Raw genomic sequence first — 60948 nt, 5'->3', positions numbered from 1 at the left:
TAAAAAAGAGAACTTCACAAAATTTATAAACACATATATCATAAATAACACATTGATCCTCTGCCAGAATCCGAAGGAGACTTTCCTGAAAGATGGTGCAAATAAAATTTGGAGAGATAAAGACAGGTTAGTTGAAAATATTTATTTGGGTTTTATGCAGAGAATTCTCGACAATAGAATTAGCCGAGGGCGATGAAGAAATCCAAGAAATATTATACACTACTAGTATCTCATAGTGAGAGATCAGAACATGATGAAATGTTCGCATGGGTTGATCTCATACAAAAGTACACTCTATCCAGGCAGGGATGTCAAGTTCAAAAAATTCTTATGAGTGAGATCGAGCGAATGTGCGGCAAGCGAGGGTGTGGGAGGGGTCCCCCCCCCCCCCCCCCCCCCCCCCCCCCCCGGTGGCCTCCAACGGTAGGGAGTTTTTTCAATTTTTAGCTCTTAATGGTGTGATCAGGTGCATACTTAAAGGACAAGTTCACCTTCATTAACATAAGGATTGAGAGAATGCAACAATATTAGTAGAACACATCAGTGAAAGTTTGAGGAAAGTTGGACAATCGATGCAAAAGTTATGAATTTTTAAAATTTGTGTGTTGGAACCGCTGGATGAGGAGACTACTACAGCTTGTGAGTCATATGCGTACAACAGTATAAAGAAAATGTAAAAGAAAATTCAACATATTTTCACTTTTTTCGCATAATAAAAGAGCTCTTGACTTGCCTCTTTCTAAAGGCAGGGGGAATAATATTGCCCATAACATCTGTCGATAACGAGTCAGGGGAATGTGTACTTTTTTCAAAAGATGGAATTTTGTGAAATTCTCTTTATATTTTCCTTATATTGTTGTAAGCAAGTTATTCATACACTGCAGTAGTCTTCTCATCCAGCGGTTGCTGCACAAAAATTAAAAAAATTCATAACTTTTGAACGGATTGTCTGATTTTCCTCAAACTTTCAATGATGTTTTCTACTAATATTGCTACATTCTCTCAATCCTTATGTTTATAAAGGTGAACTTGTCCTTTAAGTGACTATTTTTTACTTATTTTGAAAGACAAAAGGATAATATACCTTCAATTGTCACTATGACTTTAAAGGACAAGTTCACCTTCATAAACATAAGGATTGAGAAAATGCAGAGACTCCAACTCTCCCGGTTTCGACGGGAGATCTCCCGCCGAAAGCCCATTTTTGCAAAATCTCCCGTTCTCCCGTTTGAGATTTGATTTCTCCCGCCCTGGCTCTGTGTCTCCCGGTGGATAGGATGTCTTACTTATTGCTATCGTATGTTGAAAAAAGAAGCCTTAGATAGCACCAGAGAACATCTAGAACCCTAAGAACTTCGCGCTTCTCACACATCAACTTGGAGTCTCCCGTTTGTTAGGGGTTTCGGGCGGGAGAATCTCCAGATCAGAAGGTGCTTGGGGTTGGAGTCTCTGAAAATGCAACAATATTAGTAGAACACATCAGTGAAAGTTTGAGGAAAATTGCACAATCGATGCAAAAGTTATGAATTTTTTTAATTTTTGTGTTGGAACCGCTGGATGAGGAGACTACTACAGCTTGTGAGTCATATGCGTACAACAGTATAAAGAAAATGTAAAAGAAAATTCAACATATTTTCACTTTTTTGGCATAATAAAAGTGCACTTGACTTGCCTCTTTCTAAAGGCAGGGGGAATAATATTACCAATAACATTTGTCGGTAACGAGTCAGGGGAATGTGTACTTTTTTCAAAAGATGGAATTTTGTGAAATTTTCTTTATATTTTCCTTATATTGTTGTACGCATGTGACATCTAAGTTATTCATACACTGCAGTAGTCTTCTCATCCAGCGGGTACTGCACAAAAACTTCAAAAATTCATAACTTTTGAACGGATTGTCTGATTTTCCTCAAACTTTCAATGATGTGTTCTACTAATATTGCTACATTCTCTCAATCCTTATGTTTATGAAGGTGAACTTGTCCTTTAAATCTTTGAGCTATGCTCCTTATTATGGGCCCAAATTGCAGACTTTGCCCAATGCGTGAGAAAAATGGGTGCCATGCGTGAGATGACCCCTAAATGCTTGAGTCTCACTCAGAATGCGTGAGACTTTTTAGCTCTGTCCAGGGCCCAGTAATATGAAAGAAAAATAAATGAAGTGTCGTTATTGTGCGGGGGCAAAGGGCAGATATTATCACTCGTTTTTCGCTGGCGCGTTCATTATCGTCGCTTTCTACACTTGGTGCGGATTATTGCTGCCATAGAGCAAATGGGCGCGTCCGCGGCAAGCGCAGCTGCTCAGTGTCAGTCGGCAGCTGCCTGAGACGTAGATGTTGTGATTCTCCGTCCCGTCCACACTGCGTAGGATCCAAAAGGCTCAGGCGGGAAGGCTAGGGATCGTGTCGTTTCTTCGAAAGGTGAGAATTATCGGGGCCAGCTTGTGTTTTATGATCCTAGGTTGTTTTACATTCCAGCTACCCTGGTGTGTCGGTAAGTCTGCGTGAAACAAAAGTTACAAAGAGCATCTCGCTGTGCGAGGCTGGTTTTCTCAGTCCCATCTATTGCTAAATTTGTACGAGTGATGATACATTTTACTCACCAAATCAATCCAGCACCAGTCAGTCACTATAGCAGTAGCACTCATCATCCACCTGTCGCAATGGTAATCACTCTCAGGCCTGGATTTGCACTTGTCATGCTTGTGCACATACCATAGATATTCGTCATAGGATAGGGACAACTTATTATTGATACTAGTCTAGACCTAACGTTGGACTAGATGTCACCTAAAATTATACTTCTTCAATTAAATGGCAAGCAGAATGAGAGATTGTCATGAAAATTTTCAAGGTATAACATTAGAACATTCTAACTTTCTAAGTTTAGCACCAACCAACCAAGGTCATGGCCGATGCAAGGCAGTGCAATTAATCGTGGCAATAGTTTGCATTATGATTGTATAGATCTACAGCTGTATAGTCGTGAATTTAACCTGATATCAAAAGTTAGGCAACATTAATTGTACCGATATTTCTGTACTGTAGGCTCATTTTCATAGAGGATAGCCTAGGATAGAAGTGTGTGCTATTCAAAAAGTTGTCAGTTGTTTTGGTAACGACACTAATTCACAGGTTGTTATTGTTGATGCTGAACCTGAGATGTTTGCTACACACAAGTTTAGAAGCAGTCTTGACATCTGTCGTGTCAGATGTGATTGATCTTAAAACTTTGGTTTTTACTGTACGGTAGTATAGTTTTGTTTTATTTACTACCGAAATCACAGGTGAGCCTCAAGGATACACACTATAAAGTCATATGGAAGAAAAAGGTAGAATTTCATAGCAAATGTTGGAAATCACCTTGATGAGAAATTTCCCAAAGGTTCACTTTAATGTCAACATCTGCCAACCAGAAAAGAAGAATTAAAAAAAAAAGAAAAAATGGATTAGATGGCTCGTGTGTGTATGGTGTTTCAAATGTACCTTGAAGACAATTGAAGCTGAACTTACTGACATTGGTTTTACTTAATCAAGAACAACTTAATTACCATTTCTACAAGTCCATCTGCAGGTGTTTTCTTGAGTCAGGATGTCTTTTTTTTTTTTTAAGTTTTAATCTTCTAGTACATCTAAGATTCTAAATTCAACTTTCTGACCTAGACCTGACCTTTCTTCTAGACCCAACGTACAATGTACATTTCAAGATGAAGTTGTTTTTTTTTAAAGGAAATGCATGATTACAAATTGAAAATTATACATTGTATATATAGGAGAGTTTTGCTGCTTTCCAGATTTGATTTGATAAGTCTTGCAAATTACTTGCATCATTGCAAGAAAAATTCATTTAATTAAATGCCAATCTCAATATGGATCTCTGATATGACAAATTTGAAAATAATCCTACAAATGCATTTAATGATTGATCAACATTTTTCCTCTAGAGTAACTGCGGCAGTAAGCGGCCGTGCAGCCGTTCGCGGCAAGTACAACATATTCGGTAATATACCGCTAAACACAGCATTGCACTGTTATATGTGACCCTGCACTTCAAAACAAACAAAAAGCCGCCAGACATGAATTTTTAGTTAAGACCACATTCTGCAAGAGCAGACTTTAAGCTTTAAAATGATGTATAACTCAAATCAAATGGACTCTCCTAACCTATATTGGAAAGAAAGCACAAACTCAGGAAAAGTGTGAACTGAGAAAAGAGGCTCTGAAGTACAGTGTCTATTCAAGCGCTTAATCTTTACCAAACCATGCTGGCTGTGCGATGAATGGGACAAAAAACAGGAAGTAAACCACCAGAGTAACAACAATGAAGGGATTATTAGATTAAACTAAAATTAAGCATGCCTCATTAGCACATTCTGTCCATAATTAATGCCAACTTTCAAAGCAGTAGCACTATCCTTTCAAAAGTTATTAGAGTTGAAAGTGAAGAGTGTGGACAAGGTTTTTCAGAAATGAAAAAGGGATTCTAAAGACACACCTAATCACACTATTCTACCAAAAATGTTCGAGATAAGCTGCTAAAAAACACACTTTCCTGCCCGTTTTATGATACCAAATTTTAGCATAATGTTAAAGAAGACCCGCTCTTTCAGAAAATATGAAAAAGTCAAGTTCGGCTAGGTTGACCCATTTCATTTATTTTCAGTCCTCGCGCAAAATCATTGTGTGCGACTTTATGTTCATTTTGAGGTGCACGGTCACATATGCACACTACACATATACTAACACACTACCAATCAACAAAAACCAACCGATAAAATGGGCACGATCTCTGACGAAAGTGAAATTTCCTCACCTAAATATCACATCCAAAAAAATTTTTTCGGTACTTCTTAACATAACAATTAAAAGAAATAATGGTCCAAGAAACTTGATTTTTTGACGTTTTTCCCGATGTTAATGGATTTTGAAAACATATCCTCACATAAAATCAAACTTTTGCGAGCCGATGTGGACCGCCATTTTTTTTCGGAAAGTGGATGTTATCATCGAAAAAATTCAGAAAAACACGAGAAAGACATCAACAACACCGCCAGAATTGCGATCTTGTTTGCGGCCAATGCATGTGCGCCCGCTATTTTCACGTGCTTTCGCAATGGGAATTGGCGCTTACGCAATGTTCGCGTTACATGTGAAGGCGTTCAGCTAAAGATTGTGGAGCACGCGCGTATTGCATAGGGATTGTACATCGTGCCGCAAGCAGAGCTACTACGTCGCATATATCGCCCTTATTGGCGAAAATTGTGCCGGGTTTTGCCCTGGTAAATCATGAAAACTGCGTTTGTCAATGGTAAATTTCTTTTATGAAAACAATTGCGTTAATGAATAATCTTGTCTGTGATATATGAAATGGTTGAAAATAATTTGCCTGATTTGTTTACAAGTTGGAAAAACCCTTAACAATGCTTAAACTGCCGTAAACGGGATATTTTACTCTAGATCTATTGTAAATTAAAGTCTGTAATGCCTGGCTCTGAATTTGTTTGTTGCCTTTGAAAATTGTAGATTCATTAATTTCTGGGTAACTGCTGCAACAATGAAATCAGATCATGTTTGTTGAATATTCTCAATGTCATCAGTGTGATACCCTGGCCTCAGATGGTCAATTCTTTTGTGGTACCCTGTATGATTGATAATTACTCGGTAACAATGATTTGATGATATGTGACCGTGCATCACAAAACCAATAAAAAGTCACACTCACTGATTTTACGTGAGGACTCAAAATCCACTGTAGGTGAAACAGGTCAAATGAGTTTTTCATATTTTCTGAAAGAGCAAGTCTTCTTCTGCATTAAATGCTAAAGTTTGGGATCATAAAACTAGGAGTGTTTTTAGTAGTTTTGTACAAATAACACTATTTTGGAGAATAGTGTGATTAGATGTGAGTTCCCTTTTCATTTCTTGAAAACCTTTTACACACTCTTTACTTTCAACTCTGATAACTTTTGGAAGGATGATGCTACTGCTTTGAATGTTGGTATTAGTCATGAATAGAATGTGTTGATAGAGCATGATCAATTTCAACTTAATCTGATAATCCCTTCATTGTTGTTGCTATGAAGTTGACATGCTGTTTTTCATCACATTCATTGCACACAGCTCAGCTCACAGTCAGATTAGGCACTTGAATAGGCCCTATAAACTTTAGAGCCTCTTTTCTCATTACACACTCCAGAGTGTGTGCTTTCTTTCGAATATTTAGACAGGTTAGGAGAGTCCATTTGAATTGAGTTATCCACAATTTTTAAAAGTCTGCTCTCAGAATCTGCTCTCAACTAAAAATCCATGTCTGGCGACTTTTTGTTGGTTTTGTGATACAGGGTCACATACATGTCCATGCAGTACAAGAACTTTTGAAGGACATGTAATGTTGTGATGGGAATTAAAGGCAAGATGTTCATGTTCAGCTTAAAAGGAGTGCAGAATATGCTGTAGGTATGGTGAGAACATTTCTGGTTTGGATTCTATGTATGAGACAATGCCCTCGATAGGTGTACAGTTTAAAGTTGTCCGTGATCTGAGGCAGGTAACACGTTCATTGCAAGTCTTGTCAGAGGACGTGTTCTGACTTGTGTGAAGTACAAAGTGTACCAGGTAGTGATGTTCGTGGTTGATTGCCCATTTCCTGTCCATCCCGCTGTGCCCATGATACATGTTTCGGCAACGAAGGCAAGAGGATATTGAGCAATTGCACAGTGACACTGTATTTGTTAAGGCCAATGCGATGACTGACACACTCCTTGGGAGGAAAAAAATGATAAAACAGCACACATGCACACACACACACACACACACACACACACACACACACACACACACACACACAAAGAAAAAAGAAAAGAAAAGGTGAACCAGTTTGGGGAAGGAAACTCTTTGACATACGGATACATGTACATTGCTTGTTGGCACCAACTCGTAAAGGAAGGAGCCCATCCTTACATTTGGCAGAGAATTCCAAGGAGGACATGAAGTGGCATGAAGTTTTGAAATAAGTTTTGAAGTGACTGAAAATGACAGTGCAAGTGATTTATGGACGTTCGACCCATGATTGAGACCCGAAAGCAGCCTGACATCAACAGACTTGGTGATGCTGTAAGAACTACATGCATTTTATGTAGTTCTACACATCACTCAAAATACATATAAAGTCAAAATAACTGTTTCTTCACTCAAGGTTTGCTTGAATTTGAAAGAAATATTTTGTAAACCTTTTTTGTTTGTTCCCCCCTACCCCATTCCTATGTACACCTATGCAACTGGACTTCCGTAAACCACAATATGATTTGTGTCATACACTTGTATTTCACTCTGTACTTTTTAAGGGCTAATGAAGTTGAACATAAAAAACCTACCACAGTATCTTTGTTTTTCAAAACCCTTTATGCAGCCAGGTACTAATAACTTAGATTGCCAGGCTTTTTCATCAACATTCAGTAATCCTTCCAAATCTGACTTGGTTTTATACATGAACAAGCCTATAATCAGGTGTAACAATGTGCTGTAGTCCCACATGGAAGGCTACAATATTGACACAATAAGTATTATTTTAAAGGGAAATAGGTACTGTATACATTCAGCAACAATTCAATTCCAGACATCAGTGCCAATTGGCAAAGAAAACTCTCCAGCCTTCGTGCCAATCAGTGAACAAAATTTAATGCTGCCCGTACAGTATTTAATTTGCTTGTTGCCTTCAAAGAAAGAAAGAAAAAAAACACACTAATATTTCTTGCAGAATTGTGATGCCTTCAAAGTGGCTTGTTTGAATACATAGGCCTACTGCTCCGTGTATGACACTGAGAGTTGGGCCTATGGATGACGTACTAAACCCTGAAAGGCCATCTTCATTAAACTTCCTGATAGCGCAATAAAGTCTTTGTCAATGTAAGATGAACTATTGATGAACTATTCTGAAAGTTTGTGCTCTCAGTCACAGTGCACAAACACAAATGAGGCCTTGTATTGAATTTTCAGTACTGCATTATTTTTTTGACAAAAAAAAAAATGTGTTTGATACAGAATTATCTTGAGTAACACTTCATAGAAGTCAAGCAGGAAATTTCAGATTTGTATTTGCTGTAGATGTTATTCGTGTGGTTAAAAGGAAGAAAATAATGCTTTAGTTTAGAAAAAAAACAAAAGTTCAGAAGAGCTGGAAGTGAAAGGAAAGGTTTAAAAGTGAAATGATCTGAATTTGTGTGCATCATGCATTGTGTGTTGTGTCTTAATAAAGCAAGGCTGCACACTGGCACTGGTCTGATGGTCCAGGACCAGTAAAAATCACTGTCGGACCAGTAACTTTTTGTAGAATGGACCAGTAAAAAATGAAAAAAAAAAAAAAATGGGTACCGGTACACACACTGTAACTTAGTGGTCTGACAGACAGGTCAGACCATAAGAAAAAATGGGTTAATGTGCAGCCCTGCTTAAAAGAACCCAAAATTGCTGTCTTGGTCATTATTATAGCTGTGAATTCATGTACATAGAAATAATTCAGATTTTGTTCTAAAGATTACCGGTACCTAAAACGTGACCCAGTTCTCATATCTGTGAATCAGATCAATTTCCATATCAGGTAGGATGTAATAGACTATAATGTCCTTGATGCATCTCGAGCAGATGTGTGAAAGAATCATTATCAATACACAGCTACAATGTACATGCATGTCCTATGAAAATGTAGAAGGACACTTTATGGGTCTAGCAGCAACAGTGAGAATTTTACAAGTACTGTAAAATGAAAATCACAGCTTCTTGTTTGGGTCTCAACATTCAAATAGCCATCATCACTATTGTTCAAACGTGAAATCTGCTCATTATGCTCAAACTATCATTGGATTTGTTGCCTTTGTTGCACTCTAGTCATGGAGTGTAAAACATCTCATAAACTTCACATTTTCCTGTAAAAATGCATTTTGACCTGAGTGATTAGTGTACAGTACACGTAGGTACAGTACAAGTGTATGTAGTTTGTCAGTACAAGATACAATGTAATATCACCTTGTGGCTTGTTGTACTACATCGTAATACCGATATTACCACAAATGGTTACACACACCCATTTCTAGTGTGAAGAAATATGACATACATGTACACACCTGGCAGTGAGTATGAAGTTTATACAGGGTATCCTGCTGTAGTGTTTCAGATAATTTTAAAATCAGAACACATCCAAACAGTGACAAGGGAATGACACACTTGAGATGCTGTGGTAGTGAAGTCCTGATGTACAGTAGCTGTATAAATAATGGTAACTTGTCTGTGTGAACTCAAAACCCTGGTATTTGTAGTTTACTAATTGGTTGACTTACGTACAGTAACACTATTAAACAAAAGCGGACTTGCACAGCATTGTTTTATTGTGTTCTATTTATTAATTCATTTTTTGCTTCAGCTGTGGCACTGCAGAGTTGTACCAGTACACAGCACTTGGTAGATTTTTGTGTAGAGAAAATAGGCAGAGCTCTGCTTCTGATAATTGCTGGTAGCTGTTTGATCAAATTCATTTATTTCATTTTTCTTTTCTTCTTCAAAAAAAAAAAGTAGTCTGTTGACCCAAGTAGTGCATTTGATATGTTTGTACGGTAGGAAATAGTCAAATGCCAGAAACCTGTAATACATGTAAACCTAACTTAGGAATTCCAGTGGTTCTCATTGATATGGTACATGTGTATGTACAAAGAGGCAATATCTAAGTAAGCACATAAATGCAGACATGTAGTGTAGAGATCAGTGGTAAAATTTGTCTAGAAGCCTGGTAGGCTACAGTTACACACATGTAGGTACTTTAAAATTCTGTGAACATTGTAGAAATTGAACTCAGAATGCATTCATCATTATTCACTTTCCATTTCTCTTTTTTGCCTCCAGTCTGTAAAACCAAGTTATGAAATCTAGGTAATTATTGAAATCATTACAAGTCAGAGTCAAAGATGTAATGCTCTTAACCAGTTTGTACTTGAGCCGGGAGCAGGATTAAAAGAATATTGTATTCCATAAAGCAAAAATTGGGTTCTGAATCCTCCTCAAGCAGCCTCAAGGAGCCTTTTAGCCTTGTATTTTAATCGGACAGAAGATGGCAGAGGCGATCTGATCTGATCTGGTTCTGAAACCACCTACAGCAGGGGGTGGTTTCAGCTATTAACCTTCTAGCAGCCTCGAAGAGCCTCAGCTGCAGTATAACCTTTACAGGTTTGCAGAGTTTTATTTGCGGTTATATAACGTGACACTTATTGTTGTGTTCAAAAGTGCATGCCATCTATCGGAGAGGGACTCGGTTGCCATGGAAATGGAGCCAGTCAGGGCCTGCTTTGGGTGGGTGGCCCGAGCAGCATAAATGGGCAAGAGATCAATTTTCCAAAAGGGTTTACGAAACGGTTCGACGAGGCTCCAAATATCGGCTACCATGTAAATGGGATATTAGTGTGGTCTCTCATGTGTAAGCTGGTACCAAACTCGTTGAAGCATTGACTGTTGAAATGTCAGTTTTGGCGATAAGATCAGCTGAGAGTGACTACAGAAAGAACATGTTGGTTTAATAGGCTCCATTGGCACTGAAGATCATTCATAGTGTGACATTGTCAATGATGGCACATTTGGCAAAGACACATCAAATAAAAATATAATGGAGAATTGTTAAAAAGTAAACTTTCTCTCTCTCTTTTTTTGTCTCTATTTTTTCTTTCAGACCTGATTTTTTCCTGAGCTACTTCAGTGCCCTCATCAGCTGTTGTCCTTGACAGGAAGCACAATTGCACCATGGGATGTGCATGTCTTGGTTCCCCAACAGATGTAAGTTACAGTGTACACTATACGTACATCATGGAGTTTAAATAGTGTATTAATATGTATGTAACTCCTTGGTTACATGCACATCACAATTTCAGTGTGACCAATTTCCGCATTTATATGCTTGCTGTTATACATATTATGTTCATGTGTGTGTGTGGGTGTGTGTGTATGTGTGTGTGTGCCAGATACTGTATGTGCAGCACCCCTCCTGCCTTTATCTTAGAATCTCTGTGCACATGTGTATTGCTGCATTTATTTCCCAATTCTTAGTTTAATGCATGCATTTGCCCACTAATGATCTCTACCTAAAATATACAAAATGACAGAGAGTGAATGGGGAAAAATGGGAATAATGTATTTACATTAAGGACCTATAAGTGCATGTACATCCACAAACCTGGAAAAAGCAAGTGGGATAGAAATCATGCAGAGGCTATTAAAATGAAAGAAGTGATATTTGATACTGTTAAGCCTACCATGAGTGGTTCTATGAATAAAGATGTCTCATTCAAGATTCATCTAATATGTACCTCATACCCAACTGTATATTACAGGTGTATGGACAATGAACATGCTACATTTGTATGTCCATGTTAATCCAGAATACGTACACCTATGCTCTCTCATTAAAGATGTTTCCACCAAAATACATTGAGCATACACGTATACTATGTAGCATTCATATCCAGGTACATGTAGTCATCACCTTGTACATTGTGTGCTGTATCAAAAAAACTGCAGTGAAATGCACTCTTACATAGTACAGTAGGCCTATTGTGTTGACAAGAGTAGACCAGTGGTTAAAGGGAAGGTAAACCCAAAGAACAATGTGGATTGAGTGAAAGCAGCAACATTAGTAGAACACATCAGTGAAAGTTTGAGGAAAATCGGACAATCGATGCAAAAGTTATGAATTTTTAAAGTTTTGGTGTTGGAACCGCTGGATGAGGAGACTACTAGAGGATATGACGTATGAGTGGACAACAATACAAAGAAAATATAAAGGAAATTCAACAAAAATTCACTTTTCTAGAATTATGAAAGAGCAATGGACCAACCGCTTTCAGAAAGCAGGGGGAATAATTGCTACCCTTAACATATGTCAATATCAAGTTGATGGAATTTGTAATTTTCATGAAAAATGGATTTTTGCAGAATTTTCTTTATATTTTCTTGGTATTGTTGTCCACTCACACGTCATAACCTCTAGTAGTCTCCTCATCCAGCGGTTCCAACATCAAAACTTTAAAAATTCATAACTTTTGCATCGATTGTCCGATTTTCTTCAAACTTTCACTGATGTGGTCTACTAATGTTGCTGCTTTCACTCAATCCACATTGCTTTTGGGGTTTATCTTCCCTTTAATGGCGGTATCAAAATGATATGATCAAAATTATGCTTTCTATAGGATATTCAGTATGAGCTGTGCTAACGTATTCATGATTCTTTTGGCTTATGCTGCTCTTCCATTCATACACAATCCAAGCCTTTGTCAATATTCAGGTGCTGTTCTCTTTTTTTCTCATACCATGCTATGTACCCGTTGTTACATTTTCCCCGTCTGGAAATGACATACTACTGTAGGTTTGAGTGTCGGCTCTGTTTACTCTAAGCCCACGTTTGAGGGGGTGTCCTTTGTTGAGCTTGTTAAACTTTGGATGAAATGGATTTGATTTACTTTTCATTGTATGTGGGTGTTGAGGGTGTTGTTATTTCATTCTTTCTTTCAGCTACTTTGTTAACAGCAGAAAACAAGAATGAGAACCCAGAGAAAAAGATGTTCTTGTGGTTGTTTTACATTTCAAACTCAAGCCATGTTTAATGACCGCAAAGCCTGATTGTAATCTCAAACGTTACAAAATGTCTTTTTGATAGTGTTATTTTGCTTCTGTTTAATAGATTCCTTGCACTTGTTTGACAAGTTTAAAAGACTGCACACAGGTTGCTGTTTTAAATCTCTTTTATAGACAAATGTAGGTACAATGTGTAGTTTGATTTTTGTGATTTTTTTGTTGTTGTCAGATTACAAAGCGAAATGGTTCAGGCTAACAAAAAACAAAAATCATATGGTTCACTTGATATGTCCTTCACTGCATAGAAGAATTTCTTCTCTCCTCAGTGGGTGAATTTTGAGCTTGATATTCATGCATACAGCAAATAAAAATGAAACCCAGACTACATTGTAGCTGTGTATTTAACTGTGCTAAAGGCTTGTACACTGTACATAAGGTGATCTAGCAAATGACAGTTAGTTTCAAGTACTGGCTCGGAGGGAGTGGTAGCTAAAGAGCTTTTAGCATGGCTTGGAATTGTTGCTCAAATGTAAGTGTTAGCATGTTCCTTATTTTTAATTTTCATTTTTTGATAAAAGTTTTAATTGCATCTTGATGCAATTGTTTGTTTGTTTTTCTGCTTGTAAATGTAATGCATCGTATTTATGGGTTTATTTCACAGTGCGGTGTCTTTCATACTCGTATATTTTGTAGAGATTCAGTCACAGATTCAACACTGCCAATGCTTGACAGCAAACCCAGTGCTCATGTATTGTACATGTAGGATGTATTTCCTAGAGTGAAGGGATGTGAACATTTGACTGCCACCTGCTAGGTTGTAGTCTGTGCAATGCTTTTCTGCACCTTTTCATCCCCCAGTGGAGTACAATTTTGTATTTAAACACATTGTGTAGGAGTTGTGGAGCTTATATGTACAAACTTGTAGGTGCTCTTGTAAGAGATCGAAGTGTCTGTGGTTTAGATGTATATGAGTGTGTGTGTGTGTGTGTGTGTGTGTGTGTGTGTGTGTGTGTATTTGTGAGTGATGGACATGAATGCAGAATATTTCATGGTGTCTTTTGTTCTCCTGAATTTCATGAGTCGACCGATAGGTGTGAGACTAACAACTCGCTAAAATATTGCCTGAGGACTGTTGAAACACAAGTGCATTATTGTATAATAGCCTCCAAGGAGGAAAATCTAAAAGTTCTATAAACACTTCCTTCTCATTGTTCTTGATTGTGTATTCAGCCACTCATGAATGTGTTGAGCAAGTCCCAATCTGCAAAGTATTATCAAATGCTTGTAAAATATGTGGCGTATACAGTACCTATGGATATTAAATGTATTATGATACCATATACTTTATACACTTCAGTGGATCATTACATGTATTTTACAAATTATACAACACACATACAATGCAGAATGGACATATTGATAGTTTTTAGTTGAAATTCGATACACCGTACTCGTTCACTTGGTGCTCCCCGCCTTGCAATCTGTCAACTCTGTATTAGAGTGTATCAAATGACTTCTATTCTATGGTCAATTCACCTTGTGACTCCCTTTGTTACAGTACATTGTATAAATGGAATAATTATAATGTTTTGACCTTGTGCAGTCGCTACAGGCAGAACCTGCAGAGATACAGTGTACATGGATATTGTAATACCGGTATTCACTCAGATTCAAAGTGATGTTCTGTTTTTATGTTTCCCTCTTGAAAATGCTTCTTTCCTCTCATGGCAGGAGCCCGATTCGGGCAGTCTGAGGCCGGATAAAAAGAGGCACTGCACAGACATCTTGTGTACCATCATCTTCATCGCCTTCTGGATTGGCATGGTGAGTTCAGTGGCAGTGGGATAGGATGTTTCAAAGTTACAAAACTAATCCGCTAACATTTCATATGTGTAGGTAGTCTACCAGTATCCTACTTTTAAGAGAGAAAATGATGACTAACATTAATTTAACAACGAACTACATATCTCCAGCCAGTATCTGACTAACAGGTACAAGTTTAAAGGGATTGTACAGTATTGGTGGAGATGAGAATTGGGCTTTTAACTTTTTGCGACATACCAAGAAAACACTTATGATATAGTACAGAGCATACCATTTGAAGAGGAATTCAAAGTTTATTTGATGAAAATCGGGTTTGGAATGACTGAAACATCCAAAAACAAAGTAAAACAAAGCGATCGTAACAAACTGTGGGTCCCACACTTTATTAGAATCACTCTTTTTTTGGATATCTCGGCCATTTCAAAACCAATTTTCATCAAACAAACATTGAATTACTCATAGAATTACATGCTCTTTCATATTTCATAAGAGGTTTCTCATTATCTTACCAAAAAATGTTAGAAACCTGAAATTAGGTCTCAACCAAAACTGTACAATCCCTTTAAAGTTACATTGTGACTTCTCATTTTGTAAAATTATCTTCAGTACTGTAGTAATTCTGTGCCAATACTATAACGCTATGGCTGGGAGTTAAGTGGGTAACCTGGATCAATTCTGGCATGCATTATACAGTGTGTTATTTCGTCTGTTGTCTCTTTTTCTTTCATTATAAGAGCCTCAGAAATGTCTTGGACCATCCTTTGTCTCATTGGCATTGTCTGCCTTAGAGTAAAAACATGTCTGTAATTGCAGTGACCATGATACGAGCATTTACTGTAATCCCTCTTGCAGAGGGCTGCGTTCTGACTTTCTCTTTATCTTCCGTAAATTGCAAGGAGATTCCTGTTGTTCAGGCAATCTCCTATTGACCTCTGAGGATGGCGCAAACATGCCCATCTCGGCATGGTGCGGACAAAGTACCGTGTGTAGTCTGGCTGCTTCCTTTTCAGTTGTATGATCCAGTTTGATGTGGGCCATGTCTTGATAAGAATTCGTCATGATAAACAGGAGATTAGGTTTGACTCGTATGATACAGGACAACACCTCAAGAATATGTATCAAGGTACATTCACTTTCACCAAGGATGTAGAATATACAGAGCTGCCAGCTAGGATGATGTTATAATGCTATGGTACAATGTATATATTATCATTGGTTGAGGTGAGAATTCAGTTTTTAACGTTTTTCAAGATATATAGAAACCACTTTATAATGAAATGCTAAGAAGCCTCAAAACCTATCTTTATCAAATAAACTTTGAATTCCTCTTAGAATTATATGCTCTTTCATTTTTCATAATAGGTTTCTCACTATCTCAAAAATCATAAAAAAATTAAAACACCAAACCCCATCTCAGTGGAAACTGATCCATCCCTTTAAGCGTGTGTTTTATACCAAATTTACACAGAAATATGTGCTTTTTGTTTTTAAGATGAATAATATGTTTCATGGAAATCTGAATTATTTATAGTGTGTCGAGTGTGCAGTTTTTCCATTTTTAAACCAAAGTATGATTTATGCCATCAAAATATGTTTTTACTGTGCATCAGTTAATGCCTTTTGATCTACAGGAGTTGGTACAAAAGTAAATAGCTCAGAGTATTTGTGCAAGTCATCCTAAGAACTTAGATTGTGTTGCAGTGTTCGCACTTTTCCACAGTGCTTTGCATTGTTTCTTTCTGTTTGTAGCTCTTATTCCATACTGCAGCAGTCCTGATCCTTTAAAGGCAACTTCTGAGACCTGCTCTTCCTGTCACATTTGCTGATTGATTTTCGTAAAATTTAGTATTTGAATCTGCCAGATACACTGTATTTCATTGTCATACTATCTTTTGAGCGATTTTACAAAGTTGCAAAATATTTGAAAAATGAGCTTTACCAATGAAAGCAAAAGAGGAAGTGATTCGGGACATTCGTGATAAAAGCATGAATGACTTTATGCCACAAATAAGGACAGTGGTTCTCAGCTAAAAAAGAAATCAGACCTACCCAAAAAGGAAACACACGGTTGTCATGTGTAAGGATTCATGTGGTTAGCAATAAAGATTGGGAAGCAGAAGAGCATAAATGCATGAGACTTTGTGTGGAATTAATATCCTTCTGACTCTCCAATGATGGTACTACACATCATGTGATGCGGGATTTCACAATGCTGTGAAAAGGTGAAGGCCAAGAAAAGATCGTATGGATGAAGCTCAATAAAGATGTAGAATTTATAAAGACTACAATGCATAGTAAACAGTGCAGTCTCAAATGTCCACATACCAATAGTATTCACTCTGTAGATACGAGTATAATACAATTATGTACCGGTACCCCATGGTCATGTGAGTTTTTGTTTTTGTTTTTTCTTGTAGGGGAGGCTTCTTTCTGTAGGTGTGTTCATATGGTTAGATAGAAACTACATCATGGTCAGTTCAGTTCAATTCATTTCAATTCAGTTCATACTTTTGTTTGGTAATAACAATTGTTTGGAAATTTTATTAGGAATGCAGAATACAAACTGATTTGTGTAGAGTGGTTGCAATGTGTTTATATCCCATTAGGGTGTTGTGTACTAAAATTCAGATATGAACCAAGTGTGTTGCTGAGCTAGTCTTGTCAAAGCAACTGATGAGTCCTTGATATGGAATGTTTGGGGATAGAAATGATTGGTTTGTTAGGCTTTGCAAATATTCATAATACATGCAGTACACTGTACTTATATTCAGTAAGTCCTGTGGATTTTGTAGGTGCTTGTACTCATAGATGCAGATTTTGTCTCTTCGACTTTTATCTCCAGTTTCTGATTGCTGGATATTCCATAGTATTCGGAAATGTGCTACGCCTTGTCTTCGGCTATGACAGCTATGGAAACATCTGTGGTCAGAAAAACAGTCCCATCGAGAATGTGTCCCTTTCCGGAATGGACATGACAGGCAGACCGTAAGAGGATGAAATGAACTCTGTTTGAATTGATTGAGATTCACATGTAGGGTACATGTAGCACCATTTCAGAAAGCCTCAAAGTGTATGACAACTTGTACATGTTTATATTGCAAACAATCAATGCTTAAAGTGTTGATGTGCAGAGTGATTTTATGTCTGTTTACATTTACGTCCAAGTATGCTTTAAGATTCATGAGATGACCAAATGATGTGCAGTTTCTATTTTGATATTTCCCTAGAATGCTGTTATCAGAGTCAGCGTAAATAGTGTGAGAAACAAAAAATGCACATTATTGTGACAGTATGATAGGATGGAGGTAATTGCAATGTCAGTCAGGCAAGCATTACATGAATTTTGCTGCATCCATTCATACCTGTAATTCTACTGTATGTCCCCAAAAAAATTACAACAGGAGCTCCACAATATCTTTAAAAATAGTGAATCAATCTAAATACAAATTCAGGGTATGAAGTTCTATAACTCATTGCCCACATCTTACAGAAAACCCCATTCGATTTGCTTCAGTGGTCAAAGAGAAATGAGGAATTTTGTAGAGGATGTCAGGAATCTCTTCTCCAAGTTTTGTCTACTGTATTCACACACAAGAGCATCGAAGTGCTAAACTTGGAAGAATCAGACTCATGACATGCTTTACAACAATCCACTTTTCTCTGTGACCGCTTAACCAAATTGAATGGGGTTTTCTGTATCCACAAAATAGAGCTAAGATGTTATATTCTAAGACCTTGAAGTAACATTTAGACAGTTTAATCATTTTGGGTGTTATCAATGCGAAAATCTGATTGTAATTTTTTTGGGGGACATACTGTACAGTGAATACAGTACCTTTGTTTTAGTATTATATTGTACGGTATGCATAGTATTACTCCTATGGTCTGTAATCATCAGTCTGTATTATCTATATTTTAAGCTCGATATGTGCATCACTACCTAACATCTCCATTCACGTTGGTTTGTGCCTTTTAATGCCTTGAAGCCATGCTTCTCAACATTTTTCAACTCAAGGCTCATTTTGGCTCCCACATTTTTCTTTTTTTAGGCCCAGTTAGATCACATACAATTGTAGCGTATAAAATAAAATAGAATATTTTTATTTTATTTTTGGCTGATATCGCAGCCCACCTTAGAGCTGTGTGGCCCACTGTTTGAGAAGTGCGACAGGCCCAATTTTTCATGTAACCTTGTTGTCCATTCAGGTACGTGTTCTTCATGGATGTCCGTCGGCCGACAGACTCGCTGGAGATCTGCGTCAGCCAATGCCCCGACCGGATGCTGAACTCCTCGGCCGACATCCAGGCCTTTGCGGAGGAATCCATGTCTAAGCTCTGCTCCTACAACACAGAGGTGGCAGATTATGACACGGCTGCGAGGGGGCTCCATGGACCGTGTCCTGAGATTGTCTTTGCCAGGTGGGATATTAAGCCTTTGGATGCTATCAGGGACTTTGGACAGTATGTGTTATGACACTATGAGGTTTTCTCTGCCAATTGTCACTCAAAGCTCACCAAGGGTTAACCTACCCTGTAGAATATGATGTCACAGATGTCATTGCTGCTTCCTGCTTCAGACTATTAAAGAAGCCAAGATCACAAAAAAATGCTCTATTTCTTTTTTTCTGCAAGCGACATTATGCTTATGCAAAATCCTACAGTACATCTTACTTTATACCGTAAAATGAGGAATGTTTGCATGCGTTTTAATTTCGCAAATTTCGTGAGAGCCGCGATTGACGAAATTAAAACGCATGTGAAGGCTCTTGTCTACACTACATGCATATGCATTGAATGCTAGAGGCACTTCGCAAAAATTTCATGCCGTCAAAAAGGCTGTTGGCTCCAATATTCCAAAATTTCATGCCGTTGAAATACCATGTTTTTCAGTATGCTGATGCAGATAGTCGTCATATTTCAAGGGTTCCAGTTATAGCAGTGAAGTACATAAGTTTTTCCTATTGATGAAAACTTTGCTGCCGTTTGTGGCAGATTATGACACAGCTGCGAGGGGGCTCCATGGACCGTGTCCTGAGATTGTCTTTGCCAGGTGGGATATTAAGCCTTTGAATGCTATCAGGGACTTTGGACAGTATGTGTTATGACACTATGAGGTTTTCTCTGCCAATTGTCACTCAAAGCCTCACCAAGGGTTAACCTACCCTGTAGAATATGATGTCACAGATGTCATTCCTTACAACATTCAAACTATAAAAGAAGCCAGGATCACTAAAAAATGCTTTATTTTTTTTTTTTCTGCAAGCGACATTATGCACATGCAAAATCCTACATCTTATTTTATACTGTAAAACGAGGAATGTTCGCATGCATTTTAATTTCGCGAATTTCACAAGAGCCAAGATTTGCAAAATTAAAAAGCATGCGAAGGCTCTTGTCTACGCTATATGCATTGAATGCCAGAGGCACTTCGAGAAAATTTCATTCAGTGAAAAAGGCCATCGGCTCAAATTTGTTAAAATTTCATGCCGCTAAAATACCGATATCATGTTTTACAGTATGCTGATGCAGATGGTCGTCATATTGTAAGGATTCCATTTATAGCAGTTAAGTACATGAGTTGTTCTAATTGATGAAAATTTTGCTGCTGTTTGTCTGCAGTGAGCCCATCATCCACCGCTGCGTGCCTCAGAATCTCTTCACCATTGCCCAGGCCTACCTGGAGAACATCATCTCCTTCCTCAACGCCTCCGAGCTGCTCTCCAAGGCTCTGGTGGACCTCTACATGGCCCGCTTCATCATCCTGGGCCTCTGTGCCATTTCATTGGGTGAGCAGACACAGAGAACTCCACGGGTTGTTAAAAATCCCACTCTCACAAGGGTAGATTTCAAAGAAAAGATAATTGCCTTTAGAATAGGAAGAAAACAATTGGGCCTGGTTGCATAAAAGTTGACACCCAAAATGAAGTCAAGAAAGCCTCTCAATATATGATAACTGACTTGAGTTTGCTTTCCTGACTTTTTTGTTTGCACCTTTGTAATGCAATAGGGGTGAGAATGTTTTTTTGAATGAAAGTTTTACGGAATGCAGACAAATTGTAGTGCTGAACAAGTTGTAATAGCTGTGACCTAACTGAATACATGACTTTTCGTAGGCCTCCTCACCTTTTTGTTATCTCTGGGTCACATGACCCAGGTCACATGACCATGATGCCATTTGCAAATTAGTTCTCCCTTACCACATACATGTAGTGAAATTTCATTCATGTCACTTATTTTCTTTAAGAGAGACATTCCCATGGTAACTCAACTCACCATTCATGAAGGATATTGCATTTGTATGCAGCCTCCAAGACATAGAAAGTCACTGCTTGTATGTGAAGCCAATGACAAAATTTGCTGCTCTTCAGCCCTAGCGAGAGTATTACTCAAGTGACTTTATACCTCCATGAAGTTTAACCAATTGAGAATGAGCTGATTTTGCTATGATGGGCATATCCCATAAACAAAAATCTTTCGCAAACATAATCTTTAGTGGATTAATATACAAATTTTATTTGACAGACCTTTATCTTCAGAATGCTGTATTTTCACACATCCCACCTACAATGTTACAAAGTGGCTAGAACCCACAAAAGTAGACCTGTATGAAGCAAATCCATACTTTAAATTGAGTCCATGAATTGTGATAAGTGTAAAAATGCATGTACATAGTAGGTAAACCTTTCACACACGAGTGTGCATTCTTCAGTGGATGTCTGTTGGCATACATGTACTTGTACATTGTACATGAGCTGTCATGTCCATTTTCGCAGACAAAATTTGTGTAACCCAAGGATTGAATCCAACGACCAATCTGAATTCTGGACAGAGAGTCACTCTTTGTTGTGAGGTAACAGAGAAATTGTTGGTCCTACTGTATATTACCAATCCATACAAACAAAGTGGAACTACTGTTTAATGTGCCAGTGCAGTGTACAGTGCCATGTGAAAGTTGATGTGTTGTATTCTTTTTATGACCTCCCACATGCAGTGCTGTCCTTCATTATGGTAGTACTGATTCACCTGATAGCCCAGGTCATTGTCTGGATCATCTACATCGTCTCTGTTGTTGGATCCATCGGTAAGAATTTTAATTCTTGTAATCTTCTTATTTAGCAATGGTGGCACCAGAACTTTCGAACAGAGTGTCTGATTTTGTGCAAACTTCACTGCTGTGCTCTACTAATGTTAGTTACATTATGACAGTGATCCTTAATATAAGTTAAGCTAACTTTGAGAATATTAAGCTCTTGTCCCCGTAAAGGTTATCATCAAAGGGAGCTTATCATTGATGATAAGCTCCTGCCCCCGTAACTCAAGCGAATCGCACTCGAAGATAAAGCCACAGGACCAGAAGTTTCGCGATGGCCCAGTACAAGGAGCACTGTATTTATATTCGGGAGGTCAACCTGGAAGCGAAAGGGAATGAACGTTTGTGGAGAGGTCATGCTTACCTTCAAGTTGGTTGATTTTCGTGTCCGCATGATGCTTAACACTGAGTAGGGACCCCCCCGTGAAGTTAGCTTAACTTGAAGTTAAGAATCGCCATCAATATGTAAACTATTGCTGCCTTAACTCGGTTTGCATATACATTTTGGGTAAATTCCTCTTTAAGTAGAAGTAAATGGAATTAAATAGAATTTGTGATGGAATATTCACTTCTATATCCTTGCAAAGGGTAGCAAAGTAGATGAGAATATGGAAGCAGATGATTGCACTCAATGTCACTTGTAAAAATTGCATTGCTCATCAGTCTTTATGAAATCGGTCTCATCTGTTGTCATGCCCAAGTGCACTTGGATATACTTGTATTTTAATATGCTTGATGCTATTATTTGAATTGTAGCTGGTACTGCAGTCCTGTGGTGGACGTACGCCAGTAAGAAGAAGGCCCTGGATGCCACACCCGCAGATTTGCGCCTTGATGCCGATCAGAGGAATGTGACCGCCTTCCTTGGTTTCTCCATTGCTGCCACTGTCTTCACGGTGAGTTAGGTGGCTGACCCTCTCCAGATACAATACAATGCAGTACAATATAGAATATGTTTATGTTGCATTCTTTACAACCAGTGAACATGTATCACAGCACTTCACAAAAATATCAAAGTTATATTGAAAAGGAGATAGGGAAATTGACAAAATATGCATAATGAGAATGACAGAATAAACATAATTAATCTTTCAATTATTGAAAACGAAAGTCTTGATAGGATTTTTGGAAAATTGCCAGAGATAGTGATTCGCGGATAATCTGGGGGAGCTAATTTCATATGTGTTGAGCAGCAGCCGGAAAGCTGTCAGAGTAAGAGTCCTGGGGATAGACAGCCAGGTTGGGTCTTTGGCAGACAGAATTCCTTGATAAAACTTCAGTCTGAAACCTCATACGCAAAACTCAAGCAATGTTACAAAGCTTTACAATGTGTTACATGTGAGTTATGAGAAGGTGAGAAAGTTTATTCACCTTCCAGTGAGGACAGATCATCTATCATTAAGTCAAAATATGACCTCAAAATATCTATTATGATCATGTGACAGTGGGATTCTGCATGTAAAAAAGCCCCATACCATTTTGTGATGTTATCCAGTTCTTATATAGGAGTCAACTTTGTGCATTTTGTTTTTCATCAATACTACAATAGGGCCCCATTTTATCAAAAGATATAATCAATTATAAATTTCTTTACCACACAGGCTGCCATAGACTTACCATAGAATCAATTATAACTCTTCATGAAACAGGGCCCTGCAGTGGAATTATATGCACAATAAGTATTACGTGAAATTTGTGTCATTTCATGCACAAAATGGATGACAGGACTTCGGCTCTTAGCTTGTACTGTATGTTCTGATCATACAATTTTAGTAATTTCTTCACACTCCTTATCAAGCACAATGATGTAAGATGACTTTACTTGACATTCCAATAATCCAACAGTCTGAGATATTGTTCAGTTTATAGCTTAGCAGTTTATAGAATATGAACTGTAAATTATTCTGTGGCTTAGAGTCTCCTTCAATATTTCTTGTGTGTCTATTTTGGGGTACTATGAGTGTTCATATTTCTAGTACAGGTATTCTATATTCCTTGTAAAGAGTCAAAGAGGGGGTCATAGAGACACAACACATTCCCATTCTGTCTAAAAATGACACTATGTCCTCCTGTGTGTGTGATTTACCTCCAGTACTCGTCCCCATGTTGTTGCATGCACACATGCATATCTGTATCATTTGTGTGGTGATATACACACTGTTTGTTTGCTTTCAGGGACCATGGTTTTTCCATCTCATGCATTTAGGAAGTTATGTAATGTAATCTGAGTAATGTGTAGTGTTTAGCAGCATCTATTCTTGGTATCATTTCATAGACTAGGTTATGAACTTGGTGAAGAATCCTCTGTGTAATAGAGAAATAATGTAAAGATTTTTTTCCTTTTTTTTTAGATAAACTCTGGTGCTTGTTGCCTGTGCTTGAATTTTGGAGGGTTTGCTGGAGCATGTTAATTTTCTTCTTAATAATTATGGCACTGGTATTAGTGAAAATAACTGTTATCTCCTTTATTAGGCTTTTAATGGTATTCACTGGTAGTGGGGACATTGAACTAGTTTGTATATTGTAGTTTGTATGTTTAAATAGTCATGTAAATTTCTTACCATTCCATTGTGTTTAAACTACTCTCTCATTTTGGCAGTGCTCACAGATAAGCCCCAAAACACACACAAAGCTTTTGTGGAATACCTTGCAGACCTCCCAACCATGCTGAATTTGGAGGAAAGTATCTGAACTTTGACCATTTTGATTTTAGCTTTTGTTTCAACAGAAGTTTATTTTTCTTGATATTTTACTATACCATTCCTGTGGGAACTGCTCTTTGTATCCTAGTTTTGAGCCAAATCATTCCTATTTTTCAGTTAGAAGGGTTGGGTGGTCTGATCTTGTATTCCAAGCAAAATGCTGATGCCCTCTATAAAGGCAACAGGTGAATTTTGCTATTAGAAATCTGTCAGAAGGTGTACTGTGGTGCTATATCCACATATAGTGATTGCCATGGCAATGTCACCTCCTGAACAAGGAGTGCATCATGTACACCATCTCTCCATCTATCCATCCACACATGTCACACACCCCATCTCATCCCCATCCCCCCGTCCATCACCAGGTGATCCTCTTCCTCGTCATCCTCGTGATGCGGAAGCGGGTGGCCTTCACCGTGGAGCTCTTTGCCCAGGCGGGCAAGGCCATCCGCGCCATGCCCCTCCTCCTGCTCCAGCCCTTCTGGACGTTCCTCATTCTCCTCGTCTTCTTTGTCTACATCACCATCGTCTTCATCGCCATCTCGGCCACAGGTGAGGGCGTAGAGATCAAAGGAGGCCGGGGATGAGAGCCTGTGAGAGGGGGAAGAAAAAAGGGGGTGTGGCTGTCCAATGTTTCACCTGGCATTGTGTATTGTGCAGTCCATACGTGCTTTGGTGCTACATCATCATTCTGGGCAAAGAACCACCCCCCCCCCCCCAACACAGTGGCCTACTTGTTCTGAAAGTGGATGAACCTCCCATTGTTCCTGTCACTTCATCTCATTGTTGGTTGTAACCTGTAACACATCAAATTGTCTACACAGAATGGCTTGAGAATTTTGAAATTCTACAAAGTTGGAAGTCATTGTTGTAGCATTTATTAATCAATCACTTCTCCAAAGACTATCTCAAAGAAAACATAACGTTTGGTGGACTGACAGTGGTATGTGTAGGATAAAGATGTTGATAACAGCAGTTATGTTGGTGACCATCTCAATCAGTTTTTTTTTTGTGTTAAACTGAAAATGAATAGGGGATATGGCAGTGGATAAAAATTGTGTTGATTCTTGTCATTAATTGTAAACATTGACAATAAGCCAAAAGATTACTACATATTTACTGATGATCCCATCTTCAGAAGGCTGCTAAATCCATTATGTATATCATGCAAAAGTTTATACAGATGTCACGTAAGTTGTCGCATTGTACCAAAACGGGTGCACACTCACATTCTGTATGATATTTCTGCAGGCTACCCCTTGGTGACTGAGCCGAATGGCTACGTCACCTACAACCCTCCCCAGCCAGTGAGGTACATGTGGTGGTACCATGTCATTGGCTTCATCTGGACCGGGGAGTTCATCCTTGCCTGTCACCAGTTTGTCATCGCTGCCTGTGTAGTGGACTGGTACTTCACTAGGTGAGAAAAGGATCACCAGCTCCCAAGATAGTCAGTGTAATATGATCCATATTCACCACACATATTCTGTACAAGTAATCTTCCATATTCTGTAAACATTTCATAAACTGTTTTTAGCCACTGTAATTCAGGGGGGCATTTCACGAAGGAACTTGTCGGATAAAATGTCCGACAAGTCAATTATATCCGACAAGTTCAGAGAAATCAGCCAATCAGACTAAAGAATTTCTCAAAACTTGTCGGATATAATTGACTTGTCAGATATTTTATCCGACAAGTTCCTTCATGAAATGCCCCCCAGATGAGTGATATACTGTTGGGGCATATCTCCTGTATGTGTTGTTGCTGCGAATATGCTCAGAATGATTCTTACTAAGGTAGAGTGATTTTTAAGTGCAATATATTAAGCTGTGGACATGTAGTAAATCTACCCCCAATTCTGTCTCATTTGTGTTATCAGTAGTGTCAACACTCTTATCGCCAGCTGAATTCAACCATATGAATGTGAAAATTACTTGAAATGCTTTTATACTGGGCACGCGCATTGTGACAGCCATCTATGTATACCACACCTCACATGTATTAATCAAAGGTGAAAGTACAATTGTCGTGGTAACTACGACATCTATAGGAGCATTTACACCGCCACCGAAAAAACCCTAGTTTTCTCCACATTTCACTTTTTTTGTTGGAAGTTTCCTGGCAACTACCGGTATGTGAGGGGAAAATAAAACAGAATTGAAAGGCCTCCCTCAGATCTGAAGTGGTGTAAAATCCTTGCTCCCTGACTCTCCAGTTGTGTTCAGATTTTTGGTCACATGATATCCATATCCACCCCTGGTGCGGAGATCTCCTGCCCATCGATCTGCATCACTGATCTCTATGAATTAGAATCACACAGATCAGTAGCCTCCACTCAAGACAACAGCAATGACTAAAAAATTGTGAGCGTACCATTTTTTCCTGCGCATATGCATTTCCTGTAAAAAAGAAGAGAAAAAAAAGACTGGACAAACAACAAGAAAAGAGTCAGTGTTTCTGTCAGTGTAAATGGTACAGCAAAAAGCTTTGGCATTTCTCATTCCATGTTGTGTGTGTGTGTGTGTGTGTGTTTGTTTGCTTGATTTTTTTTTTAGTGTAAATGCCTCCTATGTCATTCATTCATGCTCAGAGACAAGAAGAACTTCAGTTCCCCGATTCTCCGCTCCGTCGGCCGCCTCCTACGCTACCACATTGGCTCCATGGTCTTCGGCTCCTTCATCATTCTGCTGGTGAAGCTGCCCAGAGCCATCCTCATGTACATCCAGTACAAGTGAGTTCAAAAGTCTTGCATCTCTGTGCAGAGGATTGTGAGCACAGCCATAGAGATTCACATCGTGGTCACACCTGCATTAAGTGGCTACTTGTCCACTAAGACCACAAAATGTTTGTCCTACAGCGCACTCCCATTATAACAAATGAGTTAAAAATGAAACTTCATGACAACGAAGTACCGTGTACGCCATATATTTTCAAATCGGGAATTCCCAATGATTTCGCGAGTGGTTAAATTCGCGATCGTGGAGTCCTGTACTGAACAGAGAAAATGTACACGTGTACGTCACATTCACATCGGGATCAGAGTCAATATTTTTGCGTGTCTTTAATTTCGCGAATAGCACCTGATTCACAAAATTTGCAAAAATAAAGACCTCGCGAAATGTTTGGCGTATACAGTAATAATTCAGGTCCCAAAACAGCCATCTTTATTGCATCTTTATTTACTTTATTAGTTCTGCAGTAGCGAAATTTTGATATGACAAAAACAGAAATGCAGAGGACTTTGTTATAATGGGAGTTGCCTGTACTTCCAGAGCATCTTAAAAACAAAAATGAACCTGTATACAAAGACCACTTGCCTGCAAAGACTGTTTTTTTCTATCTTATTTACAGTGCTCTTGATCATCAGGTTTTACCATGTTGTGCAATACTAATGGTAGGTTCATTTATCTAAGGGAAAGTTTTGCTATTCAACAACACCAAAAAAAAAAAAGATATCCCAAACCAGAATCATATAGGATTTGTAGTTTCCATTTTGTTGGCAGGAGCAAGAATGATTAAGACCTGTTGCCATAGCTCACTTAGAAATGTCTCATCTTGTAGGAATGAGAATGATAAAGAAAAATTAACAGATTTAAAACCAGACTTTTGTGCATTTGATTGCTACGTAATTATGTAAATGTCCTAGGAGTTGGCATTTTGCTGGCAAGATATAGAATTTTGAGACTCTTAAGGTATTCATGTAGCATGTGCACAGTCTTTCTTCTTCCTTATTTCTCATTATTTCTCATGTCCATGTATATTCTTTATTGTACTCAACTTGTTTTCAGCAGATGGTGCCAAATTTTTGTTATATTTTTAATAGGCAAATAATGGTAATGAAATGAAAGAACATTTTTTCTCCCCATCTCATTGGCAGACTCAAGGATAGCCAGAACCCAGTAGCTCAGTTCATCCTAAAATGCCTCATCTGCTGCCTGTGGTGTCTGGAAAAATTCCTCAAATTCCTTAACGAGCATGCCTACATTGTCATCGGTAAGGATCCAGTATCGTCCTCCCCCCCCCCCCCCCCAATATCCCTCTTTTTTTTTCTCATTATCAGTATCTCTTTTATCATTTCATCTATCAGTCCATCTTTCACTCTTTCTCTCCCTCCTTCTCTCTGCATAGTACAGTACCAAAGTGATGATGTCACAGTCTTTTGTTATAGCTTATTGCTGGTTCGAAATTAGATATCCTTGCAAAAGGCTTCAAACAGTGTGTTGGATCCCATTTATATGAGCATGTTTAGCAACCATTGTGTTCACAGACATTTGGACTCTGTGAGGTTGTTTAGAGCCAGTTTACATGGCGATGAATGACGATGATGCCACATTTTGGTACTCTGTTGATCTATCCATCTTGTCATCTTATTCATGCAAAACATGATGGGGGGGCTGGTTCTTAATTCACTGTCTTTTTTGTGTGTGTGTGTAATAATGAGAAAGTTAGTGTTCAGTGAGACTGATTGTCAAACAACAGAAGTTGCTTTGCTGAAAGCCTGAAGTTGTGTGCTCTGATGTCATTCTCTACACAGTCATTATTCGACACCATTAAGGAATCCAAGACATTTCAACATCTCGACATCTTTAAAGTTTGTGTGTCCCTTTTGTAATCTTGAAAGGTGGATTCCTTTCACAGGCTGGTATATTGGAGATGTAGGTAATTTAGGTCTTTCCTCAGAGTAATGAAATTGGAAACTTCTTCACGATCTCAGAATACTTGAAGATATTTTCTTGATGTTGCTGACAGCTTTGTCTTTACTGTTGTGTTTACAGCTATTGAAGGCGATGGCTTCTGCAGTTCAGCAGGAAAGGTAATTTACAATTCATGCAAGATACACACTGAATGTTTTATCACCAATATAGACATGTTTATCACGATTATGACTTTGATAGCAGTTACTATTGATGTTATTATTATGACCGTGATAGCAGTTTCTATCGATGTTGCTTTTATGACTATTTTCATCTTCTATCTTTGCCTATGGTATTATTGTACTGTCAGCACCTGTGTTTGCTGGAGAGGTGATACAGGGATGTGAGAGTTCAGAGTTAATCTGATTTCAGACTCTTTTACTCTACCCCAAACCCACTTGGACTTTTTGGCAATTCAAATACACTGAACTGTTCACAGTTTGATGAGCTTCAGACTTCTTCTTTTTTTTGATGAGTTTCAGATTTTTTTTTTTTTTGAAGTTTTTTCTGCAAGCACTCTCACACCCCCAATGGTTTTAATGTGAACTATTAACTGCTAAAAGGTGACATATGAATGTATCAACTTCTGCCTCAGGTCTGCTTTTTCCCATGTGTAGCAGGGGTCTAGACTGCTGTCTGGTCAGTATTAAAATGACAGATATACTGTTAGTTTCAATGGCAGTGCAAGAATGGCAGTTGTGTGTGGAAGAATTTTTTTCTTTTGAAATTGAAGCTGTGTATGTTTGCTGTCTTCAATAAAATTTTATCAAACCATTAAATGTCTCTTCTTCTTCCTCCCTTCTCTCATTGGTTGGACATGCCAGGCATTCACAGTACTCCTCTCCAACGCCCTGCGTGTCGCAGCCATCAACTGCGTGGGCGACTTTGTCCTCTTCCTGGGCAAGCTGATGGTAGTGGCACTGACCGCGGTCATTGGGGTGGCCATAATGGGGGTAAGTCGCCATGCTTTCCTCACTCATAACCAAATTTCGGCCATGTTCATAATAGTATGTTCATATTCATATATATATATCAATTTGCAAAAAGAAATATAACAACTACCATTTCTCACGACTTGTATGACATATTTGGTTTAATAAAGGGTAGAATTTAGAATTGCGATGAACCGATGCTTTACGCCTAACCCTGGACTTTATAAGATGAGCTTACCATGTTGGTATCTAACTGTAGCGAGCTGAGTATTTTTCTTGTATTTATATTTTGTTTGATTGATGAAGACTTATGCTTGATTAATGATGCAAAATATATACCCTATGCATGTTGTAATAAGATTGCCATTTATTTGAAGTAAAATGTCTATCTATGACATTCTCATAATTCATAAACTTGAACTATTAAGTGTAAAGAAGATGAAAGATTGTGTAATAAGTAACACAGTGATGTACTGAGGAAATCATGTGTGTAAAAGTATTAGGCAGATGTAGTCAGCAGCCGAAAGCTGAATTTTGAAATGCCAAGATAATATTAGGCTTTATGACAATGCATCACTATATTATTTGTGATGATTTTGATGGAATGGATTGATGTGTTGATATCCCTGCAAATATTTTTGATATTAATCTGTATGTTTCCCATTATAATGATAATTAATGCATATTTTTCTGTAAAATGGACCAACAGTAGTAAAAATCTTTCCTGTAAAGTTTGTCAATTTCTTGGAAATATACATGTATATTTAAAACACCTATGTTCACTTTGGCCTTGTACTTAAAATTATCAGACTTGAGCATCCACTGCTAATATGGATATTACTGTTTCTGTTAAGGAAAAGCTGACCACATACATGTAAATAATGATATAATTTCAATATCACAATCAGGACATCTTTTTTTTTCTTCTTTTTTATGACAATCATGCTAGCACCACTTCCAGTTCAGCTTTTGTCTAGAAGAAATGGAAATTAAATATTTGTGTTGATTTGTTGATGAATAGAATATTAACCAATCTTTTCTATGAGTTCATTACAGGCACTTGATTTCATCATTTCAAATGCCAACATGCATACAAATCCAAAAGATTATAAGTTGTTGTCTTATTTTCCCTTACCAAAAATAATTATAAAGATTTCCCTGACCTCAATGAATTTTTATCTGCATACCTGAGTTCATTGTAATGTATGATGCTTTAGGATGATGATCTTACCTAGACTTGACCTTTTGACGATGTGCTGCATGAAAGCTTGCATTGTGTAGATTAGTAGCATTGCATGTGTAAGTGCACAGTGACCCCCCCCCCCCCCCCCCGCCAATAATGTGCAAGTGGACAAGTGCATAAAACAAGTTTTTAGTGCAATGTTTGCATGTGATTGCACGCTTGCCCTTTTCCCATTCACAAAATTTAACACCTTGCTCTTGTATCATCTGTTTGCTGTCCTCATTTGCTCACTACGTGCAATCTTCACCATGTTTTGAATCTATTTCATTGTGTATTTTTTTAAGCATAATGTTTCCCATGGTTATGTATGGGAGTAAGGGCTAGGAGTCAATTGTGCATACAGACTTTGTATTTTGGCTGGCTGATAACAACCATAATGAATAATAATCCTTTATTTGATGTACATGTAGCACTTTTTTTTTTAGTACTTTTTTTCTTTGGGGGGTGGGGGATATAGATACATGTATAAAAGTATAATCAAATCTGAACTGGGATGTGCAGATATTACTTGCAGTCAGCAATCTCTTCTTGATCAACTTCTTTTTGGGCAACATTTAACTTACTAAAGTGTAATGACATGAATTTCACCACTGTATTTAAAATTGACATCAATGCACTAAAATGGAGGATAATTATTTGCCTAGGTCTCAGTTATCAAAATGCAAAGCAAGATAGGCAACATACATGTTGTATGATTGTTTGTAATAGGCAGCACATACTGCATTGTTCATTCAAAAAAGCTTAGCGTGTGTTCATTGTTTGGTCGTATGATTTGTCAGTGATTTTCATCTTGTCATAATATTATTTTTTTCTCTGTTTGTCTCTACTTCATCCACGTAATATGTTGATATAGTTGTTACTGTTTGTGAACTTTGTGAAATCTTACCAAAAACATTGGTCTGTGCCACTTCCTGACTGCACTGCATTTGGAAAACTCTCATAGTGAAATCAAAGCAAATTGATTGAGAATTTTTACCGCAAACGTGTAAGTTCCAATTTTGGAAATGGTCGTAGTTACAAAGTTAATTCTGTGTCAGAGTTTACTGATAGTTATGTGAATGATATCTGGTCTGTTTTTAGACTATTTTGAAAAGACACAGTCTTTCATTGCTTCAACTCAGTCATATCAATTTATCAGTGCTGTGCTGCAAGTCAGTCATGTTCAGCTTTTGGAGTCTGTAAATTCTGATTGCATAAACATTCACAGTTTCATCATGTCTGCATACATCGAGGAAAGAATTCCATTCTGATTTCATCTTGGTTTCGATGCTTTTGCTGTGAGAAATTGAAGACAGAGTCGGTGCAAGGTTCAATGGTATCAAAAACCAATCTCCCAAAGATCTGCCAAACATCATTTTCACCAAACAATTCTGGGTTGAATAAGTGTTCTATGCACAGCTTTCAAAAGCAAAACTAAGTTGTCATCCACTTGCAAATTATGCAGAAGCAAAGCCATTAAGAAAAATATGAAAATGAAAATGAAGAGTAAGTATATGCCATGTGCAGACCATTGTTTTGTGGAAGTGGAAGAAGTCTCCATATCTTTCGATCTCTTACTACTTCTCTTCAATGTGTTTCTCTGTTTCTCTCCTGTTCCCGTCCTTTGCTAACAAAAATCAAACTCTTCTCCTCAAAACAAAAACAAAAACATGCACACACACACACACACACACACACACACGCACACACACACATACACGCACACAAACGAAACCTGCACTTTGTTTGCATCGTGGTCATCATGTGACTCAGACCATGCCTCAGCTAAGCTTCTATGCCGTTCCCGTCGTTGTGGCGTGCATCTTTTCCTACATCGTGTCTGGTACCATGATGAGTATTTACGAGGTAAAGGAAGAAGAAAGCAGAAGATATAAACTCCCTCCCCCAAAAACTCGAGGGAAATGAGACTGAAATGCAGGCATGCCAGGCAATGAAGTGGCGCTATGCCTTAGAGACTGAGGTGTGTGGTGATGTGCTGCTTAGAATGGCGGAGGATGTGCGCTTGCAAACAATATCAAAATCCTTTAGTAGCCGAGAGAGTCGACCCTTGAATGGCAAAAAAATTAGTAGATGCATGAATAAATAAAAGATCTGGTATAAAATTTGCCTGCTTAGATGTACCAGTTTAATTTTCTAGGGAATTCCTACAAAATGGAGCTTTTCTATGTGGGGCAGGAGGAATCGCATTTGTGTCATTTCACTTCCACTCTTCACCTGTGTATTAGAAACTTGCCCTCATCCCTGCACTGTGAACACCTAAAGCAAACACAGGCACAAGAATGCAAGAAAGCAAGTCATTTTTCAAGCATATGTTGCTCTCTATCTTGTATTTCCCCACTTTAGGAATATTATGTGGGCCCTAAATTAAAAAAAAAAAAAAAATTATTCTTTTCAAATTCTGTTTCTGCCTCTATAAAATGCACTTTGCTCAGTAGTCCACAAACCATGTTCACATTGATCACTCATTTTGAGCACATTGAACATAAAAAGTTTGCAATTAGGCTTTCGCGCATATGGAGAAGGCCCTCTCTCCTTCCCAGTGCACAGACCCACACACCCAGCCAACACTGCACCCAGCATTGTGTTCCCTGCCTGGTAGAATTAGTTCCCCCCACCCATCAGTGTCACGAGGTCAATCCTGGTCTGGTCCATGCCAAGTTTTAAACACAACGTTTAAATGCAGGACCTAATGAATATTCATGATGTATCTTTGATTCCCGATTTGTCCCCCCTCCACCCGTTCCATTTCCACCGTAGACCAACCAGAGCCTGCTGTTCTACGCCATAGCGGCGTTAATCGTCTGCATTTTTTCGTACTTAATTGCCAGCTGTTTTCTGTTAGTGTACGAGGTGAGTATTGAATATGCTATAATGGCAACATGTGAAATGTACTTGGATGAAAATCCCACTTGAATTAATCCTTAAATGCCCCTTTGCCAATGAGTAATATTCATTTAATGGTCAGTTATATAACATATTCAATTTGAAAAATATATTTAAATTGTATTGTCTGGTAACGTCTTCAAACAAGATATGAATCAATTTGTTCTGAGTTGTGCCTTTTGTATATTCAAGTTTGCACTATTTTTTCGTTCTGGAGATGTGATCTTACGATTATGTTAACATCTTGTTCAGAGATGTTCATGGAAAGAGTTTGATTTAGATGAAACCAATTTAGACCAAACACATTTGTCATTTTGTAGGAAAGGAAAATTGTTGTTGACATATTATTGTAGACAAACTGTTTTCGTTCTGACACTTTAGCCGACTAAATGTTTGATTTGATTTGATTCAATTTCTGTCCTCAATATCTTCTGGACTTCTCCACTTGTCTAAACAGTGTTGATATTTGACATTAGATCATGTGATAAACTGGTATTAATTATTTGCATGAAATCCTTACCATGATTGCAAATTGAAACCAGTATAGATGATTTGCCATATTTCAGGAATATTTGATTTTGTAGTGATGATGCGTGATTGAATGTTTGCTTAATATGTGGCAAATTTAACTACTTGCACTGACAAAACCCCCTGTTCCAACAAAAAGAGAAGAAATATATGATGCTAATCTACTTTGCGCAAATCTCAACTCTAGATGGCAGTAGACACACTTCTCTTGTGCTTCTGTGAAGATTCACGTATCAACGATGGCTCCGCAGAGAAACCGTACTTTATGGACAGTGATCTACTGGTATGACTGAATGGAATAAATACATTTAATATTGTAATCTTTTGTAGCATTTCATTTGTTAAAATTGTTTAGTCTTAAGTTTTTACCATGCAAATTGTAAATATCTTGTGAGAGGGATTCTGCGTATAATCGTTCACTTTAAATAACAAGCTGTTGAATACTTACAAAAACTTGCCCAGAATATTGCAAGCAATGACAAAAATACAGCTTGCTCAAACAGATGACAACTTGGATCGCCTGAACACGAGAACTCCATAAACTATTTTGTTTGTATGTGCTTTATGTGTGTTAGTGGAGTTTGTGTAATGAAATAAAACATTAAAGAAATATATTATTCAGAGGGGTTAAAGGGATGGTACAGTATTGGTTGAGATGAAAATTGGGCTTTAACTTTTTTTGCGAGATACCAAGAAAGCGGGTATGAAATAGTACAGAGCATACCATTTTCAGAGGAACTCAAAGTTTAATTGATGAAAACTGGGTTTGGAATAGCTGAAACATCCAAAAACAAAGTAAACTAGACTCGGAATTTGTCAACACTGACAAATTAGGTGATCCGATCTCTTCGAAAGTCAATGATTTGAGTCCTGATCCCAATAGGCATGACCGTAAAGGTTCATCTGTGGTTATGGACATTGGCCGTGTGATGTTTGGATTCTCATTTAAAAAAAAGGGAGTCGGGTTTGCCATCTTTGGTACCATATTCCGTATACACTATAACGAAGATACAGAATAAAGTATATTTGACCATTGACCCCACTTTGCACAGCCAAGATGGCATCTGAGAAAGAAATGGTTATTTTGTGAAATGATCCTGGTAACGTGATCTTTGTGTGTGCAAAATATTGGAAAGATAGGACATGTATTCACCAAGATACAGGATGAAACATTTATGAAATTTGACCCTAATTTACATACCCAAGATGGTGTCTGATCAAGAAGTTGTTATTTTATGAAATAATGTAGGTGACATGAACTAAACATGTGCAAAATATGGGATTGATAACCATTGTTGTTCTTCATCTATTGCACAGAATGTAGTAGAAAGAAAGAAAAATAAAGAAAAAATTATGTTATTTTATAGAAATTTGAAGGAGAAGCATTAAAAAATCAGAAAAAGATAAAAATAGGAAGGGAGATTAAGACTAAATAAAGAAAAAGAAGAAAAAAAGAGTTTGAAAAAAAAAATATTGGCAAGGGTGAGGCTCGAACCAGGGACCTTAGGATTACGAGTCGGATGCGCTATGCAATGACCTATTTCATGCTCCATAGGCCCTGTGTATTAAGCAAAATGACGCTGCATCGAAGCCACGTGCCATTTTCAACCAAGTTTTTCGACGTGATGCCGGCCTCGTATGAAAAAATGGAGGGCACATTAACGATAGCCCAAAGTCTCAGCTACAACATACTAAAATCTGGGAAAAATTCACCGAAGCATAAGTGAGCTAATGCTCGAAAAAGATAGTCATGTCAATTTTCACTGCCAGAAAAACTGCTCTCCCATAGAGATAACACGTAAACTGGTCAAATTTGACAAGATTACATTTAATCCATTTTTACGAGGTGATGCCGCCATCCAATCAAAATGTTGTAATTACATTAATGAAAGAACATTTAATAAGCTACAACATACTGAAATCTGGGTGAAAATTGGCAAAGGATAAGTGAGATACGCCCAAGTAAACTTGAAAATTGATGACGTCATTTTGAAAATTTACTTTTTTTACTTTATTAAGAAATTTGATATCTTTGAATCACTTTTTCAGTATCGCCAACCCATAAACTGACATGTACAACTCATCAGCTTTCAGAATATGTAAAGAAAATTGGGGGTCACCGTCCATCCTGACGAGTAAAATCGGATTTAAAATTGGCGGTTTTGGGGCATTGTTGTACTGTATATCGCCATTGACGCGCGCGCGGAATTTCAACTTTGACAGTCCCGTATGACGTCATATTGAGTCGGATTGACTTGAAACTTGCTAGAAATATTCCTTGACTTTTCAGACATCCGATAAATGTAAAAAATCGGGAAATTTCTGTTGCATATGAGCTGTACGTGCGTATATGTGCGCGCGCGTACGCGTCCGTCCAATTTTTTCAATTTTTCAAAAAATGCTCCAAATGGTCTGAAACGTATGCAAAAAAAATTTGAGCTTGATTGGAGCATACAAATATTTCAACGCGCGCGTACGCGCACGTCTTTACGATGCGAGGAATTCTGAAAATATGGGTAGAATTCCCTTGAATTGAAATTTATGTGACGTAAATTTCATTGAGAAATTCCACTCCATTAATGAGATATGATTGAAAATGTGTTTTCATATAATGACGTCATAGTGACGTCACGGTCGACTGATCACTACGATTTTACTTGACATGTCGTCTTTGGGACATGATACACATATGGTATAAGTTTGACATTCATAGGCAATGCACTTTCTGAGCTAGTCTCTACACAACTTTTGCGGAGAAATAAAGAAGAAGAAGAAGAAGAAGAAGAAGAACAAAGAATCAGTACAGATACAGAAGGTGATCCGAGAGGATTCTCGGATCACCTAAAAAACAAAATGATCGTAATAAAAGGTGGGTCCCACACTTTATTAGGATCACTTTGTTTTGGATATCTCATCCATTTCAAAACCAATTTTCATCAAATAAACATTGAAATCCTCATGGAATTCCATGCTCTTTTATATTCCATAAGAGGTTTCTCACTATCTCACCAAAAATGATAAAAACCTGAAGTTAAGTCTCAATCAAAACTATACGATCCCTTTTAGTTCAGGGTCAAGTTTCTTCACTTTGTCTTCAAATTTAATTTGTAGAGACAAAGTGAAGAAACTCACACCTGAAATAAAACATGTTTTACTCTTTCAGATGTCAAGCACATGTAGATTCAGTTGGCTGAAAGTTTGGGTTTGTACTATAAAAGTTAAGTAGTCTTGTGAGTGTGTGTTTGGGCATATGACCACCTAAGACACTAGAATGCAATTTTGCTGAATGTGCCTATTGTAGAAGCAATAAACTTTATTCATTTTTTAAATCTGGGATCATGATTAAATCACTTTTCCCCGCATCTCAGGAATTTGTGAACAACAGTAGTGACGCCATCGACGGCATGGAGAAGAAGAAGAAGAAACACCTCAGGGTTCCGACAGAGGAGCAGCCAGAGACCCATGCAAAGCCCCCTCCTCCTGTGAGTGCCTGATATATCCCTTTAAGGCCCTTCCATAGTCATTTGAAATCACCCCCTAGACTTGTACAAACCTATCTTTCATTTATAGTTATCTGTTTGTTTTTGTTTTTGTTTTAATATATATATATATTTTTTTTATAACTATAAACATTAATTTCATTAGGAAAATTTAGATGTGAAAGTAAAGGTTAAACATAACCATCAGAAGACAATATATTGATGTCTTTTGTAAGCTTGAAATGATTCATATTCCTATATGAATATATCAAGGCATGTATTACCTTTATTGCACATTGTCTTCAACAATCTTCATACGTGTTTGCTGATGAGCATTTCAGTTTGACTAGATATTGAACTCCTCTAGGCATTGCTTTATTAAAAATATGAAGATGCACAAACACCTAACCAGAACTGAACGTTGTTTGCGCAATATCTGGAAATGAAATTGCTTGCTTGCTCACATTTGATATGTGTACAATTCACAATGAAAAGTTATGGTGCAAAAGCTATCTCATGTTTTTGTGCTCATTATACATTTTTATGCATGCTTATCACTTCCTCTTTCTTTTTCAGTATGCATCAAAAACATTTACATTGACTATAAGCATTAATTACCATGTGGGTAATTCTGTGAAGTTGGGGCACAAAGTGTGACATTTTAGCATAACTCAATACTAATTATGCTATACATATATTGTTTATAGACTTTACATTTGTATTGAGACCATACATTTTCCTGGAAATTTTGTGCCATTCAGACTCAGTTTTGATGAAGTTATTAAAACAATATGTAACTGTGTCCTGTAGCATCGTGACGTGTCCATGTATCATCGTGATAGTAAAAATCTGGTCCTAAAAGACAAATTAATGCCATTAGCTTGACCAAAATTTGATATAATATGCATAATTACTAGATTAGTGAGATAGCTAAATATCTTAACTCTCCTTTCCACAGTTTTACTTTTACAAGAAAATTACACAGTGTGTCACTATGCTACACGGTGTCCACCAAATGTCACAAAAAAGGACACCGCATAGCATCGTGATACATTTTGCAATTTCTTTTAAAATTAAAACTGTGTACAGGAAATTTGAGATATTTAGCTCTCTCATTCATATCTTATATGCATATTGCATCAAATTTTGGTCAAGCTAATTGCCATAATTTGTCTCTTAGGACCAAATTTTAAAATATCACGATGCTACATGGACACGTCATGATGCTATAGGACACTGTTACATATTGTTTAATAACTTCATCAAAATTGAGTCTGAATGGCACAAAATTTCCAGGAAAATGTGTGGCCTCAATGCAAATGTAAAGCCTACAAACAATAAATGTATAGCATAATTGATATTGAGTTATGCTGAAATGTATTTTTTAGATATCACGATGCTACATGGACACTGCCCCAACTTCATGGAATTACCCATGTACAAAGTTGACATTGTGGAAACAGTACTTCTTTCTTGGACGATTGCAGTATACTTTTCTTTAATTGTTCAAAATCAAACATGCACAGATAGAGCTTTGTTTATGATGTACATGTGTGTAGACTATAAAAGCTGTACACAATCAGCAAGAGTCATTTTTATCACTATTTGATTGTGAGTGTGCACACATAGTTAATGTTTGCAATAAAAAGTAGCTTTCCAACACAAATGTTTATCAAACAATCAATGCATAAATAGCTGGTGCTGGCGCAATTGAGGTATCCTTGTGCTTGTATTCAAAATGCTCCGCAGGGAAATGCAAGAAAGCAGCAATAAGATTTTTTAGTGGAAACAAATAGGGGGAAAAATAACCTGTTATGATGAAATCAATTTTTCCATATTCAGGAATCTACTAAAGGATTTAGCTGATCATGCTACATATCTTCGTTGGGGTGACAAGACCTTGTATCTGCAATTTTGGTGAAAATAGTGTTTTTTGATTAATGGTCAGATAATGGGTTAAGTGATGTCCTGTCCAAATCCCAACTGTCTTACTACTCCAAAAATGAAGCCACCATGGCATGTCAAAGGAAAGGCAATCCCATTCACCACAGTGCTTTGGCCGCCATGTTTTTTTGCTCTCCTGAACATTTGACATTTTGTAGATACGAGGTCTTGTTGCCCCAGCGATGATATGTTCTTGTCACTGATTGCTTTTGCTCCAAAATGCTGCATTTCTATTTCAATCTGCTGGAATTAGGACAATACGGCCTGTTTTCATGTATATGTGTGTGTGAGTATATGTCTGTGTGATATAAAGTTTGGAGCTGAGAAACAAATACAATTGTATGTTGAAACCCGGTAGCATGGGATTGTACCATGGAGTGGTAAGGCTGGCCTGGCTCAGATATATTTGAGAATCTCTGTAACACATTGTGTAATGCATTCTCACTGATCTCTATGTAAGTTCACAAACAGCTGAACAATCTTTACTGGAGTCAACTACTACAAAAAAGCATATGCTCTTGCTCTGATGCACATATTCACTAACATGCATTATTTGTGTCCTGTTTGGCAGGGAATCTATTGTCTCCCCATGCGACCGGTTCTTTAACTGGTGTGCCGATTGAAAGAAAGAAAAAAGAAAACAATGAATTATTGGTAGATAGTCTAACAGAGCTAGAGCTGCCCTACTCATGCAAATATGCTTTAATTATACCAGAAAAAAACAACCACAACAACAAAAAATTATTTTCATATCATTAGACATTGGTTTCATGCAGTGGCTTTAAATGCATTCTTATTCTATCCCACCTGCCATGCTTCCATGAAGTCTGTTCCTTCCGATGCAGAGGACCAGCCTGACTCTGCCAAACCTGCTGTAAGTCTAGTCTTGGCTCCAGGAACACTTTGTACATTGTACTTAATATTTCATTTTCAATTGTGAGGTGTGATTACACATTGTATTGCATTTTAAGTGCTCATTAGTTTCTAGTTCCCATTTTGATGTTAGAAACTGACTTTAGTATGTGTATGTGTACTCTGTGTGTGCAGGGTGTTCCATAGATAGAAGTATGTCCTGATTTTTTTTTTTCATTGTTTATCTAAGCTTCATGTTGTTCATTTTGTAACTGTCTCTGCCATGTTTGACATCCTCTTGTGAAATCTGCATTATGTCATTTGCATATGCACATACACAAGTTGTGTTTCTCTCATTTAGGTGGATTTATATATATATAGTTTCATGGTCTGACATCTCATTATTAAAGTCTAGATAACCTTCATTAAACATCCATCATTCTCGAAGAAGAAGATTTTTGTCAGTTACATTGGGCCTGGCAAAAATAATGTGTGGATGTATGTGGCAATTTTTGCATTGACATTTGCTCAATGTTAGTGTAACGTTTTCCCTTTTACGTGAGAATACTCCTATAAACCCCCCTAAAATTGCTTCAAAATCTCCCTTTAGCATACCCACTGCACTCACTGTATAATAACCAATTTGTGTACTGTTTTGCATCGATGATTCTTAATCATCATTTTACATATTGTTTATCACTTCCTTTCTTCTTTTTTTTGTGTCTGTTTTGTTTCTCTCTTTTTTTTTTGCAAATAGATTTAAATGATGGTTGGTGGGATATTTCCCTCTCCTGCAATAAGAAATTGTGTTGATTGCACTTGCACACATGAGAAATCCTTGCTGCGACATCAAAGAAAAATGCAAAGCAAATGTCATGCAGTCAAAATTTGTCTGCTTATACACCTTTTCACCCATCACCAAATTGTTTCACACTGTATCATGTTATCCCGTTACCGCTATATTCATCATGGCATATTTGTTCTCCCCCTAATGGTAGCCCGTAGCCCCCGAGTCTGTGCCCCTCACACAAGCCCCTCCCCCATCCGCTGCTGAGGAGGTGAAGTCTGAAGTGAGTTCAGCATGGTGCCCAAGATGGGAACCTTTTAGAATTTAAGGGAAACTTGTGGGGGATGTATTATCAATGTGTGATATACAAATGACTGGTAGAAATACAGTGATATTAATTGACTTTACAGGAAAACTGCTAATTGAGATGTAATTCAATTTTTTTAAAAATATTTTAGGCATGGTATTTTCCAAGCAGCTTAAGATTTGGAATAGTGATAATAGTGACAATAACAATTTGAAAGTAATTATTTTAACTATAATCATAATTAACAGTAATAATGACAACAAATAATGGGTATCACTGGCATTATGTCCTTTGTCACTTGCCTATCATGACGATTATGATCATGTTTTATATGTCAAACTTTCTGTATTGTGGGTGCGACTAATTCTTGACAGGAGTATTTACATGTAAATAAAGACAAGATATATTTATAGGTTATCTGAATAAAAACAAAACACGACTGAAGTGAATCTACTAATGTCAGACAGATTTTATGCTTCGCTGTCCGGCGGCCATAGAATGTTCAATTATTTTCTACCTTCCTTCTCCTTTTGCTCATCTCCTCTAACTGAGGAGAAATGCGATTGTGTTGCCTAGGATCTCATCCCTGCGACACTGAGGCACAGTTTACTTTCACCAGTCAAGCCTTTTCGTGCCGAAAGTTTAATAGTCTGTTAGATATCTGGGTAGTAAAAGTAAAGATATCATTATCATTCTGTTTGGATGATATTATATTATGGCACTTTTCTATAATGTTAATGGCATTAAATGAATAAAGTAAATGATGGGAAAGTAAAACTGTAGTGTGAATATCAAACTTTTTTCTTTTCGTGCACTTCATGTGTATCAAATATGCAAAGCAATCCAGATTGATTTTCCTTTAGTGTAGTTGGATAATAGTTGTAAGTTTTGTCTTCAACTCTTATGTGATCCTCCAGGCATGCCCAGCAAGAAATCTACTACCTATATCACATATTTAATTGTTTCTTTATTGTGTTTAACTTTGCACACACCACTCTGTTGTTTTTGTGTTCTCTGTCCAATGAAACCATGCTTTTGTTTCTGCCACACATTTAATCTCACCATGGTAGCCCGTAGCAGCTGAATCAGAGCCTGTTGCACAAGCCCCTCCCCCATCCTCCGACGATGTGGCCCAACCTGAAGTGAGTTGTGTGCAGCAGCTAATTGGACCACTCACTTCTCAAAATTCAGGGAACTTTGTAGAAGTTAGGGCAAGGAGAAGTCATGCATGCAATTGAGGAAAAAAGAAGACAATTTTCTAAATACGTTTTTATTGTTTTCAAAAGTTTATTAAGAAAATCTTGTGTAATTTCAACTGGTTTACAAAGTTTTATAAATTTATCCGTATCAAAAAGATAGAGAACAAATCACTGATGTCTTGATATTTACGTGATATTACTGCACTTTAGTCCAGCCATGGTTTCATGCACAGGTGTGCTCTTCTTCAGACATAGTATAGTTGATTAACATTTTGCTCTCATAGCATTTAGTGAATGAATTTGAGATTCTTCAAGAGTTGTATTGGATGGTTTGCTGAGAAAAAAAAAATATGCATAGGAATGGCATAATAAGAGAGAGAGAGAGAGTATGGCAATGTTTTACTAGTGTAAAAATAAAAGCAACTTTGCAATGCACATTTTTCACCTAGATTTTAGTTGGATTTGTGTTTGCTTTTCACTTTTATTTCAAAGTGATTTTGCAAGCAAAAGAGACAAACCCCTGCCCAAAAAGTCAAACTAACAAACAAATAAAAGACCTAGCTAGAATGTGCACTCTTTTAAAATGTCTGTTTTATATTGTTTGAAAGATGATTAAAACACTTTCACTAATGATATGCCAAACTCTGAAAGTTATCTATATATATATTTATTCCATAAGCTGCGTAGAAAGGAGCAAAAAGAAGATCTTGAATATAACTCTTCTGCAGAACATTAATTTTGGGTGATATCAAGCAGAGATAGATTTCATTGTAGTCTTCAGTGATAACATTTGGTGAACATGAAATGTCATTCACCCTACAGTTTTTCTTATCAAAAATTACATTATAGATGACAATATTTGTCCTTTGCCAACTCATAACCACCTTTTAAAAGTACACACATAATTGTCTTCATAATTCAATGCATGGAGTATGTTGATTTTTATAATACAGAAATAAAACGAACAAACAAAACCCACCTTCAATAGTGCACATGGAGATTGCACTGAAATTTGAACAGACTATTATATGTCCAGTTCTCTCCAATCTATCTAGTTTCAGTCTGTTTTATAGAATTTTGTTTTATACAACTGAGGCAGCTCTGCAAAAAGTTGTTGCTACCACATTTGTTTGTTTGTGAACTGTTACACAAAAGTGACCATTTTGTTCTGAATAATCTAAGAAAGAAGAATAGTGGTGATTTTGAAAAATAGTTGTCTCTATATTCCATGATGTTGATGTGGTTCTCTGTAAGTATATAGGACAGAATATGATTTCTTTTCATGTTATCACTGTTGTCACGAAATCACTAGATGTGATCATTTATCACAACACTATATAAACCATGTAATCATTTCATTCCTCCGTTCACTCCTCCCACCACTCACCGGTGACCCCTTGACCTTTTAGCCTGAACCGGCTGAACCAACACCCCCTTCACCATCCACAGAGGCCAACAATGGAGATACTAACACTGAATGAAAGTGAGTGTGTATGAAGTGAATGTTCTTGAAGGGAAATGTCAACTTGACAAGGATGTTTCAAGTGAGACAAAAACGCAAAGTTGATTACAATTGAATTTTCTCCAGAGAAAAGTTAGGACTGTTTGAACGTCGATAACTTTTGCAGAAATGCAGCTGTTTGGGGGTTGTCATGTAAAGTTGGTGTCATTTTTATGAAATTTACTTCTTTGATTAAGATAACAATGGATTACCTCTTCTCTTTTTTGTTTGGGCCTTTAAAAAAAAAATTAAATATGAAAGTAGGGCGTCAATTAAACACGTGCTGGAACAAAACTTATATTTTATATCCGTTATGATTGTTAAAGAAATTACTTCTTTTGATATGGATTTTGACGGGCAATATTTTGCTTGCTGTGCAAATATGGGGGCATAATGCTCATGTATCATAATTGAATTACTCAGATGGCAGATGTGAGGTAACCATACTCTCCCATAGGACCATTACTCTGTCATTGTACAACCTTTGAGAATGGTCACGTTGTTCCTCCATTTAACAAAAATCTGTTACATTTCTTTTTTCATTAACTCAAACATTATTTCTCTTGTAAATACTGTATTAACATCAAAGTTGACATTTCCTTTCATTTAAGTTTGTTGATTTAATTTTCTTGAGATCCTTAGGATTCTCATATATATGCATTACAGTTAAACCCCTTTTTAATGTAGTTTGCTTAGTTATTGTATGCTGTGTGTTTGGACAGATTTTAGTCACAGTGCATCATCTTATAGATTGAGTTAGAAGTTTATTGCACTAATGTGTGATTTCTGGCTAGCACAAACCCTAGCACCATAGAAAAGACATTCATTCCATGAAACATGTACCGGTATTTTCAATGAAGGAAAAAGTGAGCTTTTCTCACTAACATGCACATAGATAGATCTGTAATTTGCTTGTAAGATATGCTCAAAGTAACTATTACAGTTCTTTGAATGCAAAATGCTGATAATGTGATAGTTCCCTAGTGTCTACATTACTCTTAACTTATAGATAGAATCAGAATGCCATACCAAATGCAGATTAAATATACATGTATATTTTTAGTTCATTCTATGTATTTGATGAGAATTTTTGTGAACATATTTATTATTGATTGATTAATATGTTATTATTATCAATTTGTCTTCTTTAAAAAGCAACCCTGTTGGGAATATTTTAATTCCTAATTTTACCCCATATTCTACCAGCAATAATATCCACCAGAGTTCTTTTGCAATAATATATGACTGAAATGCTTATTCTAAATAATTGTATACTTACTTTTCTCCTAAGGTCGTCAACAAAAGTTTCATTGGAGTATTCAAGATGCAGTGTTTATGTTTTGAGTACATCATTTTTACATAGTGGTACAATGTTGAATCAAAACTTTGCAAACTCTATGAACAACATACAGTGCATGAGTTGTGCTCTCTATCAGTGGTTCAGAGGACAGTTTGAGAGGTGCAGAACTGGAAGGTGTGGTCAAAAAACTGCTGACAGGTGCAGCCTGCACTTATTAACACAGCTATCTATGTATTTTCTGTGAAATTTCATTCTCACACCCCCCTCCCCCCCCCCCCCCCCCCACTGTCCTTTTCTCTGTCCCGTGCCCGACTCATTTTATACTTCATCTTTACCTCCCTTGCTCCCTTCCGACACAGTCATAGAGCGAGTCGAGAACTTTGTTGGACGGAACTACATCGTGGCAGACCCTTGTGGATGATGAGAAGATCTTTCAGGAATTACTGCAGGGAACAGCCTGTATCCAGGGCCTTTGAAATATTGTGTCATTTTTCTATCTCTTTTCTTCCTTCTTTTTTTTTATATGTCTTGTGATTTTGTGAGAGTGAAGTAGTATGAAGGAATTCTTCCCGGATGTTTCTTTCTCCTTCATGAGATGTATTTTTTTGATTGTATGACAACAGAACTGAACTTCTATTGTGCATTGAGTATCTTGTGATGGGTAATACAATTGTATATGTCAGCGTGATTTTCTTTTCTCTTTATTCTATTGAATCCATCACCTACAAAGGTCCGGTGGTTTGTGCTTTTTGGATCAAAGCTTTTATAAGTAGCCATAGTCAATTGTGCCATGAATTTGTGCATTATGTATAGCAATATTTCAAATAAGTTTTGATTTATGTTTGAAATGCGTACTAGAATCATGGGTCATTGTGATTATTTTTAATACAATTTGAGAGGATATAGAGGTAGAATTGTACTTGTGTGGCATATTAGTAAATTGACACATCTTTGTTTCTTTGTTTCTTTCTTTCCTTGTTTTCCTTATTTCATATGGCATGTGGGGGTGGGGATTCCAAAATCGCGTGTAATTGCAGTAATGGTGCTCAATCACCGTACGCAATAATTTACAAAATTCGACAGGATGAATTTTGTGAAATCCAGTCAGTTTAGCATAAAGTGAATGGTCACACAAGTAGATATTTAGAAAAAAATAATGTACAGAAGGGTTCACTGTCGGATGTCTGCCACGTTCAGACAAATATGTAATGTGTTTAAAAAGTGCATATCTAGAACAAGAAAATATATTTTCTACAAAGAGTTGAGGTTTATGAGTCTTGAATATCAACGACGAGTAAGAAATAATACATTTTTTCACATAGAAAGGGAGCATCAGATGTTTTTTTTTCCTCTTTGGTGCATAGTATGTATGCGAAACACAAAGGATTGTGATTAGGGAGTCATGTTTAATCAACACTGCCGATGGTACTTGTTTTATGAAGTAGTAAGTATGTTGTTGTAATTAGAGTGTTCATTGAGTTTCTGGAACATTTTGACACAAGAGCCTGATATGCAGTGCGTAGTAAAACGTTAAAACTTCAACTTATTTGTTTTCTTCTTCTTCTCCTTCTTCTTCTGTGCTGAAGATGATACAGTACGTGCATGTGTTAGACCTGCAAAGTAAAAAAGAAAAGAATATGTTTTATAAATGTGATTCAAATACAAACACAATTGAGTTCAACTTCAGCTTTTAGTTTTTCTTCACCCATAGTGATGCAACCATTTTATTGTAAATAATGTAATGTGTCCATTTTATTGTCCCTGTCTCGATGTTCTATCATACACAATTAGAAAGGTGTTCACGTCCTGCCTGCCATTATTTTACTGATGACAGAATGAAGAAGTGCATTTTATGGTGCTATTTCCCATTTGACTCTGTTTCGGAGTTTTTTGTGTAACTTGAGTATTTGTATTCAACCCTACCCCCCCCCCCCCCCAAAAAAAAGGAAATATGTGGCGTTTTCTATACACACAAACTGCAGAGAAATCACGTAGACTATTAGATTAGATATCAGTAACACAGAGGGAATCACTAATCAGATATTATTGATATTTGGAAAGTTTTTTTAACAATTGCGGTCAAATTTTAGTGATATGTTTCAATGATACAAAGTATGGTTTCTCTATTTAACGTGTATAATTATTGAGACTTGCTTTTTCAGCTTAGTTGTTGATATCCAGTGCTCGTATACTTTGATAGTTCTTTCATTCCCTACACAAGTGTCTTGTCAATTGGTGATGATGAATTGAATATTCAATTTCTAAAGTATTTTCGTACTTGTTGATCATGGAATGAAAATTGCGACTCAACGAAGCATTGATATTCGTCAATTATTATTCATCATGAATGTGTGAAACATTTATTTTCAGTTTATGATGATGACGGCAATGTTCAAGATGAAATACAGGGTAAAGACATTTTCTGTTACATGAGTCTGGAATCGTTGTACAATGATTTTATTTAAAAAAATACGTTGGAGGATTTCTTAAATCTAATATCGAATGAATTTGTACAGCCGTGTTTGTTTTTAGTGATCTACATTTCTTTCAATCATGTGTTGTTTTTATCTACAAACATTTTGTATCTGTGTTGATTTCTGAAATCAAATTGAAACTTCATTATGCAATGCGCGATAAGTTGAGCTATATTGTTTGTATTTTGCAGTGATTAAGTTTGAGGGGAAAATATGAATTGTGATTAGCAGCAAGAGAGAGTGCGTTAAAAAGCAACTTGAGCCGCCTCACGTAGGAACCTGCTGATTTTATCCCATTCCAGTCTTGCTATAGTGTTCGCGCTACCTTGCCAGTTACAATACCCAATGAATATCTACGCCGCCAGAACTGTGGGGATTGGTCCTTGCAAGTCAAAGTTACGAGAATTGTTTCGATTGTGTTCAAACGCATTTACGTAATGTGAAATAATTATGCCTTCACTGCAGAATACACTTTCTAAAATGCAAGTAGGAGTTGTAGCGTTGTTCTTGTTGTGACGGAAGTGAATATCTTCAGCTTTTATGGGATCGCATTTGGTGCATCTGATAATTACATGCAGGTAAAGTTTACTCTTGCTTTTTGAAATCGATTAGACTTTAGATACATACTTTGTAATACGTGTAGTAAAATCATGAAATGCCATTTTGACTGACAATTTGTATACTGAGTGTGTAAAAGACATACGTACATAGCATTGTACTCGGCAGACGTATGAATAGCATGCTTAGAAATTCATGTAAACGTTGTAGTTCAAGAGTCGCTTACTTCCGTTTGACGGGTGCATTGTTGGCTGTTCTAATATACTGTGCTCTTATGATATCATATTTTATCTCAAAGATAAGTTTTGGATACAAATTTTATGCTACATATTTTGTTATTTTTCAAAATTGGCTGAACGTAAACGATGTTCAGTACTATAATATGTCCATTTAAGACAAAGTGTCGTGTCCGACGATTACTAGTATTTGAGGCTAAAGATCTATCCGCATACTACACTGTAGTAGTTTCGCTGGCCTCCTCATGCATCTTAATTGCAATAGAGCATTATAGAGGCTGGGTACATCCATCCTCCCTGTCATTACGAGAATCACACTTATGCAATCATCGATCGCATCTTTCAAGGCATTTGTACATAACCGTGCATCAGTTTATGTATAATTCTGTTTCAAAATGTGTGATGTGTGTAAACTCACAACATCAATATGTACATACTGTGTGCATTGTCTCTGTTTTGTGGCTGTCTTCTCGACAAATAAACACGTTTGTATCCGAAGGCTTTCGTCACAGATTTTTATTTATGTTTGTCGTTAAGTGTGAGTGTATAAACTGCTTCGTAGGTAACAATGTTTAAGTATCTCTGAATATGTCTGTTTCTTTTTTCTTTTACATTGTCATACGCCTGTACAGGTCTATACTTTCTTCTCTTATCGGATTTTGTTCTTTGATGTATTTTTTTGTGTTTGCACGTTAGAGCGTGTCCTTCCATTCGTGTAAGAATTTGTGTCGTATAATGATTATTTACAAACAAACACGTACATGGTTGTACATGTTTATTTATTGATGCATACATACACACACACACACACACACACACACTATGAACTAATATGACCATACTGTATAATTATGTACGTACATTGTAGGCCTATATCGTGAAGAAATTAGAGTGAAATAAAAACACAGCAAGAGCCAAAAATTTGGTCAAACGTTGCGGTCAGAGACCTTTGTCACAGTGAGACTGAACGTAAACATCTGATGCAAGAAATTATAAGGAGACGTGTACATAATAATAATGTATCATATATTATGTATAGATAAATATTCGATCTTGTTTTAAACATTTTAGTACAGTATTTGATCCGCGTATTGGCAGTACTAGTAATAATATAGTGATGTCACGATAGAGGAATACGTTAAATGTCAATTGGTTTTTATTCAAAATCCGAATCTTCGATAATTTGGATTTTGAATAAAAACCAATTGGCATTTAATGCATTCCTCTGTCATGACATTACTATTACTATTAATGTATATATATATATATATATATATATTGAGTAAGTTCAATTCAAAAATTCAACATGATCTTATTTCCATATAAAGTAATACAAAGTAATATACATACAACGCTTACATGAGTACATGATATTAAAGTTGTCCACGTGTTGGTGACTATATACAGCATGAACTTGGTTTCAATTTTATTTTTGATTATAATACTGTACATTCATGCGAAGCATACCACTTACGTTTGAATAATAATATTGTATGATATATGTTATGTACCTACTCAGAATATATAAACAAACACCGATCAAAGCTGCGCTCAAAATTTTGTGGTGAAAATCACGACCTGTAAATATATTGAATGAAGGCATACAGTACATGATGCTTACAGCTTATACTAACAACATACTGTATAACCGCTCTATAACGAAGACGGGTGCAGGTGAACAGACAGGTAATGACTGAAAACGAGAGAGAAAAAAGGGCTACGAATTACATCCCTCTTGAAGATTAAGCAGTTTAATACACGGAGAGACAAAATTATGTAATCGGTGTGGTTGTATACACTATGATATGTAATACTGAAGTTACGTCAGAGGCAATAACAATATGCTTGTTTTTGGATGTAACAAGCAGATGATTTTTTTTTTTACGTCTCTCTTGAATGGGTTTCGACACTTGTTGACACTACAAAAAATTTCGTTGGCCCGAAAAGTCATCGAATCAAGTTTGAAGTTCAAGTTTCAAGATTATTTAACCAATTCATTAAACATTTTACATTTTACAAAGGATACAGCATTAAGAATAATGAATGGTTTGGGACCCCAAAAGAAGCAGAGCTTGTCCCGGATAAATATATAAAACAAAACATACTTAAGTTTTAAACATATCAACAAGAAGTATAATAGTAACATATTTGCATAGGACAGATGCAACACAAGCACACACACACATTCAATCACACAAACACGTGTCACAAAAACGCTCATGCACATACATGTAGTTCACATGAAATTGCAGAAAGATACTTTCTATTTTACTATACTTTTAAATTCAGCTTCCCTAGTCAATTCTTGTTTTACAAATTTCCCTCAAGATAGATGCGACATGTACGTTTAAAGTTGGATAGTGTTGTGGCTGACCTAATTCTCAATGGCAAATTATTCCATTCTCTAATACAAACATATACAAATGAATTTTGGGCAGTTTGAGTTCTTACAAAGGGTTGATGAATGAGATTACTTTTACGCGTATTATAAGAATAGAATTTAACACAAACGCATCCTTCATGAAAGATTTCGGATCACCTTGTGTCTTAAACATAAAAATCAAGCAACTCAAGATAACTAATATTTCGAATGGCAAAATATGAAATTGAATAAACAATGGCAAACTTGGACTTCTATAGTTTGAATTTGTAATATACCTTACAGCTTTTTTTCTGAAGAACAATCAACTTATCTATATGGGTCTTATAAGTATTTCCCCAAGCTACATTACAGTACATTAAATGAGGCATAACTATGGCATTATACCAAGTAATTAAGGTTTCTTTTGGTAAATAGAGACGTAACTTGGATAAGATACCAACACTACGAGAAACTTTAGTACAGACGTAACTGACGTGGTCTTTCCACGATAAATATTCATCGACTATATACTTCCATATTATAATGCCTTTATGAAGATATCATCGTAACAGGACACTGGCGTTTTGGCAGCAAAAAAAAAAACAAAAACAAAAACAAAAACAAAAGGAACTGACGAGGCAAATTAAGAACGCTTTTAGACAGTTATCAAGATTATTAGACACCAATGTTAAAATTCAATGATATCCCCTATGGGAATTGCAGTGCTACCTCATGAACATCGTCACCTAGAATAAAAAACAATTGACAGATTAGTGAAAGTTTAATTACAAATTGATGTAGATAGCGAAATTGTGGAATTTGAAAATGTCCCATGTTTTTCCAAAAAAAAGAAGAAGAAAAAACCAAAACTTTCAGGCGCAATGATATAGAGAACTTTTGTAATTAAGCAATGACGTCATAGCTTTATAACTTTATACTTGGTTTATCAAGTAAATTGTGATTTGTCGGTCAGGATTGCAAGATTTAAAACCTCTTTCAAATGTATACACTTATTAGGTCTTTATTGCTAGGCGCAAATCATGAAGAAGCGAATGATTGAAGTATCTACTTTCGAATTAATTCAAACATAAGAATCAGGGAAATATTATTCAATCATAAGAATTAGGAAAAATATTACTTATATCAAAAGAAAGACAAGGGAGACGATCACTTCAGTCAATTCGCTCATGTGGTTACAACTAATCTACTGTTTCATGAAAACTTGTCAAATAAAAAAAAATGCAGTTTTCTCTAATGTTATATGAGAACTTAACGAAAGATTTTTGTTTTATTCAAATGCTATTACTCTGCTTATAAAAGTCAATCTGAATCACGGGGCGGCGTTGCACTCTCAATGAAGAAGAAGAAATCGCACACACACACGCACAGCAAACTTGTTATATCTTGATATCATTTTCTTGATGGCTCTTTGTATGACACATCAAGAGTGCCATTCACATTTGTGAATGCAGCAAAAGAAACCATTAGTGATAGTGAGTGTCTACAACTTGACAAAGACGACTTACTCCGAAGTGCCGCCATGTGGAATGATTTACCGACCTCTGAATAGATATAATGTCTTCTGTCCAATTACATTCCTTGCCTTTACAATTGATTCATCCGTAAGATTGCCAGTAGAGAGCAGGATTTCTACAAATATGAAATCAGCTTTGTGATAGATATTTTGTTGGCGGGAAACAGCGTAGATTTTTTCCCCTCTCTGTTTTCTACCAGTCGAAAGAGCAACCGCAAGATTCGTTCTCATGGAAACGGTATCCTTAAAGAAGACTTAAAGAGTAATTGAAAGGTTGATGGAAAAGGATATCACAATGGAGGAACATACCTGACAGCCAATTTCGGTCTTTTTTTCTTTTAAGTCAACAAGAACAACAACAAAATTTCCTCACGATACCTAGGGAGAGACAGATTGCAGAGTGAGTGAATGAAAGATGCCTTAAGGAAGGGAGATTTAAAAAAAAAAACAAAGAGAGAGGAAAAGGAGAGAGTCAAAGTCTAATTTGTATTTCATCTTTTACTGAAAAAAAAAGCTGGTGCTGTTTAAGAGCAAATATAAAAGTGCGTCTGCGAATATAAAAATACAATACAGAAAACATTTGTACACGTACATGCAGATAATCAAATTTGATATCTTTTGTTAAAACTTTCCTCGCAGACTTTTTTTAGACAGATTTCCAGCACGTTTCCTTCATTAACCAAGGTAAACAATAGTACTGATGATGTGAACGTTATTTCTTCTTTTTTAGATAGGAAAAAAAAAGGACTTTAAACCAGCCAAAAGCAAGCGATAGAAACTACATCTCATGCATTTTATTAGTCTTCTTTTCAAAGCGAGAAAATAGATCCGGCTATATTCTGCTTTCCTTTACAAAGGTAAAGTCATGCACACGATGTTTTAATTCTTAAATTGTTGACGTGAACGCTCCTTTTTTATTTATTTTTATTGAGAAATCCCTTTTCAGCTGCGTGACATTAAAGAGATGGTACAGTATTGGTGGAGATGAGAATTGGGCTCTTAACTTTTTGCGAGATATCAAGAAAACACTTATGATATAGTACAGAGCATACCATTTTAAGAGGAATTCAAAGTTTATTTGATAAAAATCGGGTTTGGAATGACTGAAACATCCAAAAACAAAGTAAAACAAAGCGATCGTAATAAAGTGTGGGTCCCACACTTCCATTAGAATTGCTCTTTTTTTGGATATCTCTGCCATTTCAAAACCAATTTTCATCAAATAAACGTTGAATTCCTCATAGAATTACATGCTCTTTCATATTTTATAAGAGGTTTCTCATTGTCTCACCAAAAAAGAAAAAAATTGTTAGAAACCTGAAATTAGGTCTCAACCAAAACTATACGATCCTTTTAAGAACTGATTTTTTGGTCCCTCGGTCACACAAAGAAAAAATGTGCCGCGTTATGCTGTTATGCTTATCAAATTAAGTATAGACGTAGACTATTACCTGGGTTGTCCTTTTAACTCCTTCATTTCCAGACCATAGAAATTCATAACACATGTACTGTAATTATGTCACAGATGTATGTGTAATCAAAATTGCTGAAATTGCAGAAACTAGCTATAATGAGTATCGTGCTTGCGTATATTATGTTTGATTATGTTGATAAAAAATGTAAATGACACCATACGGTGAATAAATAAATCAAATCAAATCAAAATCAAACAACATAAAACATTCAAATACAGTACTGTCTGTTCAGGGAGCCCATGCCGTTGGTGATATCAACACACTTAATTGAACCATTATAATGGTGCATTCTAAGACTTGATTTGAATACACATGCGGATAATATATGTGCATAACTTAAATACCGAAGAAGTAAAAATGGAAATACCAACTATAAATTGAATGAACGTTACATATAAGACAATGTAACAAAAAAGCAAATTTGACATTTGATATATCTTGCTGTACATTCATCAGTATGTCACACCGAAAGTTTTTACTGGGGTAAAAACAAAAGCCAGGTTGTAGAAGGTCCACTCACTTAAAATGACGTATGCTATAAAATGGTATTTGAGTCTTATTATTCTTTACTGGACACAAACAAAATGTGAAGAACTTGGCAAACCATGGCATACATGGTTACCTACAATAGGGGGAGGGGTTAATATCTATTGCATTAAACCAGAAAGTAGCATATAAATGCATAGATAGATAAATCATCTAATTTATTTGTTCAGTTAATTTTCTTTACAAACATAGACAAAGTGATTTTTTTTTGTCTCTAAAGAACTATTTCTTGTCAGGATCATGTAGCTTTTCTTTGAAGCAACATGAAACCACATTTTATACCGACAACAGGTCCCGTTGCATACTATTATATGAAAACTTTACAAGTACCAGTCATTCTGCACTCGATGATAAATGCACTAGCAACACTTTTTTTTTTTAAATTACAGAGTTGTTCTTTAACACAAAGTTACCATACTTCTGTGCGACAGGACCTATAGTATGAAACACTGTAATAGATATTTAAAGGACTCCACGGGAGACGATGTATACTGGAATTCAGTAAAGTGTTACTCTTGGTTTACAGCTATCATTAAGACGTGATATGCATTTGTTGTTGTTCTTCTTTTTCTCCACAAGCATTGCTTTGGACAAGGATAGTTCATCACATTGTTACGCCAATATATCTACATTTTTGTTGTTGGGCAGCTTCCGCATTCACCTGTTGACCAATATTGCCGGTGACTGCATTGCCACTGAAGGTGTTCTTGGAAAACAAATAGCTAAAGTCTTGAGGCCTCACTCCCGCACGTCTTTATATATATATATATATATATATATATATATATATATAAAGATTGCAAAACCAGTCCTGCGCTTTCTAGATCTTACCTTCGATATTCAATGCAATCTTCATATTTGTTAAGTCTTAGGCGCATGCGCACTTCCGATACCAAACGCCAACGATAATTGCCCAACTGATTTCATTGTTAATAATGTAATTTATCGATAAGAGTGATTCCTAAGCAGTGTAAGCGACTCCGCCAAATGGTCGTCCGAGAAAGAAAGTTGGAGGCGAATGCAAGTTCCCTCCAGTCTGATAAAACTCATCGACGGATAAGGGAGCTTCTGGTATCGTCATACAGGGTTTTCATTCACTGACAAAGTTCAGCTCTTTCCTCCATATTCTTCACGATCCCATCATCACGACCAGGGTCATCTACCACCACTGACATGATATTTCAGACGCTGCAATAATTCAGAAAGTCATTGTTGCTGCTACTTTGAAGTTTTGTGGCAGGATGGACAGGAATGCTACCGCACCCTCAGGGAACATCTATTTCGAATCAACTCTTCTAGCAATCTGTGTGACAGCAATGCTGTGTAATCTTCTCACTCTCTTCGCCATCCTTGGAATCCCCGCCTTGAGACGAGAGCAGAACATCTTTACCTTCAACCTGGCGCTCTCGGACCTGGTCCAAGCCGTGTCGCTGATAAGTCAAGTTGCAAACGTGCAGAGCGGAACGGTGATTTCCAAAATACCGCCTGGCAGGCAGGAAGGATTATGCAATATTTAGCTGTAGTGTCCACAAGTAATATTGCAACGTGCACCTTTAAAAGATCCGTTGAGGTGCATTGATAGCTAAAGAAGTATTTTCAATAAGTAGAAGATTTGCTTTAAGTTTATACCACGGTTATTGATACAAATTTACGTCCCAGGGGGAAGAAGCAGCTATATTATAAAGTTAGAGGTGAATGCTACGCGCTCTGATCGAATAATAGTAGGCTCCTACTCCCTGTTGCTATTTATTCCGTCTATTTTAAACCAAGAAGCAAAAAGAATAAGATGACTATAATTGACACTCTTAATTTACTTTTAGCACCACTGGATTCCATTTTGCCGTACAGTTCTCGACTGTAAACGCAAACAAACATCTTGCTACATTTTGGGCAAAGGCCAAGTTTAACAAATTGTGATCATGTTGTAATTTAGGCACTCCGGACGCCGAGCAATGAATGATTGCAATAGTCTTTTGGCTCAGATGAGCTCAGGTGAGAGAATCATAGCTAGTTTATTGCTCGAACAGGAAGGCTGATTTCCTCATGTAAAGCTTGGCACTACTTTCAAGTCAGTCAGATTCACATACTCATACATACATTCACTCACTTATTACTGTTTAACTTTAACTCCATGCTTGGCAAGTAACATGGTTATAATGGTATCATGTACGGCTATTAAAAATAAGTAAGACTTGTATCTCTTCTCTAAAATATCACGTGATGGTAGAGCGTTTACTCAATTTTGGTATTTCATCCCATATCAAAGGACCTCTAAAGAAATTGAACATTCATTGCTAGTACTTTGTAGAATAGAAGAGGATAACAAGGAGATACAATGACGAAAAAAAAAAAAACCAAACAAACATAGTTATCGTCAAATTTTTCTGAATGGACCAATTTAGAGTGAAAATATGTTGATTAATATGTTGGATGGAAGTTATCCAAACACAAGAACATAAGAACAGCAATTCTGAAAGTATGTCCACAGATATTCAAACGTGTTTAAAAGTAAACATTTGTTACAACGTATGTACACCATGTTTGAATATAGCACGTATTGCAATATGTATTATTCTAACATTAATGTCAAATTTCGTTGAGCAGTGTTAAATATTACTGACAATACTTAACAACGTTATACCGCAAAAGGTAGGAAACCTACCCTTTTCACATCACAGAACCGGCACTTCATTTTTAGAAGTGAGGGGCCCAGTTAATTGAAACAGGGTCGTCGATTCATTTTGAGGATGGAGGGGGAAGGACATTTTGTAGAAACATATTCCTGGTGCAACTTCCGGAATATCATCAAAACAAAAAATGGGGGGGGGGGGGGGCTGTATCGCACTAGAGACTCAAATGGATAAACTAATGTATTGACATTGGTGTTGCACCTCTGAGTACAACTGCCCCCCAAGGAAAAACGCAGTATCTACATCCAGCTCCATTTCTCAACAACCGAGATATTCACCATTTTATGTTTTTGCCAAAGCCCCTGGAAAATATACTCTTTTGAAAAATTCCTTCATTGTGGAATTTTTGTCTATCTAGCTACCAATTTTCCTGGAAAAGATCATTTTGTGTTTTTGTTTTGTTTTTAAGTTATTAATGAAAGTGTAGATACTTTGGGGAAACCCCATGCAATTGACTGATTTCCCCAAGGAAAAACGCAGTATCTACAATGGAACGAATTTCCCCAAGGAAAAACGCAGTATCTACAGCGGAATGACTAGGATTAATCTTCTACCATAATTATGTATGCAAGTATGCATCATTGTACAAGTATTCATGATGCACCATCCTCAACCTCTGGCTCATTTATGCCCTGATTACAGAGCAGGCTTCATAACATTAGCATCAACAAATAACAGATCGTTCTTGGAACGTTTTGCTTACATTCCCAGACCGATCTTGCTGTAACGTTACGCGTTTAATATGAAGCTTACCAGGGCTGTATAATGTGATGCTACATGGCGTAGCCGCTAACTAGCATCTAACCGTGTTAGAATACTAGATCTAGATCTGTACAGTCTAGGCTACAGTCTGTCTAGACCAAAATAAATCTAAATCGGATGTCTGGACCTAGATCGATCTAGACTAGGTCTAGCTTTTATATCGTCTATTCTAGGCTGGCTACGTAGTGCTCAGGCTACACGAGTCTACAGCCTCAGGCTATGCATGATACTCACAGAAAAAAAAAATAGCCTAACGTATAGACTGCAGAAGATTTAGTCTAAGCCCTACACGAGACAGGACTCTTTAATTAGAAAAAAAAAATAAATCTAGAACCGGTCTAGATCGAAGTGACATCTGCTCTCTAGGCCTATTCCTTCTGGATTGAACCTAAGTTTGTTACGTATGTCATGTAAATTTGTAATGTAACTTTTTTACTTGTAAGTTGTAGCATGCAGCATGGAATCATGCATGCACTTTACGCAACCCAGTCTCACTAACTGTTAGGGTCTAGACACTGTCTAGATCCGATAAGAATTAAAATACAACTTATTCTTAACTGTCTCTATTTTGTCCATTTACCGTGGGTACCTATTTTTCACATAATCTATTTTCAACTAGATCGCTGTCTATGTAATTTTAAGACAGTATGGTATGGAGTAGATAATTGAACATTGACACTTCACTAGACTTAGGAATAGGGTTAAGTCAGTGGTTAAGTTTTAGTCTTAGATTTCTTTCTTAGTTTTATAAACAGGCCTACCCTAGAGTAGGCCTATTCTAGTCCTACACTACATCTTTCTTTAGACTTTCGGAATACGGACCCTGAAAGTTCTGATTAACGTTAAGTCTAACGTTAGAAAAGAGACGCAAGACTCAAACGTTACTGTCTAGACAAGTCTTAGACTTGGACTTACATCTAAATATAGGGTCTAACATGTAATGTTAGGGAGCTTTAGATTTTGACGCGCGGACGTTTGAGCCGACGCTTGCGCTGGACGTTCTCCTCTCCCTGCGTCGTGTGGAAAAGTAGCTTTAGATTACACTGGGACGCAACGTATGAAAAATACAATCGCGCCCCCATATTATATGATCAGTGCATGAAGAAGCTCTCTACGTCGCAAACTGTGCGGACGTGAAAATAGCCCAGTACGAATAGTAAACAACTCAGGCGACGCAAGCTAAAAATAGATTGACTTTACGCGCGCTACTGCGCAAGCTCAGATCATGTTTTTTTCCTTAGTTTGAACGTCCGCGCGTCTAAAATCTAAAGCTCCCTATTGTTAGTATAACGCGACGTTTATCCGATACAACACAAACAGATCTAGACATACTGTAGGCCTATTGCCTTTCGACGAAACTTTCAGATTTGGAGCCTGAGGAATTTTGACAAGGGTCTAGGCCTATCAAAGTTACTTCACAACAAGTTAATATTGAAATAGTACGGAAGATGTTCATCATCGAGGTAGAATATGAAAGAAAGGCTGATCGTTGATCACACGAAGCGAGGTAAACATGCATTTGAGTTTAGAACTCTACCTCGCTTCGTGTGACAAACATGCATTTGTGTTTACCTCGCTTCGTGTGACAAACTATCAGCTTTATTCTTTCAATATTGAAATAGTTTTGAATAACTTACTCATTATCTGCAGATAAATTTTTCTTGAGGGCTAGGCTCACGAGTAATTTTCCCCGCGACAACATTTTGTTTTAATCCAAGTAGGCTGCCTACACTGTACTCACACTGTATGCTGACTAGCCGGCCGGGCCCTGTGCTGACTGCATGCTCAGTGCAGCTAGCTGCAAGCTGTCAGTGTTGTGCTGTATTATAAAATGGGTTCAAGAATGTAGCCAATAGGAAGCGCTGAAATGAGACACACCTCCTTCCTTTACTTCAGTACAATTGCACTGCCTGTAATCCTATGGTAGATTGCCGATCGTCTGTGCGCGCGGCGGCTCCTTTGATGAATTGCATGCATACGCGTACGCGCTGTCAATCCTGTAAACAACTTCTAGTTCGGGCTGCCGGCCGGCCGGCCTGTCTTCCCTTGTGCATAACATATGTGGCGTACGTACGTATACTGTACCGTACTATACGTACACTTTGTACAGTACAGTAGACCAAGCGTTATGGGACCGGACGCGTACATGGAGTCACTTTGAAGAGCAAATCCAACGATTTAGCAGGTTAATTCTCACGCCGTTTTCAGAGTATGTTGTCTAGTAGGCCTATATGAGGAGTCTATATCAAGTCTTTAAGGTAAAGGGTGCATATTCTATGTAAAATAAGTAAGTTTTCATGCGGGTGTCCGGAAACCCAACCCCCCATTATACTTATACTGTATGTGCGGGACTTCCGCGAGTGCGACGTGCGTAAAAGTTTGGGACGAACATCTTCGGACGTCTTGACCCATAAAGGTACGTGAAAAACGCTGAAAAATG

General features: G+C 37.0%; 1 protein-coding gene across 1 annotated transcript; it reads left to right on the top strand.

The window, feature by feature from the left end:
- Positions 1-2311: 2311 nt before the first annotated feature.
- LOC139715454 (choline transporter-like protein 1) lies at positions 2312-43109 on the top strand. Its single transcript, XM_071627026.1, has 20 exons — positions 2312-2420; positions 10708-10811; positions 14337-14429; positions 17272-17414; positions 18636-18848; positions 20049-20215; positions 21421-21510; positions 22276-22415; positions 24587-24773; positions 25473-25641; positions 26813-26953; positions 28100-28215; positions 28998-29035; positions 29741-29869; positions 32844-32936; positions 34690-34785; positions 37871-37984; positions 40752-40799; positions 41776-41847; positions 42942-43109. Exons 2-20 carry the CDS (start codon positions 10779-10781, stop codon positions 43107-43109), a joined length of 2250 nt encoding a protein of 749 aa, XP_071483127.1. The 5' UTR covers positions 2312-2420; positions 10708-10778.
- The last annotated feature ends 17839 nt before the right edge of the window (positions 43110-60948 follow it).

Source organism: Diadema antillarum, unplaced genomic scaffold, assembly GCF_040938485.1.
Source record: "Diadema antillarum isolate AM-2024a unplaced genomic scaffold, OU_Dant_1.0 scf00000049, whole genome shotgun sequence".
Taxonomy (NCBI): Eukaryota; Metazoa; Echinodermata; class Echinoidea; order Diadematoida; family Diadematidae; genus Diadema; species Diadema antillarum.
Note: the sequence above shows the minus strand (reverse complement) of the source record. Positions and strands in the feature narration are given on the sequence as shown.

What these genes read in the sequence shown, in the direction of transcription:
- LOC139715454 (XM_071627026.1), top strand. Translation starts at nt 10,779, where the DNA reads ATGGGATGTGCATGTCTTGGTTCCCCAACAGAT. An exon ending in TTATGGACAGTGATCTACTG is followed by an intron (nt 34,786 to 37,870) that starts GTATGACTGAAT and finishes CCCGCATCTCAG; the next exon opens with GAATTTGTGAACAACAGTAG. An exon ending in ATGCAAAGCCCCCTCCTCCT is followed by an intron (nt 37,985 to 40,751) that starts GTGAGTGCCTGA and finishes GCTTCCATGAAG; the next exon opens with TCTGTTCCTTCCGATGCAGA.